General features: G+C 32.7%; 1 protein-coding gene and 1 long non-coding RNA gene across 7 annotated transcripts; both read right to left on the bottom strand.

Moving 5' to 3' along the window:
• Positions 1 to 14,186: 14,186 nt before the first annotated feature.
• LOC111642223 (LIM domain only protein 3-like) lies at positions 14,187 to 20,643 on the bottom strand. Of its 6 annotated transcripts, none has more exons than XM_023388523.1 (5): positions 20,462 to 20,643; positions 20,224 to 20,393; positions 15,220 to 15,475; positions 14,860 to 14,985; positions 14,187 to 14,415 (listed from the first exon to the last, which is right to left on the bottom strand). In XM_023388523.1, the coding sequence occupies exons 2-5, from the start codon at positions 20,228 to 20,230 to the stop codon at positions 14,205 to 14,207; spliced, it is 600 nt and encodes a 199-aa protein (XP_023244291.1). In that variant the 5' UTR covers positions 20,231 to 20,393; positions 20,462 to 20,643; the 3' UTR covers positions 14,187 to 14,204. The 6 variants fall into 6 exon arrangements, with proteins under 6 accessions (XP_023244291.1, XP_023244292.1, XP_023244296.1 ...); XM_023388524.1 differs by having other exon boundaries at positions 15,220 to 15,472; XM_023388528.1 differs by having other exon boundaries at positions 20,229 to 20,393.
• A 6,967-nt stretch (positions 20,644 to 27,610) lies between these two features.
• On the bottom strand, positions 27,611 to 32,107 carry LOC111642230. Its single transcript, XR_002759528.1, has 3 exons — positions 31,925 to 32,107; positions 31,608 to 31,856; positions 27,611 to 28,011 (listed from the first exon to the last, which is right to left on the bottom strand). It is a non-coding gene; the product is annotated as an uncharacterized LOC111642230 (long non-coding RNA).
• Between the last annotated feature and the right edge of the window lie 28,841 nt (positions 32,108 to 60,948).

Here is a 60,948-nt window from a genome sequence, read left to right as displayed (position 1 = left end):
GTTGAGGGAAAAAGAAGTGTGTGAAACGTCGTTTGTCAAACAGCCACGGATCTAAAGAGAGTTTAAAGGGATGTGAATATATAGAGAAAGGTAAGGGTTTCTTTTCTATATAAGCTATATATATATATAATTCCATCTCCTATTCCATTCCCCACATTTCTTTTGTATTCGTGCAGAGCATTCTAAAGAGCAACAAAACGTTTGGAAATTTTCTCTTTATCAAAATCAAATGCAATTTTTTCCATGGTTAAATATATTTCTTTTGAAAGTTTCCATCTTTATTTTCTTTTAATTTGATATTTAACAGGTTTTATAAAATGGTTTTAAAAATAATTTAAAATATAAAAACATATATGATTATTTTTTATTATATTTTTTCCTAGAATGTATTCAAACTAGAAAATGAAATCGAAAAAGGAAAAAAAAATGAGTACAATATAGATTTATGAAAAATAAATCATAGCCTACATATGTTTTTCTACGGTTTGTATGAAAACAATAAGAAATTCTGAAAGTTAATCAAGAAATAAATTATTAAATAGAATCGTCTGTGAAAAATATTTTCAATTATCCTATAGCAAAATAATATAGAAGCAGTAGAAAATCAGTAGGATATTAAGTAGAAAAAAACTAGTGTAAATGAAATCACAGAATAATCTTATCAAAGATAAACTTCTCAGCATCCAGTGGAAATCCTTTGTTGTTATTTTAGATGCTTACCACTTTGTTTTATCAAAATATAAACAAATATCATGATAGGAATCCAATATTGAATTATCCAGTTAGGATAAAAGTTAAGCTTTAGATCTAAGAAAAAATGAGTAATAGAATTTTCTTTCAAAAGGACAAATTGACCACCTTTCAAAAATATCGTAAGATTAAAGAAAGATCTATCATGACATCAAAACCTTTGAAGTAAAAGATATATTTTTTTTTTTAATAAAATGAAATGAATAAAAATGATATTAATTTATCATTTATTTAAATTTATTTTTACATTTAAATATGTTTCTTACCATATTTAATTCTATTTAAATATTGCAAATAAAATTTGTGAAATTTTTTAAAATATATTTTAGACGCTCTTCCCGAATAAAAGTAGACAATTTTCTTATTTTTTTAATATTAATTTCGATAATTAATATGATAAATTGTCTTGATTCTCATGAAATCAAAGTCGTGTAATAATTTATTCATAGAAAATACATTTCGTAGAAAGTAAACATTATAATTGTCTTTAATCTTTTCTTTTTTCATTTTCTCTTTAATAATTTAATTTCAAAATAAATAAATATTTACGTAAATAAGACTTAAGCCATTTAAGAATTTGTTTATTTTTAACAAAATTAATTCAATGTTTCGTATTATAAACTTTTTTCTTTATTTTTTCAAATTAAAATTTTCTGATATTTTCTAAAATGGTAGATGGTTAGTTGATATACAGTTTACTTTTAATTACGGTTGTTTTAATGAATTTTTTTCTGAAAATTCTAAAATATTTTCCATTCAATAAACTGACAAACTAATAAAAAAATCAAGAAATAACTGTATCTTAGTTTATTAAATTTAAGCATATTTCTTAATAAATTTTCAATACAAGAATATAATTTTTTATGTCCTTTCGCTATGCTTACTATATAGGAGCCGTCCATTATTTACACTTACAGTTCTTAAACCACTTTTGTCCCCCGTCACCTTGTTATGTACAGTACAAAGTACTTTTGGCAAACTCTCTCCCTTTAATTACGCCTGTACAACAGTTCATGGACCCTTCTGATATCGAAGAAAATGCTTCAATGTTAGGGAGAAAATACATGAAGAACTGAAAAGTTTTTCAAGTATTTTCTAATTGATAGTTTATTCACACGATTAGTATTCGTAAGTAGGTATATTAAAAAATTCGTATGCTACTAATACCACTAAAAAAACAAGTCACTAATACCCACCAAAAAAAAAACGTAGACAATGCCTCGACCCTCTCTCTGCCTTTCCATCGTGCTATAGTGATGTAGTTTTCACGATCTTCCTCCTCCTTCATTAAACTATAGGCGTAATTAATAGACTGCCCAAATCAATAAATTTTTCAACTAGTTTTATGTTAAATTATTCCTAATATTTCTCCTAAAGGTTTTTATTCAACATACTCAACAAAATGTCAATATTTTTAGCTTATTTAAGCATTTAATTTGATAACATATTTAAGTTTGTTTATATTGCAGATAAATGATTTTATAAAGTCTTACATTTCTATGAATTGTATTTATATTTTATAAAAACTTTCTTCCTGATTTAATGTTGCCCAGAAAGAACTTCTAATAAATGAAATTATTTATTTAATTTTAGTTATTATCAGCACAAAATAAATCACAAAAGCAGTAACATATGCAAAATATGGCTATAAAGATGTTTAATTGAGTGACATATATGCAAAAATTTCAGTAATAGTTTATTCAATAAATTCAATACCTGTAATGAATTTTAAATTATATTGTTATACATTTTAAAATTTAATCAGAGATATAATATAGAATTAAATAATCTAAACAAATTATTAAAATTATTAATGTTGGCATTTAAAATAAGAAATGGGTACCATAAAAGTTCCAAATAAGCAATAAAAGCTAATTTACTTTATCCAAAATTATAAACGAATTTTAAAAACGAATATATATTCCGTGTTTTAATTTTATTTACTAAAATCTTAGTAAAATACGAGATATAAATTTAGTAAAATTCTTTTATTAAGGTGGTCTTCAGCATCCTTTCACGCAAATTATTATTAAACAAATGATTTCAGAATTGTAACTAGTAACAGTACAGTACTCTATTAACCGATAATTATCTTAAAGAACCTTTTTGTTTTAATTCTTTAAAAATATATTTCCCATACTATAAAATACGAATTCTCGTGTTTTTTAAGGTAGTTCACATTTTATTCATTCTTTTATCTGAGAATTTATAATAAAATTTTTGAAAAATGAATATATTATATTAGGCTAGATCAGTGTTTCTCAACGGGGGTGATATCGTCCCCATGTGGGCGTTTTTCCATGTTCAAGGGGCGATTAGCAACAATTTATATTTTGGGGGCGAAAAACAATTTTCTAGACGATATAGTAAAACATTATATTAAGAATAATTAGATATTTTATTCGTTATATTGTACAATAATTAAACAAATAACGTTATACTAGTCACTAGTCTATTCAATGCAGTACGAATTTAGCATTAGCCTTGTCCCTCGGCATCGGAATTTTGTAGTTAAGGGGGCGATACTACGTAACGGTTTTATTGAAGGGGACGATATTACGTTGAAGGGGGCGACAATTCGTTAGAGGTTGAGAAACACTGGGCTAGATTAAACTATTTATTCAGCCTGTAGATTTGGACAGTAATGTTTTTAAGTGTACGCAATCTAGGCGAAAATACAGAAATACATGCTTATTGATACCTCATCTTAGTCCAGTTCTCAGAATCCAGTATCAGCTAGGATTATAGACCTTGTTTAATATCAAGTATCGTATGATATAGACTTTACATTATAAAAAAATTTATATAAACAAGTGCTTATGGCCTCATAACCTAAATTTAACACTGCAATTGGATATAACTACTTGCAACTAAATCTATTTTATGTCTTCACTACTCGCACTTTCATTATAATCATTTCCACATAATAATTTACTTTAATATCTAGTTATCAATAAATAATCATTAGATTTATTATTATTTACACTTTACAATAAATATATTATTAGATAAATATGATAATTAATATTTTAAAGTACAGTATAATTACACTATCCGGACACAAGAACATGTAACTCATTGCGTTATTCGGCCATTTTGTAGCCACAAATTAACACAACGAGTTATATAAATTTGTAGTTAAGTTTATTCATTTCTCGAATTTTAGAGTCTATTCACTAGTTTCAAAAAATATATAAATATATGTCACCATAAAATTCAACGAATCGTCAACTAAGATTTATAAAATGAATTCAGGAAAAGAAATCAAATAGCAAAACTTTCTTCATAAAATATATGTAGTAATATGCAAGGAATACAAAATTTTCAGCCTGAAGAACATACAAAAAGTGAATAAAAAAAATTTGGAAGAAATCCTCCTAGTCGACTGAAAAATTCCAACAAATAACAATACTTTATTGGTTTAGTTCATATTTTTTTTTTTTATATGTAAACATTATATAAAGAATCAGTCGAATTTAATTCAATGAAAAAGCTCATAGATTACTTCTAATATAAAAAGTAAAAGAAAAGAAAAATTCAAAGATGATCTCTATTTCGTCATCTTATGATCTGATCAACTTTCAAACTGTAGACTCGTGCTTAGAAATTATTTTATCTTTACGACGTGACAAGAAGATGTTATTGAGACAAAATTTTGTTTGACTGACGTCGTATGGGTTGTAGAACGAATTTCCAAATAGTTATTTATAGCCTCGAGTCGTGATTTCTCCTTAATCAATTCTTTACTTTTTACTTATTATTATTATTATTATTATTACTATTTTACTTTTTTGTGTTTAGTAAATCTAGAGTTAGTCAGTATGAATTCTAATTTTTAATAAATTAATTTTATACGCTTTTGTTCGAAAAATAAAAAAAAAAGCTAAAAGTTTAAAATTACATTAAAAATTTATTATTAAAATAAATTTTTTAAAATAAATATTATTTATACATTTTATCTGAAGATATTCTGTATAAATATAAGTGTTTTTAATATATAAATAGTGCCGGCCGGATGTTCGGGGCGGTGTCAGTTTACCACATTAGGATATGGGATCGAATCTAGAAGGATGAAAAGAGGGGAGGAAAATTATTTTTTGGGAGGGTGGTCAGGTCCTGTCCCCCCATTGGGATATCGCTAAACCCAAGACAGGCCTGGTAAAAAACGCTTTCTTAGTGGCCACAGGGCTGAAGGCATCCAATGCACATAGTAGAATAAATTATTTTTCAATTCAAAAAATATTTTTTAAATCAATTGATCGTGACTAACACATGGTGACAAAAATTTACACTCACACACACAAACATACATCCACATATTTATATAGATAGCCGAGTATTGAAATTCGTTCACGTGCGAACGACATGATTGATATTATTTCGTGCGCTTGAAAAATTGTACGTTTCAATATTCACGTGATATGAAATACATAAGTTTGTTTCGAACGCAATTATTTAGTTAGTTCACGATGAAAGAAGAAGAGAGGGGAGAAAATGGTTTCTTTTGTGAAATATACAGCGTATGGATTATTTAGATCTATATAAAAGCGTTTCAAGTTAATTTCGAGACCAACAAAAGTAAAAATTGCAAACAAAGTAGGAAGAAAAACAAAGGTGAGAGAGCAAAGAACGGTAAGATAAGATTCTTCCTTGACAAACTGTATTGCCATTAAGTTAGACAGGAACGATTGTTGTTTAAGGATTTGTGGTCTGTTAATTGGTGCACTTAACGTAGTTTTTATTGGACCATCGGGGCCAGAGAATGCCCGCTTGTCGAGATTTCGGGTTGAATAGCAACCGAGTTCCCAAAGGTATAATACTAATTACCTGGGGCTTAAAATAAAATATTCTTCACCCCGAAGTTCTTCGTTTCTCTCAGTCACAAGGGGAATCGTTGCACAAAACTTAATCTCTATCGATTCTGTGGTAGAATTATAATAGGCCTACTCTAATGGCATCGCATGGGACATCAGGTCACAGATTTTTGCGAATTAATTGAAGCTAGAGCAGTGAAAGAAGAATGGAAAAAATTTTGTTAAAATATGCTAATGGCATAGATCAATTAAACTCCCAAGTTTTTTTTGTTTTTTTACTATATTTCCTTTTTTATAACACGGCAAAATATTCATATTGAGTTTCTAGTGTAAGAGAAATGAAATTTTAATTTGTAAGCAGAACCAAGCACAACCAGACGGACACCATTAAATACCCATTACCATTCCGCAGATCATGGAAATGACGGCTGAAATGGGGGTAGTTAAACTCCCAAGCGGCAGGTGCTAGCCCCTTGCTAGAGGATAGGACTTCCCCACACGGAGAAGACAGGTAGCATTAAAGTCCCATCAGTTAGGGGTCCCATATCCAACTCCGAAGCCAGGACAGACGGATTTGACAGCTGACGTATCTCTGTTCTGCTAAACTTTTCACTGGTAAGAAAGAAAAAGGTAAAAGGAAAATAGAATAAAAAAAGAGAAAAGTTATTGTATTTATACTCGCTTCTCTAAGAAGAATGGAAGAAAAGATGATTCTCTGACGATGAATAAAGAAACTTTTATACATGACCAATTGCTCACTGCGTAGATTCTATTCCTTTTTATGGTTTCTTTCTAGCCTGATTCACTTAACTGGGCTTTTGTTCGAATTTAGTCTTCAATATTTTGTACGAATTTATTGTAGGTCTATTTAAAACTTCTCTTAACTCTATAGGAAACTAATAAAACAAAAATGACAAAAATTCACGTAAATTAAGATTAATTTAATTTTAATTTAGTGTAAATAAATGTTTACCTCACACGTTAAGTAATTTACGATTGGATAATAGATTAAAAACAGTAAAAATTTAAAATTGAAGTTGTAAATTGAAAAATCCGCGAAGATAAAAATCAGTTTGTATATTTTAAATCTCTCGAAGCATAAAAAAATTTAATTTGTAGCTGAAATATTTAAGTTACATGCATATACCCAATGGTTCTCTTAGGTCGATATTAGAAATGAAATTGTTTTATATAGTGAAAAATCATAAATTTTACAAAGAAGCTCTATCGAAAACTCTTCCAGAGACGGGAAAATAAGTGCAAACAGTAGCAACGAGGGGGGATAAAGTAAACATCAGCTGTCACATGGGATAAAAAACGACTTTGAACAAACATATGGGATTAATTTCACTGAATTTCTTAAAAGGGAGATTTCATTTCAGTCTAATAGCAAAGCAAATTAATCTATATAAGCCAACTGTGGACGACTCGTTTTAGCAATTTCCGTTCGGAATCGAATGTTGTTCTTGAAACCTCGACTTCTAAAAGCATTCCCAATATCAACACCTAAAGAGAAGAATGCACTTAGTAAATTAAGCTTTCTTTTGACCTCGCTCTATCTGCACTCATTGTTTCGCACCCAATAGGGACCTTTCACCATCTCTTTTATTTTGTGTGGCAAACAGATCGGACAGCGAGACAAGAACGCTACTGTTTACAATGAGATCGATCTGTTACTACTCCATTTCCTCAAATTAATAGCTTCTGTTTGTTAGTTGAAGAGAAATAGATTTTTGACAAAGTAAATTGAAACATTTTTGTCTAAACCTTTAATCGGAAATTACTGACAAAAACTTTCCAATATCCAGTTTTTCTCATTAATTTTTCCCCCTTTTTTCTTCCATTATATTATAACCCAACGCATTTATCTAATGAAATATCCTATTAAAAACAATTTTTTTTTTTTTTTTTAATTTAAAACGTCTACAATTCTCCTCTCGCCATCTGTTGAGTGTTTCCGTAAACAAAGAATAATAATAATTTAGGGTTTTCTTATATATAATACTGTATATATATATAAAAAATAATCATTTTAAGTCAGCGCATCGAACAATTTAAATTATTTCTTTCTAGTGTAAAATAAGTTAACACTTCTTCGCTACAGTGACGTCATGACTACGTCAAATGTGTATGACGTCGTATGCGTTGCTTTACGTGAAAAAATAATACAACTTCCGGTTCGACTTCCTCTAAAACGCGCTTTAATATGTTCTACTCAAATTAATTACTTTTTAAAATAAAAAAATGCAATAATTTTATTTTTGGTTGTATCAAAATTGAACTTTATCAATTCAATTATGCATAAATAATTATTTTAAAAATACCTTTTTCCGTTAAAAAAAGCTAGGTTTTTTTACATCTGTAGATACTTTGGGCGTGCTCTTTAATTATATTAAAAATCCAGAAACGTCAGATATCAATCAAAATATTTATTTTAAAACAATTTCCTTTAAATTTAAGCATGTTAATTTAAATAAATATTTTAAAAAATTACATGATTTATTAGAGTTGTTTCTACAATTATCCACTAGATGGCGACTTGTGTCATGTAGAAATATATAGATATATATTTAAACTGAAAGAATTTTTTCGCAAAAAATCGTATTCAGTTTTTAACATTACATTATTTATTTGCAAATAACTCTTGACAACTTCACGCTTCTGTCAGATAACCTTCATACATAGTTTATGACTCGATAGTTTTAAAAGAAATAAATTTAAATTTCGCGAAATCTGTAAACACGTACAAGCTATTTTGGATATTTTTCTCTTAGAATGTTACAAGAAAAATAAAAATAAAGTGAAAGAGAATTGCATAAATATATGTAGAAAGTGAAGTCAAAATTCATCTTACGTGATGTAAATTTTGCAATGGAAACGGATAAATTTTTATCTATTACTGACGGAGTTGAAGATGGAATGCTTTCGAATAACGAAATTTGCCTAATTTTTCAGGAAATTTTATATTTATTTAGAGTAAAATTTATGACTTGAACATAATTAAAAAGTCTTATAATTTCTTACACGTGAGTGGCATGTAAAATCAAAATTTAGTATAGAATTTTAAGTGAAACAAATGAATTAATGCGCACCTAAATTACACTTTTCGATCTAAATGCGATAAAAATAGATTATAAATTCATATATGAGACTTTTAAAATAAAAAAAGTATAAAATTAATTATTCGTGTAAAGATAATTAAGCAAAAAATGAGAATTTTCTAATGAAATATTTAGTAAAAACTCACAGCGTTATAGTATATCTTTAATTTTATTTACTAGAGATCTCTACTGATCAAAGTAATGCTGACATCTTTCATTATGGCAGCGATATATAGAAGCCCAAGTGGGGAATATACGACACGTTGGTTAACTCTCAGTAGGAACGGAGGAGAGACGGTAAAAGAAGACAATCCATAAATGGACCTTCTGTGTACATAGTCTTGATCCAACATTGTCACTTAACCAGCAGTGAGAATGGCGACAGAGCCGCCTGAACATGGCTATGCTCTTTGTATGGTAATTAGTCTAATGGAATTCAATGTTCCTCCCATTAAGGGACTGGCTGGCCAAATGGAATTCCAGCGTTGGGGCCGAACGAGATTTGCATGGACTGTGAGGTAGACGACGATTTACTGAGACAAGACTCCGGGTGACAGCCTACACGACAACTGCTTTCTAGAAGGGTGGGATGAGTTGTCGCATCTTTCGATATACACCTGAGCGTGACGGGAGCGTTAATGGAATGATTTAGCAAGAATGTGGTCGAGAAGAGCACATTTTATGATTCGCCAAATTCTTTAAGTGAATGGATTAAAAATAGAAGAAGAAAAATACCACGGAAGTGACGTCGTTATATCGATTATGAATGAAAGAATCTGATAATAAAATATATATATATATATATATATCACTTCCCAATCTGCTTTTATATATTTTAAATTAAGAAAACAAATGTGGGTGAAGATATATCGGAGCTTGATATTTAAGAAAATAGATTTAAATCCTGTAATTTTACATGATATTATTATTTGACAGGGATGCGTAACTGAGACATTTCTTATAGGCAAGAATATTTTTCAAATTATTTTGATGAAAATATCTTACTATCATTTTTTATAACTAAATCGATGGGCAAAAATGAGCTTTCTTTTCGTCTGTTATATCCCGCTTCGACCTAAAAAGACATTTTTAGATTTCACAATTTGTCAAGTTCGAAATGTCATTTCGCTGCTAAAAAATCTATCAAGAGAATTTTCATCTTTCGATCGTAAAACAAAATTTCGCACTTAACGGAACCAACCCATTTTCCAAAAATGCTTTTTCAAATTGTCTAAAGTAGAACTTTTTCTTATGCAAATTAGTTCAAATTCGAGTGCGTTTTTTTAAATACTTAAAATTAAAATAATATAATTTTATATACATATATTTTAAATTAATTAAATTTATCGCTTATAGAACTTCAGATATATTTTTCAGTAATACATTAAGTTTATTGATATAATTAAATTTTCTTTAATTTTTAGAAATAAATTCATCTAAAATTGATAAAAATTTTCTTTCAACTTATCCAAAAATTATAAAATGAGTTTTTAAATTAATATAAAAATTATTCATTAAATTAATAAAAATAATAATGAAGTAAAACAATTATTTTTTAAAAGTATATAGGCTATTTACAAATTCTAATAATGATTTTAAATAATAAAAATAACGGAATTTATTATTATTTTTTAAAATTAATTAATTATAAATTATTATAGTCAATTTATCGCAATTTCTTTTCGATTTTATCCCTTTTTTAAATAAGAAATTCATATTTTAATCTTCAAAAATTATTAAATTCTAAGGATAAAAATTAAAATCCAGATTTATGATGTGGAAATAAATTAAAGATCGATTCAGTCTGTCAAGTGATGGCCCGAATAAAGGAGATATAAAAACCAGTTCTGCGCTTTATCCAGAAAATCTAAAGTGGAAGGGATCCACCAGATTATATGGCGTAACAGGCAAATAGGAATACCACTTTTTGTCTCGTTTCTAACCAGAATAAAAAAAATGGACGATCCGTTTGTAACCTCCACTGTCATTCGTGCAGAAAATCATGTTTCCCCCCTCTTCTCAACTCTGTCTCTAGATTATTACTCTTTTTTTCCTGAATAAAAATTCTCATTCCCCCAGTGATTGTATAAAGAGAATTCTCCCAGAAACTCTAAACAAATATCCTATCGACTGGATGCGGTGGTTAAATTTAATTTGATTCCTGGAAATTGCGAAACAATTTACCATCTCTTCACACGGAAAAAAGAAAGAGAAAAAAATGAAACAGAAATTTTCTTTCTTTAATTCCGCCACATTATCTCTATTTTTAAAACATACAACTCGTCTTTTTTTCCAATTAATATTCTACTGACGAAAATCAACAAAATGTCGAACGACACCGCCTTCCGAGCTAATTAGCGCTGGCGCAAGCGCAACAAAACAACATCTAGTAATTAAAGCATGTTTGTCGCACGGCAGCGGGAGTCTTGGGGGAAAAGAGGCAAAAATATCTAATCTCATTGTATGTTATTAAGAAATGCTTGAATTTAATTTCTGCTTTATTCGTTGCTTAATATCCCTATCGCTAATTTGCCATTGCAGTTTGAGGTAGAGGAGGGAAAAAACAGCTGAGTGCACATTCGGAGAATGAGTGAGTGGATCTATCGCTACCTCACCGCCTTAATTGGGAAAAGTAAACCCTCTAGTTACTCGGGTGCATGATCCAAAACTTCACTGAATTAGGCTCTTCTTTATCCGAGCGTCCCCAGGCAGTTTTTCTCATTCTGACAACCCATCCCTTCCATCTGGTTTGCCTAGGGCGTCGACCAGTCGTGTGAGATATCATGCTTAACGGTTTCTTAATGGTTTTTTGATGAGACTCAGCAAGCTTCGGGCGCCTTTATTTTCATCTCATTTCCTGGCTAAACCTTCTGGATAATTTCCTATCCACTCGCGGACGACAGTAAACTCTTACCTGGACCTCCATCTATTTACATAAAGGTCTGGCAGGCAAAAATCCCGCTAGCAGGGGGTTTATAGGTATTCACACTATTGATTCGTAACTCAGATATTTTATGTTTAATTAAATTGGGCTAACAGCTCTTTCTCTCTTTTAAAAAAGTCAATTTTCTTTCGCAGCTATATTATTATAAAACATCTTTGCAGTTGTATTAAATCTTGCTAGATTGACAAAGTTGTTTAAAAAGAATGAAATCGCATATAACAAATTTCCATTCTGTATAACTGAGCGTGCACAATTGCATGGCGTTAAAATAAGAAAATGATATATAACAACTCCGAAAAGCTACTGTTTAATTTAAATACTCTTTAAACTAAGCAATTATTTTTTAACTTTATATCACTCCTTAAAAAAACTGACAGAGAGCAAATCTTTTTAAGTTGAGAGGCAAGATCATTATCAGTAACAAATTCCCGAAAAAACTTCATTTATTGTCGAGTATATCCCGTCCCGCATGCTGTATATCCCACATACTTTAGTATATCACAGGTAAAACACCTGGAAGCAAAAAAACAGATAACGGAACAGAGATAGGAAACAAATTGTGTCCTATCTCACCTCAGGTGTCCCTAGGAGGTAATCCAAGACTTGATGGAAGTAGGTCTGCACAGAGATCAGATCAACTCTACCCGCATCTCCCGGAGACACGGCACCGTTCTTAATTAAATCCATACCTACAAAACCCGCTATTAAAGCGTCATATTCAATTGGCAGACGAAGGGGGGTATCAAAAGTTCCATTCTGCGTTCATCTATACATATTCCCCTCCAACTACAATATTGGAAAGCGTTCATCAGATTAAACGTCATGTATACAAGCGAGGTGTCTAAGGAGCGACCAAGGCTTAAGGGTGTCAACAGTAGACTGGGCTGTATTAATTAACAGGCTAATTAGGGTGGACGTCTACGAGGTGTCTCACTCACTCCATTGCCAATAACCCGAGTGCCAGCCACGTTGTTTGCTATGAAGTTCATAATGATTAGATGGGTGGTAGGAGGGAGATGAAAGTGCATTGCGCTTAGGCCTATTAATCTAGGCTTAATTAGGCATCTTCTGCTGGTGCCAGCTGCCAAAGGTTTAAAACCAAACTGTATTAATTAATCTTTCATCTCCTTCTATTTGGGGTGAGGGGTGGAAAGTTGATTCGCCCCGCTATAGTTTATGAACAGATGGAATCGATGGGTTTAGTTACCGGCCTGGCCGCTTGGCGGATAATGGAGTGACGTCACTCACGTATCAAGATGGATGAATTAAATTATATTTAATTTTATGGCTGAACGATAGATAATAACTACGTTTAATTTCGATATATGAGCAAAATTCGCCAAGCAAATCGCTAGTGATGCTGATCATCCTGTCTCTTAAATAACAATAATGTCTAAAGTCCGAGATAAAATTTTAAGCGAATAGCTAAAATTACCGTTACCACCGCTATTCTTAATAGAATGCTTCAACTGTGTTAGTCAGGCAGCGCCCACCAAAACATTAAAAAATCGCATCTTTCAATTCCTTTTGATCTGGAGTGACTCCCTTCAAAATACGGCAGGAATGAATCACGATATTACTCCGCCTGGTGACCCGTTTCATCTCGCGCCACGTGCCATCCAATCGGAACTATTCAGACGACTCGAAGCAGACGAGGTAGACGACAAGTGACGAGCCTGGCATCCGTTATCAGCGTTACACCAGGCGCGAGACGTTTTCAATTAGGCACGCGTTGACGGGATTTTCGACCAAGCGAAGAAACTTCCCCCTATTCCGCTCCCCGCCACCTCCTGTAGGAGAAAAGAACGACTAAAATCACCAATGGGAGAAGGAAAAGTCTGATTTTAACTTCGGTGATATAATGTTCCGAGCGTTAAAAATCCTCCATAACAGACTTCAGAAAGGAAGAGGAGCCGGCAACTTTCACGACTCATTTCCTCAAGCTGACAGAGATAAGCGTACTGGCGCTTCATCCACTGGAGGGCTCTCTACCTGCCAAGACCACCCTGTCTACCTGGTTGGGGTTTCGACACGCTCCACATCCCAGTCGTCAATCATCTTCCTATCTGATGGTTACTATGGCCTGGGGGCATACGGCATTAGAGTTGATTCGACTTTTGCCTCTTCCTTATCAATTAAAATGGCGACTTTCCACAAACTTCACAAATTAAACAGGCTAAAAAATTGGAACGATGTTTTTTTTTTTTTTAATTTCGAAATATCTACACGTATCATGCGTTTATGATTGTTTTACTTGGGCGCGTCGCTGACGCGTCGTCAAGATCAAAGATAGAGGTCAGCGGCATTCGCGGCCGTTTTTCTCCAAAGCTGCATCGAGAAAAGAACTTTAAAAAAGTCCACCAACGTCAATGACCTTAACGTCGCGTTAATGACGCGTACAATAAAAACCACCTTTACACCAAACTTTCTGTACAACAGGTGCAATTCATACAATAGGGAAGGGAGATGTGAGTCACCCACAGTGAAGAATCACCTTGTGCGTACCTGTACACAGTTTTTAGTACGGCTAACATCCGCATGATGGCAGCATGCTTGGAGCTTTTTGTAGAGTTTATGTCCTTAAATTAGGAGCTCTTACTTGCCTTCGCTGAGCAATGAACTGGGACTGCCGTATCCGCTAGATGCATCATCGTGATGCATTGGAGTCAGATTGTCCATTTGTCTTTGCAGATGATCTAGGCTGTTGTATGTGTAGGGAGGATGGGAGAATAAAATTCTCTCTTCATAGTCGTATTCACATAGTATACTGTTGTCGTATAAGTAGAATCTATCGCCTACGCAGAACCTGAAAAAGAATGAAACTTGTAGAACTTTGCCTTCCTCTGTGCTTTGAATTTTTCAGTTTTATCAAAGTAGAACTAGATCACAGAACTATACTGAATTTGACTAAAACTATGTTAAATTCTATACATTTAAGATTAGCAGAATTTCCTTAATTCGTTCATGCTTTGTTTACATGACGTTGAAAAACTATTTGAAATTGAAATATTCTTATAATATAAAATGAAATTAATGATGATAGAGTAATTGACTCCAATAAATAAAATAAAGAGAACAGCTGAAATATCAATAACTAAATTCGTTTTGAATTTAGTTATTGATATTTCAGCTGTTCATATATAATTTGGTTCTTATTTATTTGCAATGAAAATTAATCAAATGCTTTTTTAAGTTAAAACAGATGATTAATAAATAGATATATACATATTTAAATCCTAATAATTCTTACCTGTGATTACATTGCTGACAGGCAAAGCACTCTAAATGATAGACATTTCCTCGAGCTCTCATCACCATCTCGAAAGCAGGAATGGTTTTGTTGCAAGCAGAACACAAACCGGTAGTCCCGAACAACCTAATGGATATATAGTAAAGAAAAAATACTGTTTGAGTCCTCATCAAAACAGAAACGGGTGCGTAGGCAGTTAAGGAAAGACAGATATAGTTGCAAGACCAGACAGTCACGAATACAGGAAACTGCACGTGCGGAATGGGAAATGGCTCCACATCCGCAACCGTTGGTTCATTTAGTGTAGGAAATCATGTCATTAAGCGGAGTTCTAGTTTTATCTGTCCAAACTGCACTCACCTTAGATAGTCTCTTTTGCAGAGAATGAGATTGGCTTTGGTGAAGAGTGTGCTACCCACTTCTCCCAATCTGCAGTCGCAACAGGCACATTTCAAGCAGTCTTCGTGCCAGAACTGATCCAAAGCCTTCAACAGGTAACGTTCTCGAATCGGTTTTCGACATCCTGAACAGTCGAAGTGGCCTATGGCGTCAGCCTTTCCCAGATTAGGCGCTTTTGCCACGTGGTGTGTGACGTCACTCTTCATTTCCATGCCTTCTGCAATAAAGAAAACTAAATAAATGAAAACAATAAAGAAGAAAACAAATCTTAATCTTATTATTTTAACGTATTCAAACTTGTTGTCTGTTAATTGACACAGCTTCATCTGACTGATCATTACGGAAAATGGTTCATTTTGACTCTACTTCCCAGAACGATTACAAACCGATACACGAGAGTAAACTCCAAACAAAACATTTTTTTTCTTTATTTTATCAATTATCAGATCTTAATGTAGCGAAGAAAGATAAATTTTAAAAAAATCCTACAGAAATGAAACAATGAATTATATCATACGTTCAATAACAACAAAAAAATATATGTAAACAGCTGCCAAATGGTTCAACAATATTGAAACGAATAAAATTCATATTTGCTGTTAGAGAGCTTTCAGACAAAATGATGCATCTTTACATTTTCAAATAATTTCTTTCAGCGATTGTAAAGAGAAACAGCAAGGTTTACGATGTAAATAATAAATACGTAACTACATTCTAAAAACAAAAAAAAAAAAAACGTGAAAAATTGCAGATCAAAATATATGAAAATAATAAAATTAAAGATCTAAAAAGGTAATAAGATGAACAATTAAACAAACGAGAAAAATGCAAGCGTTTGAAATACAGGAAATACAAAAATTTGGAAGAAAAATAAAAATAAAATTCTGAATAAAGTAAAAATATAGACAAATATATATATATATATATATATATATATACAATCNCACCGATGCATCATCTATGCATCTTAATTTTCCTTAATGCACGTTTTTGGCACATCGTTACACAAACTATCAGCCCGTGCCATATTATCCCGGTCGTTGCGGAATCCTATTATAAGAAACCAACGTGTGCGGAACCTTCCTGTTCATTAGTCTTTTATCTGAATTTCTGAATTGTCAATTAAATTTGTTCTTAATTGGATCCTAGATATTTTTTCCTCGGACTTTAGTCAAGTAATTATTGCTCCATTTCCGTTTTTTCCACGTGGACAATTCAATTTTGCTCACCAAAATCACTGCTTCAATTGTTCTTATAATAAGCATTCCCTTTCGGATTTATTTATTTTTTCTTTAAAAAAAAATAGCTAAAATTTTATTTAAACGTCAAAATGTTAAAAGGAAGAAAATAAAATACGTTTAATAATATTTAATTATATTTTTATTATTTAAAAATACAAGAAAGTATTTTTAATCTTTTATGAAACAAAAGTTTATGTATTAAATTTTGAAATCAAATTTCAAGGAAGTAATTCAATTTCCATTTCATGTTGCATTCCTTAGTAATTTGCGTGATCTTTGCTATTTAAAATAATTTTTTCCTTCATGTTTTCCCTCTTTTTTTTTACAGAAAAGAAAGATTTTATCGTAATTTATATTTTCCAAAAATAGTTTACATACATTTCCTTAAAGAGACAAGGCAATTTAGAGTATGTTTTACTACTACGTGACGAAACTTTTTTTTTGTTTCCTGCAATTAATATGGCGCAATTAATAATTATATGCCAAAAACTTTCGTCCAGAAATCTGAATACGCTTGGATTTACATATTATAAAATCTAATTCTGCAAAATTAGTATAATTCATTTGGAAAGCTTAACTGATGGATTTCATTTTCCTAGACTTAATATATTTCTCCCTCCCTAAATCAACGGATAGACAACTAAACGACATACATATGAATTAAGGCATTATACAATATTCTATACTTCACAGTAGTATATTCATTGTTAAAATTACCATTATATTGTACAGTACATTCGTATACTTTATAGTAGTTGGTATTAATTAAAAATAATAATGTATTTTATATATAAACCACACATTTTTCATTCTCGTTCTCTTTTAACAGTAACCTTTTCTTCTTTGGATCTTCTAAAATATTCTTTTTCTCTATTTTTTTTATAACCGATGTATTTCGAACGGGAAAAAGGAATCGAGCAAAGTAAGAGAAAATTACAGGAGATTAGTAATAAGTTGTTCCCCTGACAAAACTTGATATGGCGCACACTTACAACGATGGTGTAAAGCGCCCCGACCATTATGAAAGTGATGGTTCTCGGTGAGACTGTTTGTGGATATGACAGGTCTCGCGCTAACACCGTCACCTGTTCGTAGCAGCTGGTGTAAACATCGGGATTAGTCATGTGATGGGGATGGGATTACTGTATCCATCGATGAGGATTTAGCTTCTAGTGCACCATCTACGAGCGATGTCATGGAAGATAAGCGGTCATTACCAGGTGGACGAGAATGGAGGATTTTACAGGCAAATGAGAATCCTGTCAGATGAGAGGGCACGAGTGGATAAATGACACGAAACTTCCATATAGCAAAGTTCTGTAATGAAAAGGGTACAAACGAACATTTCATTCCGCGCGGATGATATATCGGGTGAATTCGATAGATTTGGAGCGAAGCCGAATAGAGAATTCGGCTAATATCGATTGTATGGTATCAAAAAATAATTTTTAAACTTAAAATTTAATGTTTGAAAGAGAATTAAGTGCCGGAATGTGTTTCGGTTTTTAGTAGTGTTAGCTATTGGAAAAAAAAGAAGGAACACTTAAATATCCTATATAACATTTAATGTAAATTAGTTGTGGAAGAATGTTTTTTGGAGAGAAATAGCGTGACGTCTAGCGCCGCTTCAAACGGGATGCGAAATCAATGTAGGTAAACGCGTTGCGCTCGTTCGGACTTTAGTGAGTTGTCGGGACGGAATATTGGCGGAGAAAGGAGACGTGGAAAAACGGGAGAGAGATCTTTCCAAGTGCAATCGATCGATGAAGGTAAAAGGCAGGCAGAGAGCGGGACAAGAAAATCCGAGCGATTTATGTCCAGTCCGAAGGAGGAGGATTATTTCGGGTTATATACAGTCTCACCGTAAATTGAGTTGCTGTCGCGTTTCCGACCAATGGAAAAATAATGCCTCGGCCACTTCGGACGTCCATTATACGTCTCGCCGCTTATCCCCCTCTCTCTCTCTTCTCTTGCATCGCAGCTCGGTCTAGCGAACCGTAAAGCTATCACGAACGGGAGAAACGGGAAGGGCTTATTGAGAACGGGACAAACAGGGCTGAGGGGGGTAATAAGGTTTTTGCCGGAGAATGCGCCGAACACGCTTACAAAGCGCCGAAACCTAGCAGTGAAGAGGGGATTGAAGCGAATGACTGTTTTCGAATCTCATCCCCTTCAATGAATCGTTGGTCTCGTGTGACTATCGTTATCTCGTCCGCCACTCTGACTGGATCTAGTCCTCCTCCCAGCAGAAAGTAAATAACAGGATGACCTGACGGACGGCTCCTGTCACGTCCAGAAGTGAGGAGAGTGACTCAAGTGTTACAACCCTCCCTTCGGCAGCGCATTTAATTAATCGCTATAGAAAACATAGCGAGATTTTAATCGAGTGCAGCACAAAATGTAACCATCCGCACTTCAATTATCTAGCGGCGCAGTCTATTCACCGATGCATCATCTATGCATCTTAATTTTCCTTAATGCACGTTTTTGGCACATCGTTACACAAACTATCAGCCCGTGCCATATTATCCCGGTCGTTGCGGAATCCTATTATAAGAAACCAACGTGTGCGGAACAGAATAACACCGGCAATCCCAGAGTAGGGAATACACTATTTTGCAATTCGCAAATACAAATGGTAAAAGGATTCGAACTCGCTAGGGAGTGTAATGTTACATGAGGGGAAAAGTCCGAGAAAATGTTATGGATAAAACATCCGACCCGGTATGGAGAAAAAGCGAAAAAAGATAACTGATGGAAGCGCGGTTTCCTCACGCGCGCGCGCCACCCGGGCCTTTACCGTTTTCCCTGGAGGTTGAAGGTGAAAGTGGGTCTAAAAGCACGGGTGGCGTTCGTTAATGCGTCCCTTTTCGGGTAATAAGATAAAGAGGCCATCACACCGTAATGTTCTGCCAGAGGCTCTTACCTAGTAGGATCGAACCGGGTCCGCGTTTAGCCTACCACTTACCGCCAAGGTGTCATTAAAGCTGGCACAACTGGCTTGCTAAAAGCCTTCGCCGTACAAATCTCTTCTTTTTTTTTTGCCTTCCCCACCTCACCGGCGTTCGTTTCCCATCAACGTCTTTCTCTCCATTACGAAAAGGACGACATCGAGGAGCGCAAATGCGACTTGTTTTATCGTCGTCAGCGGGGAAGGGCGTAAATGGAAAAGGGGATGGTGCTAGCGAAATGGATGTACCAGTCTTGTTTTATTGGCTTATAAAACAACGGGTGGCTCGCAGCTGAAAACACTGCGCCGCGGCTCTTCTCTCACCTGAAGAGCCAAAGCCCGAAACAACCCTTCCGGCTGGCGCTACTACTTTGCATCCTCTTTATTACGATAGCGAGAAGTGGAGGTAAAAAAAGAACTAAAGCAGTTTGAGGTTAGGTCGTTGCAAGAAAAGAGGACGTAAAGACGATGCGTGAGCAGAAAACTTGAATACGTTTAACATCGACCTGCCGAGACCAGACACAGAATGAAACAAACCCAATCCGTCCGATGCCAAATTACGAACAGCTGGCATAAAGATGGAAGGCAGAAAACGGCGCAACTAATAAACCGCCCGACCCGTAATTAATGATAATATCGGCATATTTCCACGCACGTGCCTAATTTCTCATCCACTCCAAATAAACTTTTCCTACTTTTTAATTGAGTCAAGTCCACCTCCTTTCTTCCGATAAAAACTCCGCAGCGTAATTTAAAGTAAACGAATTTCGTTACCGTACATTTACGTCTTCACATCCCTCCTACGGGACGATTTCGTGTTTTTCTACGGGAAATATTCGACGAATTTCCACACTTTTTGTAGTTAAAAAGGTAGCGATTTTTCGGTAGCGTTCACCGTATTTGCCCGCAGACGAACATTTCGACACTCTTGTTTCCGCCTAAGCCTAAACACATAACACCATCCACAAATTACACAATATCTAACTCAATAAGCAATAAAAGACGGTCTTACCTTAATACGGAACCTTCCGATCAGTACATCTTCGTCGGCTAATGTCGAGAAGTGCGGCAACTTACGTTACAAATGCAATTCGGTAGGTAAACAGAAACAAAACGTTCGAACCGATCGCCAGCTGAGCGCCGAGTGCGGCGTCCAACCGACCTTCCCACAACTCACCGCGCTAGACGTCACCGAGTCACGTGAGCGATGACGTGCGAGACGCGGCGATGTCAGATCACGTGATCGAGCGGTTTTTAAAATGGCGCACAATTTCTTTATTTAGAAATATTTTTCTTTCTTTCTTTCGTGCGGTTAATTTACTCTTTTTGTGCGGTTTGATGTGCTGGAGATGTTCAAAAATATATAAAATTTATTATTATTTTTGTAGCCGATCTATTTGAAAGGATCATTGAATATTTTTCCCCCATCTTCGGGAATAAATGGATTAGCCCCAAATATTATTAGGATTTCCTTTTTATATCCTGTTTAAAAGATTTACAGATTATTTGCACTAAAAACAAGAATGGAATACATATGTTTTTCTGTAAAAAGAACCCTACTTCTACTTTTTCTTAAATATTTTTCCATCTTTTTCGATGGTAACGCGATTATCTTCTATCGCCATAAAAATTGCGATCGATCTTGATTTGATTCCTCTTATCAAATTCTTTTTACGACATATGCCAAAATTTATAACCAACCTGCGATCTAACCTACTTTTAAATATGTCTTTCTTATTTGTTCATTGATAAATCCCAGAATGGTTAGTTAAGAGAGGAAAACAAGATCGATTTAAATTATTTAATCCCGCGTAAAATAAAAAAGAAACAATCCCAATATAATTATCCTATCTGCAGTATTAGTAAGAGGAGGGGAGCTGGAATCCCCGTGATACTTATTCCATCCTAGATCAGCCCTGGTCTAGATTATCAACGTTTTCAAGTTAAACTTTATCTCCCAAGTGTCAATTCGAACGTTTCTCTCTAATAATTAAATTTGGTACGGAGAAGAGATCGTATTTGTTCTCAACCTTTAATTACGAACTGTGAGGGGGAGAAAAGAAAAAGGAATAAAGAATCCTTTTCCCTCCCCCTTTGCTCCTATTCTACTCTGACGACGGTCATTTCATTAAAACCTTTACACCATTAGATAAATTGAAATTTATCTATTGACGAAGCCGTTATTAAGGAAATTGTTACAGTGGAGTAATTGAACAATGTGCCTAATGAAGCACAGACCTTAACGGGGTAGCGCCCCTGGTCTCTTCTCCTTTTCGTATCGCTCTAGCATCTAAATTAACGGCAAACCGTTAAGAATGTCTTGCAATAACCTCTTCTTTCTTTATGTTTAACACGTCTTTTCTTGAATTCGTTCAATATAAAGTTTATAAGTCTTTACACTTTTATGGGATTAGGTAATTGGAAATGCCTTCTTATTACCGTATTCTGTAATTTATTATCTGTATAAATTACCTATTTGTAATCTAGCATGGGTATGGGGGTTAGCAGATCCGGACGGTGATGTTTCCCTCAATTAGACACACCAAAGTTGATTGTTACTCATTAAACCCTTTAAAAAAGTCAAAGGACTCTTCTGTGATTACGCCGTGACGATTATGTTTTTCTATTGCAATATTGATTCCAATCGTTGATCTTTTTAAAACCTTTCGAAAAGTAATGGTTCATACGTAAATAAACTATTCCCACGACATTCTACATAAAATTATTATTTAGAAAATTAAAATTTTCAAACTATTTTAAGATACTGTTGCTATTTTAAATTGGATCCTAGCTCGTTTTGGAGAAAACCAAACTGATCTAAAATCCTGTTCAAAACAGTAACATTATTAACGATACCGTTAAAATTTCCATATTACAGACTTCTGTAAGAATCAAACGAAGACATAAAAAATTCATTGTATTATACATTATACAGGATAGCCCAAAAGTCAGTTGACCACTATAAAAGAGAAATTTAATCGTATTTTTTCACTTTTTCACCAATTTCATAAAAACAACACGGTCCAAACTCGGTTTATGATTCATATTCATAAGCGCACAAAAACTACCCATCCTGTAAATATGAATCCATTAAACTGATCTTAAAAATTTATATAGAGGCATTAGTAAGATTTAACAAATGGACTTTTATGAAAGATTTTTGACAATTTTGTTTAGAAGGATTAAATGCTTAAAAATTTAAACTGTGATAAACATGGTAAGGTGATATTGAAACAGATTTTTTTTTTTAAACTTATTTACGCAACTTTTTAACAGTTGGAAGGTCTGAGAAACCAAACAATGTCTATGGACGAGTTAAGCTCTTCGTTCCATGACTGCCAATAAATCCATACCCAGAGGAAGATTAACTTTTACTAACCGAAGAACGAAATATGAGACGGGATCTAGAGCATTTTCCCACACCCATTATTCCCAGCAGATTTTATAGTTATTACACGTATTAAATTTAAAATAGATTTTTTAGCAGATGTTTATTTTTAACAGATGTTTCTATTGTAAACATAAAAGCACCTGCTGACTCTCCTTCGAAAAATGGCAATTATGAAATTAATCCAGTCGACGACGTCGCCATCTATTGTAGAAATCATGCATTAATCTGACCTTTTATTCCTGCTTATATACCGCAACCATCACACGATTCTAATTATTGATTAAAATTATTAATTTTCGTGATTTAATTAAATGGAAATTGTTAAAATTAATTCATGAATGATGCTAAAAGTAATTTCTGCACAGAGCCATCTAGCGTCTAAAAATTTAATTACAAATAATAATTATGTATAATTATTATCATCTTAAACCAAATTTCAATAAAAAAAATGCTATCCTTAAATATTTTTATAATTTAAAAGTTATTTTGTAAGCTCATAAGTGCCTTTCACAACGCAGATCGAAGCTTTATAACTCATTTTATAACATATTCTTTTTTTATAGTATGAAACCAGTTTGAAGAGATGACCCAAATATAGTTATCACGTCAAACTTAATTTTTTTATATCCTTAAATTATTAACTGTTATTAAAACATATAATTAGTAATTTGATAACTATTTTACAAAATAAAATGACAAAAAACCAAGGAGAAAAAAACCTGTATATTTGGCATGTACTAAATAATTTGCTGCTATTTAGCGCAACTAAATAATTTATAGCAATTTAACCATTTTTAAAACCCTATTTCTAATTTATTTATTTATTCAATAATAATAAGATATTAAAATATTTAAAAATGTATTTAATTAAAATTTTTTAAATATTTTCTATTATTTTTGAACAATGTTTTATAATCAAGCGCATGTATAAAACATTTTATAAGTTGTTAAACTAAAAAAAGTAAGATCATCATCATCGTAATTGTTAAAATAATTTAGAAAAATTTATTTTTGCTAGAACGAAGCGATAAAATAAATCAACTGTAACCAATTCACCATTACCAAAACACTTTTTGTGTGTGGAGGATCATCCAAATGGCTTTTTAGCTGAACATATGTATAAGAATGAATTATAACGTATGAATCATTGCATTGGATTTATCCGCGAGGCTTTCGATTCCTGATGGGCTATATTGTCGACCTCAATTTTAGCTTATCACGCTACAGAATTTATTCGATAGAAGATATTATATTGGATTAATTATTCTATAGAATTTTTAAAAATAGCTTCACAATCATGCGGTGTAAGTAATTAATGTTTTATGTAAATGAGCTTTTATGTTTATAACGATACAATTCACTAATTCATCTCTTTCTGACGACGAAAGCAATAGAAAAAAACTCAAGATTGTTAATGGCTAAATACATAAAAAATGTCCAATGAAATAATGGATGCTATACGTTTATTAAGATGTAACTGTTAGTTCTTGTTCGTTAATTAGATACTAAAACAATAGTAACACGTTAAAATATAGTAATCATTTGGTGGGTGAAAACTAAACAATATACGATTTATTCTTCTTATGTATTAATTAGGATAAAATTTTTTATTATTATTATTATTATCAACCCAATCTTCAACTGTCCTCTTAGCTTTTATATCATTAACTTTCAGTCAGACCCAATTACTCTCCAACTGGACTCTTCGACCATTCAGATTTCTAGAACTAATTAGTCAATCTCTCGCTCTTTCCTATCCCCTTACTTCATCCCCGGTTCGACAAAAACTGCTAGGAGTAATTAGTGCAATGTTACAGTGAAACTCAACGTCCTGTGGGAACTTCACTAGATTGTTCCTCTAATTAAAAGCACGCCCCTCTTGCTAATTGGAAGTCTAATTGCTACAAAAGTTCGCCATAAACAGACGTGGGGCGTATATCGTCTAGCTATGATGAGCTAAAAAGTTCCCCGGCATTACTTAACTCCCCCTACTGATTTTAGACATTACACGATGATTATGCATTTTTTAACTTAATAATTATTAAGCTTCACAATGAATTTTTTTTATGTCTCGTGTTTACTAAAGAATTTATCACTTTTGCGTGTTAAAGTATCTTGACATTCTCTCGTAACCTCTGTCAATCTTTCTAAAAAATTGCCCTTAGGAATACTTTCATTTTTTCGCAAACTTTTTCTAGGCACGTGACTAGAAGCAACGAATTTGGAAAATACCCTCCTGATTTATTTTTTTGCTATCACTGATTTATTTTAAATTTTTGGCGAAGGAATTTGATATTGTGAAACAATCCCTTTACGTCCCATTGTAAAACACGAACGCATAGCATTTTCCAGTTAGTTTATGGTGCGTGAAAGAAACACAATCTTCACTTTTACACAACACTGAACATACATTGGTTCCGGATGACGACCACTTGGCAGGAAAAGAAAAAAAAATGCCAAAAAAAGAAGAAAAATGATAATAAATATGACATTTTGTATTCAGTTATCGTTTGTAAAACCCATGCTGAAGTTTAAGAGTAAGCAAATAAATTGGCGCCATCTGTTGATACATGTTAACGTGAACAATTGACTGAAATTTCGCAACAGAAATTCAGATTATTATTGTACATAAATTTTCAAACTCTGTTAAGCTTTATATTAATTTATAAACTTTATTGATTCAATTGCTAATACATAATATACTAAAATATTATTCATTTACATAGATTCTATTTAGTAAAATAAATAATTGTATTCTCTTATTACAAAATAAAACTTGCTCCCTTATACAAATAAAAATTTTTTCCTTAACACATAGTTTATAAATATTTAATGAATACTTTCTACAGTTAGTTAACATTTCTTAGTTTTATTTTCTTTAAATTCATGAGTTTTACTGAATTCATAAAAGAACTTTCATAAATCAAGTTTCACAAATATATAAATTTCTTACTATAAGTTTTAGCTGCCAATAATAATAAAAAATGTTAATTGGTCCCATAATTACCTGAGACATCTTAAAATAATACAAAAAAATGGCACTGTATGGAATTAGAATTATTCAAAATTAGCAAATAGGCAAAATTGAAAAATATTATATCTTATGACATTTGCAGTGTTCCTGCTCCTTGGCCATAGCCATATCCTTTTGGTCCAAACATCTTTCCATAACAGGCTAGAAAAAAATAAAATTCTGTTATATTAAAAACAGTAGTATGAAAAGCTTTATGACATATTGCTTCCGTTTTAAGACACTTATTTAGTTATTTTCAAACAGCATTATGGTACAGTACTTCTTAAATTGGGGATATTCAGGAGTAAAAAGTTTTATATTTCTTGTTTATTTTATATATTTTTAAACTATATTTTATTTGAAATACATACATTTTTATTCTTTAATAAATTCTTTTAAATTGCATTTACTTATAATTATCATTCAACGTTTTTCATAAAATCTGTTTAAATTCAAAGCAATATGGATACTGCACACAAAATCCTAAACAAATATATTAATTATTGGGCTGCAATTTTAAAAATTGTGTAAATTCCCACAGTCATCCATTTGTCTGTCCTTCCTTAATCTTGAGAACGGAGTTCGATAGATGAAAGCTGAGATCAGATGTAGAAAGCTTAAGTGCAGGAGGCCCTGATTAACTATATGCAAACCAGAAGTCATATTATTTCAATTAAAAAATTTCCCCTGAAAGGAATTAGGTAGATGACCGTCACAACTCGATTGCTAAAGGAAAAGTTTGATGTACAGGGGCAAGACACTACCAATTTGAAGGTGGAGAGCATATACTTTAAATTAAAAAATATAATTAAAAATTGCAGCCCAGCATTGTGATGATGTCACAATAATTTATTACATATAAATAATTTAATTATAAATATATTCAGTATTTGATTTTAAACATTCAAATTATAGCTATTAAAAAAAGAGAGAAAACTTGCCATAATTTATTTTTAAAAAAACAATATTTCAATAAGATTCAGTACTAAAGTGACTAAAATAAAAGACTGATATGCTGCTTTCTGTGCTAACTAGATGTTTCTTAATTACAAAATTATCAAACTATTTTCAGTTTTTACCCATTTTCTGAAAATGAAGAGAGTTTATTTTAAAATATTGTGAACTGATTAAATGATTTTTGAATTAAGGTTAATCATTCTTGAATTTCTTGTCAGTTGTTTTAATGATCATTATCATAAAATATTATAATTTTATAAATTACTGACATATATTTTTCAATAAAACAAAATTTTCTTAAAACCTGTAACTGTACAAATATCTTTGCTAGCATTTCCATTCAGTTCAGAGTGACCTTTAAAGAAGTGAGTTGTAAAAAGCCATTCCTCTAAAAACCATATATATTTTATGAACAGACCATTTGGTGGTTTTTATAAAATATACAGTATCAATATTCCACATTTCAACAGCACAAAAATAGACCAACTTCACAAACAGATCAGAAACATTAGCAATTATTTTAGTGTACTGTAGTTGTATGTTTAATAATTTCTTCAATTGAAAAATATCATCATCCATAATAGTGTGTTTTGTGTTAACAAGCATTTCATTAAATTGTGTTAACAANTAGCAAGAATGTGGTCGAGAAGAGCACATTTTATGATTCGCCAAATTCTTTAAGTGAATGGATTAAAAATAGAAGAAGAAAAATACCACGGAAGTGACGTCGTTATATCGATTATGAATGAAAGAATCTGATAATAAAATATATATATATATATATATATTTTAACTGGAAAAGGAAAGAAAAATGCCAATAAATACAATTGCATAAGAGTAGGCGTAGATGAAATCATAAACAACTTACTTCGATAATAAATAAATAAATAAATAAAGGTGTGTTACATGAATTCAAAACTGACAATTACATGAATAGCATTTTTTATTTTTATTAGGTAACTGGGAAAGTCATTCTTACAACTTCATGTTCTTCCTGTTCATTAGTCTTTTATCTGAATTTCTGAATTGTCAATTAAATTTGTTCTTAATTGGATCCTAGATATTTTTTCCTCGGACTTTAGTCAAGTAATTATTGCTCCATTTCCGTTTTTTCCACGTGGACAATTCAATTTTGCTCACCAAAATCACTGCTTCAATTGTTCTTATAATAAGCATTCCCTTTCGGATTTATTTATTTTTTCTTTAAAAAAAAATAGCTAAAATTTTATTTAAACGTCAAAATGTTAAAAGGAAGAAAATAAAATACGTTTAATAATATTTAATTATATTTTTATTATTTAAAAATACAAGAAAGTATTTTTAATCTTTTATGAAACAAAAGTTTATGTATTAAATTTTGAAATCAAATTTCAAGGAAGTAATTCAATTTCCATTTCATGTTGCATTCCTTAGTAATTTGCGTGATCTTTGCTATTTAAAATAATTTTTTCCTTCATGTTTTCCCTCTTTTTTTTTACAGAAAAGAAAGATTTTATCGTAATTTATATTTTCCAAAAATAGTTTACATACATTTCCTTAAAGAGACAAGGCAATTTAGAGTATGTTTTACTACTACGTGACGAAACTTTTTTTTTGTTTCCTGCAATTAATATGGCGCAATTAATAATTATATGCCAAAAACTTTCGTCCAGAAATCTGAATACGCTTGGATTTACATATTATAAAATCTAATTCTGCAAAATTAGTATAATTCATTTGGAAAGCTTAACTGATGGATTTCATTTTCCTAGACTTAATATATTTCTCCCTCCCTAAATCAACGGATAGACAACTAAACGACATACATATGAATTAAGGCATTATACAATATTCTATACTTCACAGTAGTATATTCATTGTTAAAATTACCATTATATTGTACAGTACATTCGTATACTTTATAGTAGTTGGTATTAATTAAAAATAATAATGTATTTTATATATAAACCACACATTTTTCATTCTCGTTCTCTTTTAACAGTAACCTTTTCTTCTTTGGATCTTCTAAAATATTCTTTTTCTCTATTTTTTTTATAACCGATGTATTTCGAACGGGAAAAAGGAATCGAGCAAAGTAAGAGAAAATTACAGGAGATTAGTAATAAGTTGTTCCCCTGACAAAACTTGATATGGCGCACACTTACAACGATGGTGTAAAGCGCCCCGACCATTATGAAAGTGATGGTTCTCGGTGAGACTGTTTGTGGATATGACAGGTCTCGCGCTAACACCGTCACCTGTTCGTAGCAGCTGGTGTAAACATCGGGATTAGTCATGTGATGGGGATGGGATTACTGTATCCATCGATGAGGATTTAGCTTCTAGTGCACCATCTACGAGCGATGTCATGGAAGATAAGCGGTCATTACCAGGTGGACGAGAATGGAGGATTTTACAGGCAAATGAGAATCCTGTCAGATGAGAGGGCACGAGTGGATAAATGACACGAAACTTCCATATAGCAAAGTTCTGTAATGAAAAGGGTACAAACGAACATTTCATTCCGCGCGGATGATATATCGGGTGAATTCGATAGATTTGGAGCGAAGCCGAATAGAGAATTCGGCTAATATCGATTGTATGGTATCAAAAAATAATTTTTAAACTTAAAATTTAATGTTTGAAAGAGAATTAAGTGCCGGAATGTGTTTCGGTTTTTAGTAGTGTTAGCTATTGGAAAAAAAAGAAGGAACACTTAAATATCCTATATAACATTTAATGTAAATTAGTTGTGGAAGAATGTTTTTTGGAGAGAAATAGCGTGACGTCTAGCGCCGCTTCAAACGGGATGCGAAATCAATGTAGGTAAACGCGTTGCGCTCGTTCGGACTTTAGTGAGTTGTCGGGACGGAATATTGGCGGAGAAAGGAGACGTGGAAAAACGGGAGAGAGATCTTTCCAAGTGCAATCGATCGATGAAGGTAAAAGGCAGGCAGAGAGCGGGACAAGAAAATCCGAGCGATTTATGTCCAGTCCGAAGGAGGAGGATTATTTCGGGTTATATACAGTCTCACCGTAAATTGAGTTGCTGTCGCGTTTCCGACCAATGGAAAAATAATGCCTCGGCCACTTCGGACGTCCATTATACGTCTCGCCGCTTATCCCCCTCTCTCTCTCTTCTCTTGCATCGCAGCTCGGTCTAGCGAACCGTAAAGCTATCACGAACGGGAGAAACGGGAAGGGCTTATTGAGAACGGGACAAACAGGGCTGAGGGGGGTAATAAGGTTTTTGCCGGAGAATGCGCCGAACACGCTTACAAAGCGCCGAAACCTAGCAGTGAAGAGGGGATTGAAGCGAATGACTGTTTTCGAATCTCATCCCCTTCAATGAATCGTTGGTCTCGTGTGACTATCGTTATCTCGTCCGCCACTCTGACTGGATCTAGTCCTCCTCCCAGCAGAAAGTAAATAACAGGATGACCTGACGGACGGCTCCTGTCACGTCCAGAAGTGAGGAGAGTGACTCAAGTGTTACAACCCTCCCTTCGGCAGCGCATTTAATTAATCGCTATAGAAAACATAGCGAGATTTTAATCGAGTGCAGCACAAAATGTAACCATCCGCACTTCAATTATCTAGCGGCGCAGTCTATTCACCGATGCATCATCTATGCATCTTAATTTTCCTTAATGCACGTTTTTGGCACATCGTTACACAAACTATCAGCCCGTGCCATATTATCCCGGTCGTTGCGGAATCCTATTATAAGAAACCAACGTGTGCGGAACAGAATAACACCGGCAATCCCAGAGTAGGGAATACACTATTTTGCAATTCGCAAATACAAATGGTAAAAGGATTCGAACTCGCTAGGGAGTGTAATGTTACATGAGGGGAAAAGTCCGAGAAAATGTTATGGATAAAACATCCGACCCGGTATGGAGAAAAAGCGAAAAAAGATAACTGATGGAAGCGCGGTTTCCTCACGCGCGCGCGCCACCCGGGCCTTTACCGTTTTCCCTGGAGGTTGAAGGTGAAAGTGGGTCTAAAAGCACGGGTGGCGTTCGTTAATGCGTCCCTTTTCGGGTAATAAGATAAAGAGGCCATCACACCGTAATGTTCTGCCAGAGGCTCTTACCTAGTAGGATCGAACCGGGTCCGCGTTTAGCCTACCACTTACCGCCAAGGTGTCATTAAAGCTGGCACAACTGGCTTGCTAAAAGCCTTCGCCGTACAAATCTCTTCTTTTTTTTTTGCCTTCCCCACCTCACCGGCGTTCGTTTCCCATCAACGTCTTTCTCTCCATTACGAAAAGGACGACATCGAGGAGCGCAAATGCGACTTGTTTTATCGTCGTCAGCGGGGAAGGGCGTAAATGGAAAAGGGGATGGTGCTAGCGAAATGGATGTACCAGTCTTGTTTTATTGGCTTATAAAACAACGGGTGGCTCGCAGCTGAAAACACTGCGCCGCGGCTCTTCTCTCACCTGAAGAGCCAAAGCCCGAAACAACCCTTCCGGCTGGCGCTACTACTTTGCATCCTCTTTATTACGATAGCGAGAAGTGGAGGTAAAAAAAGAACTAAAGCAGTTTGAGGTTAGGTCGTTGCAAGAAAAGAGGACGTAAAGACGATGCGTGAGCAGAAAACTTGAATACGTTTAACATCGACCTGCCGAGACCAGACACAGAATGAAACAAACCCAATCCGTCCGATGCCAAATTACGAACAGCTGGCATAAAGATGGAAGGCAGAAAACGGCGCAACTAATAAACCGCCCGACCCGTAATTAATGATAATATCGGCATATTTCCACGCACGTGCCTAATTTCTCATCCACTCCAAATAAACTTTTCCTACTTTTTAATTGAGTCAAGTCCACCTCCTTTCTTCCGATAAAAACTCCGCAGCGTAATTTAAAGTAAACGAATTTCGTTACCGTACATTTACGTCTTCACATCCCTCCTACGGGACGATTTCGTGTTTTTCTACGGGAAATATTCGACGAATTTCCACACTTTTTGTAGTTAAAAAGGTAGCGATTTTCCGGTAGCGTTCACCGTATTTGCCCGCAGACGAACATTTCGACACTCTTGTTTCCGCCTAAGCCTAAACACATAACACCATCCACAAATTACACAATATCTAACTCAATAAGCAATAAAAGACGGTCTTACCTTAATACGGAACCTTCCGATCAGTACATCTTCGTCGGCTAATGTCGAGAAGTGCGGCAACTTACGTTACAAATGCAATTCGGTAGGTAAACAGAAACAAAACGTTCGAACCGATCGCCAGCTGAGCGCCGAGTGCGGCGTCCAACCGACCTTCCCACAACTCACCGCGCTAGACGTCACCGAGTCACGTGAGCGATGACGTGCGAGACGCGGCGATGTCAGATCACGTGATCGAGCGGTTTTTAAAATGGCGCACAATTTCTTTATTTAGAAATATTTTTCTTTCTTTCTTTCGTGCGGTTAATTTACTCTTTTTGTGCGGTTTGATGTGCTGGAGATGTTCAAAAATATATAAAATTTATTATTATTTTTGTAGCCGATCTATTTGAAAGGATCATTGAATATTTTTCCCCCATCTTCGGGAATAAATGGATTAGCCCCAAATATTATTAGGATTTCCTTTTTATATCCTGTTTAAAAGATTTACAGATTATTTGCACTAAAAACAAGAATGGAATACATATGTTTTTCTGTAAAAAGAACCCTACTTCTACTTTTTCTTAAATATTTTTCCATCTTTTTCGATGGTAACGCGATTATCTTCTATCGCCATAAAAATTGCGATCGATCTTGATTTGATTCCTCTTATCAAATTCTTTTTACGACATATGCCAAAATTTATAACCAACCTGCGATCTAACCTACTTTTAAATATGTCTTTCTTATTTGTTCATTGATAAATCCCAGAATGGTTAGTTAAGAGAGGAAAACAAGATCGATTTAAATTATTTAATCCCGCGTAAAATAAAAAAGAAACAATCCCAATATAATTATCCTATCTGCAGTATTAGTAAGAGGAGGGGAGCTGGAATCCCCGTGATACTTATTCCATCCTAGATCAGCCCTGGTCTAGATTATCAACGTTTTCAAGTTAAACTTTATCTCCCAAGTGTCAATTCGAACGTTTCTCTCTAATAATTAAATTTGGTACGGAGAAGAGATCGTATTTGTTCTCAACCTTTAATTACGAACTGTGAGGGGGAGAAAAGAAAAAGGAATAAAGAATCCTTTTCCCTCCCCCTTTGCTCCTATTCTACTCTGACGACGGTCATTTCATTAAAACCTTTACACCATTAGATAAATTGAAATTTATCTATTGACGAAGCCGTTATTAAGGAAATTGTTACAGTGGAGTAATTGAACAATGTGCCTAATGAAGCACAGACCTTAACGGGGTAGCGCCCCTGGTCTCTTCTCCTTTTCGTATCGCTCTAGCATCTAAATTAACGGCAAACCGTTAAGAATGTCTTGCAATAACCTCTTCTTTCTTTATGTTTAACACGTCTTTTCTTGAATTCGTTCAATATAAAGTTTATAAGTCTTTACACTTTTATGGGATTAGGTAATTGGAAATGCCTTCTTATTACCGTATTCTGTAATTTATTATCTGTATAAATTACCTATTTGTAATCTAGCATGGGTATGGGGGTTAGCAGATCCGGACGGTGATGTTTCCCTCAATTAGACACACCAAAGTTGATTGTTACTCATTAAACCCTTTAAAAAAGTCAAAGGACTCTTCTGTGATTACGCCGTGACGATTATGTTTTTCTATTGCAATATTGATTCCAATCGTTGATCTTTTTAAAACCTTTCGAAAAGTAATGGTTCATACGTAAATAAACTATTCCCACGACATTCTACATAAAATTATTATTTAGAAAATTAAAATTTTCAAACTATTTTAAGATACTGTTGCTATTTTAAATTGGATCCTAGCTCGTTTTGGAGAAAACCAAACTGATCTAAAATCCTGTTCAAAACAGTAACATTATTAACGATACCGTTAAAATTTCCATATTACAGACTTCTGTAAGAATCAAACGAAGACATAAAAAATTCATTGTATTATACATTATACAGGATAGCCCAAAAGTCAGTTGACCACTATAAAAGAGAAATTTAATCGTATTTTTTCACTTTTTCACCAATTTCATAAAAACAACACGGTCCAAACTCGGTTTATGATTCATATTCATAAGCGCACAAAAACTACCCATCCTGTAAATATGAATCCATTAAACTGATCTTAAAAATTTATATAGAGGCATTAGTAAGATTTAACAAATGGACTTTTATGAAAGATTTTTGACAATTTTGTTTAGAAGGATTAAATGCTTAAAAATTTAAACTGTGATAAACATGGTAAGGTGATATTGAAACAGATTTTTTTTTTTAAACTTATTTACGCAACTTTTTAACAGTTGGAAGGTCTGAGAAACCAAACAATGTCTATGGACGAGTTAAGCTCTTCGTTCCATGACTGCCAATAAATCCATACCCAGAGGAAGATTAACTTTTACTAACCGAAGAACGAAATATGAGACGGGATCTAGAGCATTTTCCCACACCCATTATTCCCAGCAGATTTTATAGTTATTACACGTATTAAATTTAAAATAGATTTTTTAGCAGATGTTTATTTTTAACAGATGTTTCTATTGTAAACATAAAAGCACCTGCTGACTCTCCTTCGAAAAATGGCAATTATGAAATTAATCCAGTCGACGACGTCGCCATCTATTGTAGAAATCATGCATTAATCTGACCTTTTATTCCTGCTTATATACCGCAACCATCACACGATTCTAATTATTGATTAAAATTATTAATTTTCGTGATTTAATTAAATGGAAATTGTTAAAATTAATTCATGAATGATGCTAAAAGTAATTTCTGCACAGAGCCATCTAGCGTCTAAAAATTTAATTACAAATAATAATTATGTATAATTATTATCATCTTAAACCAAATTTCAATAAAAAAAATGCTATCCTTAAATATTTTTATAATTTAAAAGTTATTTTGTAAGCTCATAAGTGCCTTTCACAACGCAGATCGAAGCTTTATAACTCATTTTATAACATATTCTTTTTTTATAGTATGAAACCAGTTTGAAGAGATGACCCAAATATAGTTATCACGTCAAACTTAATTTTTTTATATCCTTAAATTATTAACTGTTATTAAAACATATAATTAGTAATTTGATAACTATTTTACAAAATAAAATGACAAAAAACCAAGGAGAAAAAAACCTGTATATTTGGCATGTACTAAATAATTTGCTGCTATTTAGCGCAACTAAATAATTTATAGCAATTTAACCATTTTTAAAACCCTATTTCTAATTTATTTATTTATTCAATAATAATAAGATATTAAAATATTTAAAAATGTATTTAATTAAAATTTTTTAAATATTTTCTATTATTTTTGAACAATGTTTTATAATCAAGCGCATGTATAAAACATTTTATAAGTTGTTAAACTAAAAAAAGTAAGATCATCATCATCGTAATTGTTAAAATAATTTAGAAAAATTTATTTTTGCTAGAACGAAGCGATAAAATAAATCAACTGTAACCAATTCACCATTACCAAAACACTTTTTGTGTGTGGAGGATCATCCAAATGGCTTTTTAGCTGAACATATGTATAAGAATGAATTATAACGTATGAATCATTGCATTGGATTTATCCGCGAGGCTTTCGATTCCTGATGGGCTATATTGTCGACCTCAATTTTAGCTTATCACGCTACAGAATTTATTCGATAGAAGATATTATATTGGATTAATTATTCTATAGAATTTTTAAAAATAGCTTCACAATCATGCGGTGTAAGTAATTAATGTTTTATGTAAATGAGCTTTTATGTTTATAACGATACAATTCACTAATTCATCTCTTTCTGACGACGAAAGCAATAGAAAAAAACTCAAGATTGTTAATGGCTAAATACATAAAAAATGTCCAATGAAATAATGGATGCTATACGTTTATTAAGATGTAACTGTTAGTTCTTGTTCGTTAATTAGATACTAAAACAATAGTAACACGTTAAAATATAGTAATCATTTGGTGGGTGAAAACTAAACAATATACGATTTATTCTTCTTATGTATTAATTAGGATAAAATTTTTTATTATTATTATTATTATCAACCCAATCTTCAACTGTCCTCTTAGCTTTTATATCATTAACTTTCAGTCAGACCCAATTACTCTCCAACTGGACTCTTCGACCATTCAGATTTCTAGAACTAATTAGTCAATCTCTCGCTCTTTCCTATCCCCTTACTTCATCCCCGGTTCGACAAAAACTGCTAGGAGTAATTAGTGCAATGTTACAGTGAAACTCAACGTCCTGTGGGAACTTCACTAGATTGTTCCTCTAATTAAAAGCACGCCCCTCTTGCTAATTGGAAGTCTAATTGCTACAAAAGTTCGCCATAAACAGACGTGGGGCGTATATCGTCTAGCTATGATGAGCTAAAAAGTTCCCCGGCATTACTTAACTCCCCCTACTGATTTTAGACATTACACGATGATTATGCATTTTTTAACTTAATAATTATTAAGCTTCACAATGAATTTTTTTTATGTCTCGTGTTTACTAAAGAATTTATCACTTTTGCGTGTTAAAGTATCTTGACATTCTCTCGTAACCTCTGTCAATCTTTCTAAAAAATTGCCCTTAGGAATACTTTCATTTTTTCGCAAACTTTTTCTAGGCACGTGACTAGAAGCAACGAATTTGGAAAATACCCTCCTGATTTATTTTTTTGCTATCACTGATTTATTTTAAATTTTTGGCGAAGGAATTTGATATTGTGAAACAATCCCTTTACGTCCCATTGTAAAACACGAACGCATAGCATTTTCCAGTTAGTTTATGGTGCGTGAAAGAAACACAATCTTCACTTTTACACAACACTGAACATACATTGGTTCCGGATGACGACCACTTGGCAGGAAAAGAAAAAAAAATGCCAAAAAAAGAAGAAAAATGATAATAAATATGACATTTTGTATTCAGTTATCGTTTGTAAAACCCATGCTGAAGTTTAAGAGTAAGCAAATAAATTGGCGCCATCTGTTGATACATGTTAACGTGAACAATTGACTGAAATTTCGCAACAGAAATTCAGATTATTATTGTACATAAATTTTCAAACTCTGTTAAGCTTTATATTAATTTATAAACTTTATTGATTCAATTGCTAATACATAATATACTAAAATATTATTCATTTACATAGATTCTATTTAGTAAAATAAATAATTGTATTCTCTTATTACAAAATAAAACTTGCTCCCTTATACAAATAAAAATTTTTTCCTTAACACATAGTTTATAAATATTTAATGAATACTTTCTACAGTTAGTTAACATTTCTTAGTTTTATTTTCTTTAAATTCATGAGTTTTACTGAATTCATAAAAGAACTTTCATAAATCAAGTTTCACAAATATATAAATTTCTTACTATAAGTTTTAGCTGCCAATAATAATAAAAAATGTTAATTGGTCCCATAATTACCTGAGACATCTTAAANAAAACTATTCATTTTAATTTCTAAACAGTAAAAAATAAAAATTATATAAGAAAATATCATATGACCTATTGCTGTAACAATATGTCATAAATCTCAATTTTTTAGAGAATAAAAAAAAAAAAATACAATTAAAATTGTTTTTGCATCCTCATTTTTATGCATCTTTGGTCCAACATTTTGTTTACAGCTTTCTTTTTTCCCCCCTCAAGAAAATTAGAACAAATTATGCATTTAGTAACTGCATAGTAAAACTTCATGCATAACAAAATTCCTTTCATTTGACATATGCAATCTTGTCATGAAACTATATTTGCCATTTCTATTGGTTGTTAACTTACAATGTTTTATAGTATGCTGAGATTGCTATTGATATTTGTGCTTTTAAGCGTGTAATCAGAAAATGTGAAATTTTTGACATAGGACCTATTGCCATAACAGCAACAATATGTTCTTATCAAATAATTTTTTAGATTTTTTCATATGGTATATTAGTCACAAACTTGTTCTTGATTTATATTTTAATTATTACTAGAATAAACAAAAATGATATTAGCTCTGTTGGAAAATAAGCACATGTTATTAATTTTAAATGAATTAAAAAAACTTTCAAATTAAATGAGTTAAACAGAACTGCCAAATTCGTCCATTGATAAAGATAACTGTAAACAATTAATCAAATACGAATTAACTTGATAATATCTTCTACTGGACTGATTTTAATAGTTATGATGATGATGATGACAACAATAATTAATTTTCAATACTATAAGTAAATTGTAATCATAAAATATCATTTTAATCTTAATTATTTAAATCAAAGAAATTTTTAATCATTAGATTTAGATTTAAATTAAATAAGATAAATGCAATAAACAATATGAGTTCATTTTTAAAATTAAAACAGACTACTTTAGAATAACATTCAGGAAAAAAACCTAATAAATTTATTCTATCCAAAAAGCAAACTATAAAAAACAAACTGATTCATAAAACATGACTCATTGGAAAATATTGGATAATTTTTACATATAGATTGATGATATCACCATACCTCACACAAGTAATGAAACTAAATCAGCAATTAAAATAATATGCAAGATATTTTAATAAATTTATTTCTAGTTATGCTACTCATTTATAATGACATCATCAAGCTTTGATTACAAACTGCAAAAGCAAACAATATTAAGCAATGCATTTTATTTAAAAAAAAAATTATTATTCTGCAAATAAATAAACTTCAAAAACATCATCATGTTCATCAAAATTTTTCATTTGTTCAATAACATTCTTGTTTGTTCATTTTTTCTAACATTAATTCAACAACATTTATCTTATATTTATAATATTTACAAGAAATAATTAACAAACAAAATGACATATCAAAATGAAAATAAAATTTAATGATTTCTCTGATACAGAAATGTTAATATGAATAAAATACTAAAAACCTAAAAATAATAAAAACCTAAAAACACTAGGAAGATTTTATAATTTAAAATATTCTTTGAAAATTAAAAACAGATATTGAAGTTATAATTCTTCTAATGTTCTAATTTGGCCTACTATTTAAGTTCAACAAGAATTAATTTATAATGTATACATTAATTGAAATAAGAGTTTCAGTTTTCCAACTTAGTAAATGGCTGAGGCTAAGAATATGATTCAGGTATCAAATTAATTTAAAGCTCTTTGCCTGTAGATGCTGCTAAAGAGAGATTTGAGAAAGGTGCAATGTTAAGACATAACAGAATGGCAAATGTACAATGTTAAGTTTACAGAACAATTATAACAATATGGTCATTATTAAACATTTTTGACTGTACTTTGACCATTATAAACAAGCTAATTTTCTGAATTCTTTTTATTTTTTTGAATAATTCTCCTCATATAACCGATAATTTTATCTGAAAGTAAGCTATTTATCTTAATTAACAATTAATTATATTACAATTAGCCTATTTTTAATTTAACCATTCATTTTCTTATTTAACATTGAGGAACATGAGCAAAAGAAGCAAAAGTCTCCAACCCTCAACATCTAGACAGGCAACTAAAATGGAACTTATTCTAGGTGATGAAACTTCACAGCCAAGAATGTGAAGAAGAAAATGATTACTGGTATTAGAGAATGCAACTGAGATCAAAACCTTGCAAAGAATATGTGTTATGACAATAATTGTTAAAGTTGTCATTGATTCTTCTCAAGGAACACAAATTCTTAATTTAGCAGAAGCTATACAACAGGTTGGAATTGGAACCACTCATACATTACATGAAGCTGCTGATTTTGACTTTGTATCAGATTTTGGAGATGAGATCCAGCCATTAGTCATTCCTTTAGCCCAGGGCTTCTTAAACTTTTTCTATTTACAACCCCATTTTATGATTATGATTTTTGTTGCAACCCAAAAAATATAAAATAAAGATATATACAAATTTGCAAAAACAATAATGGTGTACTACCACAGTTCATTCTTGTGTTACAATGGAACAGAGACAACTGAATACACTGAAAAGCGACAACACTACACTAGTTCACACCTTTGGATGTTGTTATGCATTTTCAAGGAGTTGATTTTTTTCCACACGGAATGTTATCAACAATCTTATGAGACTGGGTTGAATACAACTTCTCCATTATGGCAACAGTCACTAAAATTAAAGTTGTTTCTACTACTGACTTTTTTATATTCAAAATGTAAAACCAAACAATTTGGACACATGACAATAATCCATGACTGAAATAAGTTGGTTGAATATTTGGGTTAAGAGATATTTTGAGAAGATGGAGTCTTGTATTTGTGGCTAAAGCAGGGCTTCTTAAACTATGGGCCACTTAGCAAAATCTTGGGGTCACAAGATTTTAATGCAAAATATGAAAAATAATTTGTGAGAGTTTGAAAATGGCATGCTTTGTGTCATAAGTTTCGTGAGTTGCGCTTCGTGTCACTTCTGGTGCAGCGAGACAACGATTCAACACTGTAGTGCACCAGTGCATTGTTGTTTGCTTCCTTTGTTGCCAATGACACAATAGCTGCAGCTGGCCACTCACTCTTCAGGTTTGTCAGGATGTAAGCGTGCGACTATGCAGATGCGAGAGAGCGAATTTTCTGAGCAAGCGAGAATATGTGGTGAGAAGAGGTGAGAAGCGATAAATATCAAAACCTGTCAGATATGTGCAAGAACCAGAAATTCGCTCTCGCCAGCGTTATTTCTTGTTTCGCGTTTGTGCATGGTTTTCCTTTGCGAAAACAAAATCGCTCGCAACCTCTCGCTCACTCTAAATTTGCGTCTGCATAGTCGCACCCTAAGTGTATGCTCAGTTTTACATTATAGACATGCAGAAGCAACAGATAACAGAATATTTAGAAATGAGACTTGCAATCCAAAACTAATGGAAATGCTGCATGACATAATTGCTGAGGTGAACCCCTTAGCACAATGTTACAAAATGGTTGAGCAGCAAGAACAAGCCATGATTTAGTGTTCAATTATGTATACAGTAATACCCCGAACTTATGCGATAGGTGGGACCGAGTGGTAACCGTGTAAGTCGAATTCGTGTAAGTCGGGGTATAATTTCGCATATAAATATATACAAATAATTTTTAATTGGGGCCGGAGACTAAAGAAAACAATAATTTAGAAAAAAATGTTTAATGAAATCTTAGATAATACATATGTATAACAAATTAGGCCTATATTATTTTACAATTTTTCACATTTACTTGATTATTATGCCATAATTTTAACATTGTTTCCATCTCAGCGATAATACTGTGACGTTTAAGAATGAAGCTTGAATTTAAAGATTGAGCATTTTTCACAGCTTCGAGAATTTTTTCTTTGCCTTTTATAATTGTTCTGACTGACAATTCCGGTAGATCAAACTTCTTTGCCAATTCACAAATTTTCATTTTTGTATCAAAGTCTTTAATAATGGGTACATTCGTAGTCAAATGAGTTAAACGCGTTAGTAACGAATCGTTCGAAAAGTCTAACGAAATAGGAATAACGATAATGTCATTCTCGTTTAACTCGTTCGACTTTACGAACATACCCAATGTTAACTTTTCATTCCAAAGATAAAGTTTGTCTTTTCTTGTTTGATGCAGAAGACTTAGTTCTACTTCGTTTGGATGACATAGTAGAGTCTCTCAAGTCTCCGTAGATATAACAAACACAGAAATAAATAACACAAAATAAATTGTAGCTATGTGTGGATTCCGCGTGACACATCCGAACATGTAAGCTGAACAATAGTGTGGGGGGAGTGAGTAATCAAGGGTTGCGTGGCGCTCAAACAAAAGACAAATCGACAAGATTTGAAAATCGCGTAACTCCAGGTTCACGTAAATCGGGGTATTACTGTACACAAGAAATGCTGTATCAAGGCAATCTCATAGAAGAAATTTTTAGCTCAGACAACAATCTGCTAATACTTGATGAAATGTGGTGTCGAGCCATTTTGTGTCCAGGTATTCATACTGTGTAGACATAAATGATAATGAATTTGTATTTTAGTTGAATAAAACCATCAATTTTGATGGGTTCCTGATAGTTTAAATGATAATAAACAGTGTCAAACTTGAATTGACACAAGAAATCGTCATCAGTTTGAAATTCAAGGGATAAAATAATCATAACATTGAATTATCTGAGATTTACATATTTCTGTACAATATGCCAAATACCATGTATCTGATGTAATTTTTAATGAAATGAAATATGACTACATATACAGAATACTATTTTCATTAATTAATAATTAGTAACTAGAAATTCCTCTGTCAAGCATAATGGAATACTTTTATGAGAAAGTAGAGATTGAACACCTCTCGAGAAGAGATTTCAAGAAATTCAAGAAAAGTTGCTAATACTTCTACAAATTAAGTAGTTTATACTATCTGTTGTAAGATAAAAAGCAACAAAACAAAATTTTACCTGGAGCAGACAAAAATAATAGGAGTTATAGAGAATTCACTCACACACACAAACAGATGGATACACCTTTATATTAAAACATATTAAAATCTTTCTTTATACACTGCATTCTGAGTAAACACTTGTCTTTTAAAAGATTTCCTTGCTGTCTTCCATTCTAACAGAACCTTAAAATTGATGATTGATATTGCGATGCTGTTCTGCAGCCCTTGACAAACCCATTTCTTAATTCCACATTAATAAAACAAAGATAAATTGTATGTATGTTAGTTAGATGAGTGATAACACTTTCTAAATAACAGGCTCATTAGATTGTTAGTTCTAACTGGATAACAGAATGTCACATGATCACTATGGAAAGATTTTTTAAAAATTTGTCATAGAAATGACATGATGAGGCTATCTTTTTTTAAAGTTTAAACTTTAAATTTAATGAAGTATGTTTAAAATACACTATTTGCCAAAATATTTAAAAATGCAAATTAAGGGAAATTCTCTTATAAAGCATGAACTAAATAAGGTCACTGATGTCACTGCAACGTAAGTATGATCTCTGATCCAAAATCGATAAAATGTTTATACTATAGCTAATATTTTTGTAAAATAAGTAGCCTATACTTTCTGTCAGAACATAAAATGAATATAACCAAAATTTTGTCTGGATTGAGCAAAAATTGCAGGAGTTATAAGGAATTCACACATACATATACAGACAAAGGCTTTTATATCATTTATTATTATTATTATGTTGGGTTTAGTGGGTTATACTCGGTTCACACCGGGTGAACCGTGTACTATATACTATGGTGGTTGTGTACTATGCCAGACCAGAGTCAAGGCATAGCAACCAAAACAAAATTAAAATTAAATAAGTGTGTCAGTGTCTGTATTCAGGAATTTCCAAACAATATGGCATGCATTCAATATAGTGGCCTTCTGTAGTGTGATGTATGTATTTCTATTCAATTGTAATGTTCCCAGGCTTTTGTGTAATGTGTGTGGTGTCACACCTGTACAGGAGAGAACGACAGGTACAATAAGCACCCTATCAATCCTCCACAGATGCCTTATTTCCTGGGCGAGTTCTGTGTACTTGGTAATTTTTTCAGTGCATGCGTTTTGTATATTGTGAGTGTTTGCAATGGATATGTCTGTAATGTATGTGATTTTATTGTGTTTGTCAATGAGTGTGATGTCTGGTCTGCTGTGGTAAATTGTTTTATCTATGATTATGCCTGTTGTAGTACATTTTGTGCATGTTGTTTTCCAATACTGTTTGTGGTATATACTTGTAGTATGGTTAGTGAATGTCTAATAATTTGTGTTTTTTTGCAAGCTCTTGGTGTATTTGCTACTTGATTATGTCTATGTAAATTATCTGTCTGTGCCAAGAGCTTGCAATCAGATGTGATGTGATGTATAGTTTCTGACATTGTGACATTTTGTGCATGTGTCATTTGTGATTGTTGTATCTTTGAGTATGTGTTTTCTGTAGTTTTTAGTATTTATGTCCTGATCCTGTATGGCAATCATAAATTCTTATGTCTCCCCAAAGAGGCATCCCCGAGCTAACCAGCTGTTTGATGCAGTTTTGTCAACAAAATCCTGGGGTAGGTCATAGGGATGTCTGCCATGGAGTACCTTTCGCACCCATGATTGCTTAATAGTGTCTATGCTTTTTATATGTTGTGTCACATCTGTATGATGTGAGTGTAAGTTTAATGGTGTGTTATTTGAGTCTGTAGAGTTACTGCTTTATGTAATTGTGATGTTTCTTGTTTCCTGTAGAAAAACTCTCGCAGTGACTGTAGTTGTTTGTAGTGAAGGTTAACTATGTCAATCAAGCCACGTCTGCTACCTTTACATGGAAGGGTTAATCTTTCTGTGGTGAATTTAGGATGATGATGTTTATGCTTAGTAAGTGTTGTTCTTGTTTTCCTTTGGAGTGGCTCGAGATCTGCTGTGTGAGTCCAATGTATAACTCCAAAAAAGTAGGTGAGTACTGGGATGACATATGTGTTTATTGCTTTAACTGTGTGTTTTGCATTTAACTCTGTTTTGAGAATGGCATTTAACCTACTTTGGTATTCTTTAATTAATCTTTGCTTTATTTGTGTATGTTCTGTTAGTTTGGCCTGTTGGAATCCTAAATACTTGTAGAACTCGCCCTCATCCATGGATTCAATAACGTCTCCATTTCCAAGTGCAAAATCTTCTTTCTTCAGGATTCCTTTTTCTATGTAAAGTGTTTTGCATTTGTCTAAGCTAAACTCCATTTGTATGTCCTTAGTGTATGAGTGTGTGATTTGTAGGAGTTGATGAAGTTGTTTTTGTGTGGATGCATAAAGTTTTATGTCGTCCATGTACATGAGATGTGACAGTGTAAACTGTGTTGTTTTTTCATGTCTGATATTGTAGCCATATTGCGTGTTGTTTAACATGTTGGATAATGGATTCAGGGCTAGGCAGAACCAGAGAGGACTCAAGGAATCTCCTTGAAAAATTCCTCGCCTAATGAATATTTCGTTTGTTTGTATGGAAGTGTTACTAACCCTGAGATGTAGTGTTGTTCTCCAGTGCTGCATAGTGTTTTCGAAGAATGCAATGAGTGATGGATGTATTTTGTACATGTGTAGAATATGTAGCAGCCAACTGTGTGGAACACTGTCGAATGCTTTTCTGTAGTCTATATATGCCATGTGTATGTTTCTGTGTTGTTTGTGTGCTTGCCGTAGAATGACTGAATCTATGAGTAACTGTTCTTTGCATCCCCTGTGATTTCTACGGCAACCTTTTTGTTGTTCTGTAAGAATGTCGTGTTCTTCAACATGTTTGTATATTTTGTTTGTGATACAGGATGTCAATAATTTGTAGAGTGTTGGAAGACATGTAATTGGTCTGTATTGTGTGGGGTCTGTGGTTTTGTTGTTTTTAGGTTTCATGTAGGTGATGCCCTGAGTAAGAAATTTTGGCATGTCTTGTGGATTGATGATGATGTGTGTTAGATGTTTAGCTAGTTCCTGGTGCAGTGATGTAAACTTTTTGTACCAGAAATTGTGAATGTTGTCTACACCAGGTGTCTTCCAGTTGTGTGTTCTGTTAACAGCGTAGCGGATGTCGTGTACGTTTATTTCAGCACAGGGCATAGTTGGTATGTTGTGCAAGTTTCTGTTCTCCTCCTCGATCCAGCCTGCATCAGCATTGTGTGTAACAGCATTGGACCAAAGAGAAGACCAATAAGTTGTGAGTTCTTCTTCTGTTGGTGTGCCACTGTGCTGTGTATCAGTGTTTGTTTTGGTACTGATTTGTCTGTAGAAAAGTTTTTCATTGTTTGTGAATAATTTATTTTGTTGTTTTCGTAGTGTACATGTTTTGTATCGTTTGAGTCTACGTGCTTTGGCTGCGAGTTTTTGTTTTAGTGTATCGATGTATTCTGTAATGTGTGTGTTGTGATGTTCATGTTTTGTGTGTGTTTTGATTTTCTTGAAAATGTTTTTGAGTTGTTTCTTTAATTTGGGTGTTATGTTGTTTTTAGTGTATTGTGTCAGCCTGCCTAATTGCTGTCTAATGTCATTTATTTGTGTTTCTATTCTTCTCTGCCAGGCAGGCTTATGATAGAATTGTGTTTTGTGTGTGTCTGTCTGTGAGTGTATTTTCAGTCCATGGTGTGTTACTACTGTGACTGCCCCAGCATAAACTAATGTATGAATGTCTGTAAGTGTAGAAATTGAATGAATGTAGTTTGGTAGTAAGTGAGTGTTTACATAATCTAGTGTTTTTCCTACTGCCTTTGACGTGTTGATTTTTGGTATTCGTGGTCTTTGTGTGGGATCTGTACCAGTATATTTAATGAGTGTTTCCTGAAATATAAGTGAGAGCGTATTAACTAATTCTATGTCTACGTTATCAGTGATGGATGGGGAAGTGCCTGCAGTATCATTAGTGGTACTTGTTGTGTGTGTGCTGTAATCAGTGCTTGTTGCTGGATTATCCTGACAGGTTACGTGATCTTCATTAATGTTAAATGTTTCTGTCTGTTGATGTATTTGATCAGCAACCTGTTGTTTGATAAGTTCAAGTGTTGTTTGTGGGATAAGGTTGTTGTGTATAATTGTTCGTTTTTGATCAACAACCCTTTGTTCGGTGACAGTGAGGTGAGGATATTGTTGTGTGAATATGTGGTGTAGTTGTTGTCTGTATGCTGTCATGTTTGTTTCGAGTCTTGTGATGGTGTAGTAAGTGCGGATGATAAACTCGTTCATTTCTGTTGTCCATTTCATCCGTTGGCGTGGTTTTCCAGCCTTTGTGGTCTGTGGATGCATTGCCACAGAAACACCAAGGCTAGGTTGATTCCTCACATCTGTTGAGGGCATTGCAGTAGCCATGCTTGGGCCGGCGCTGCTTTCGCCACCGGTAACCAAGGGAGACTGGAGCCTATTTTTCGAACGTGAGCCTCTGCCTAACCCACGAACGCGGACCTTGTTAACCCGGGCGACGTCCGAGCCGGTATCATACTTAGATCTGGTTACTACCATAATGATTATCTCCACAGAATGTGGGTGTGTGGTCACTCTTAGCTTCATTTCTCCCCATAGACCTTACTGGCATGGGTGTCCCTACCAGGAGCTTGTGCTCCAGCCTGCATTGCCCTATGGATCTGTAAAATTACTGGGCTCTCCCACCACGACCAGGTGGTGACCACGGGAGAGTTATTATTATTATTATTATTATTATTAGTAATTACATAAATAAACTGCAGGTAAACAGCATGTCTGGTGAGAACCTCACAGGCTACCAGATAGGTTTTATAAAAAGTGAAGCAGAATTCCTCAAAATGTAACTCAAATTATTTTTGAAATGGCCCAAATAGTAGAAAGTCACCCAAATGTAGTAGCCTAGAGCTCTACAAATATTCAACACAATACCTTCCTCACTTATTTCTAGCCGTCTAGAAATAAGTGAGGAAGGTTTTGTGTTGATCATGTTAAATATAGTTCAAGCTACAAGTGCATAGAAATCTACAAATATTTCAATCTGTTACTAGTAGCCCAATCTTGCAATCTCGAAACCTAGCCATATATTATGACATAAGAGAAAAAAGGGTAGTCCATGGGTAAAGTAACACTCAAAAATGTATTACTGCAAGCCATGTTCATCAGATTAGAGTTATTCTTGGTTTATTGTTCTCTTATAGCATCCTTTCTCAAAGTGGGCGATAACATCCCCTTGTGGGCACTGGAGGCTTTCAGGGGATCAGTAGAAGGCTCAGTGATTAAATATGAGTTTTATTTCTTCTCATTGAAATATTCTTTGATCTCAGAAATAGGATATGGGTCACACCCTATCTATCCTATCCACATAATAATGCATGTTTAAACATTATACAGTGGTGCCTCGTATAACGTACTTAATCCGTTCCAGGTGCATGTCTGTTAAGTGAAAAGTCCGTTATACGAAACGCATTTTCCCATAGAAATACATGTTAAAATATATAATTCGTTCCGCAGCATAAAATAACCGTACTATACCATAAAAAAAAAATGAAAATGGAGCAGTCACCAATTAGTCAGATGTTGGAGGAGGAGGTGGAGGAACACTTTCTTCGCACATTCACACAGATACAGACTTTTTACACATTGCAGCAGGTCTCTTTTTATTGTTTTTAATCGGAGTCAGATTTAGAAGAGGCTACCGGAGCTTGCAGGGTCAACTCCTCTTGTTCCATCTTTTGTTTTTTGGTTGCTGGCTTCTTGAAAAACATGTCCAAGGTGGTCTGTTTCTCTCTCTTCTTCGACACTTGTTGGAAATGACGGGCAAGGGTGTCATTGTAGAGATCATTGATCCTGTTGGCCTCAGCTCTGTTTGGATAATGAGTGTTGGTAAACTCCTAAACCTCTCCCCATTTGACAAGGAAGTTTTTGTCAACTTTCACTCCTTCTGATGATTTCTTGCTTTGTTTCAATTGAAATCACCTTTCTGTTTTTTTAGAAGTCATGATTTGCACAACACTTGAATAAATGTAAATACCCCCCTGCACTGAGGTGATGTACTGTACGTAATAAACAAGAGAGCAAGCCGAATCCCAACGGGAGCTCTGTACTTCAGATATACTAATAATACTAATATATTATAAAAATAGCAGATTGTCATCGGCAACCGCAAACGAGTGGAAACATCATTCTCACTTGTTTGCAGAAAGTCTGTTGTTCACAGCCAGTCCCTGTTGCTCGAGTCACATAACGGCCAAACAGAAAGTCCGTTGTTCGCAGCGTCCGTTATACGAGGCACCATTGTATTTGCAATAACTGTTTTTAGGATATGCAACAGATGGTAATGTAAAAAGGTAAGTTAAAAAATATGGGGGCAGTAGATTTTTTTTAAACCTCAAAGTGGGCGGTGGTCGAAATAAGTTTGAGAACCTGTGTCTAATCTATGTAAGTTTGATCTAAACAAACAAGTTAACATACATATATCACAGTTTTGACAGAATTTTCACTTAGAATTTTGGAATAGACATATTTTGAACTATCTGAATTCCTTAAGATGTAAATCTCTTTATCACCTGTTGGGACAAAAGTACAGTTACAAAGTAACAGGATTTCAAACTATCCAAGTTTGAATTAATGAAGATTTCCTGTAATACATTATATTGATAAAAATCTATAAATAACATTCTTACTAATTAAAAATTAGTTTAACCAGTTAAACTAGTTTTAAATGGCAGTTTTCTTCTTACCAATTTATACATTGTTGTAAAAAAATTGATACATCTTAAAGCAACAGTAATCAAATTCTGCACATGGAATAGTAGTAAAAAAATAAATTCATTATAGTATCACAGCACAAGGATACATCACTGAAGAACAATAGCATCACAAATGTTGCATATTATAATGTGTAAAGCTATCTCTGACACTGATTGGTTTGCATTAATTGTCAGTCTTCATTTGTCATTTTCTGATTTGTAAGATTTTTGATGAAAACTGTTCAACTATTCTTTTGCTGTAATATTGTAATGTAATTCTATTTTTTCACTACCATTTTAGGTGCAAAATCTCATTACTATAGAATGTTGGCTTTTGAAGTGTGCTGAATTGTTGGAACAGTTTATATTATATTTCCTAAGTCATAAGTTATGATAACATTTGAATTAATTTGTGATTCATAACATATTAAGTTAGAAGGAAACTTTAATTTATAAAAGTTTAAATTATTATTTTCAATATTATTATTATTTGCATCATTACTGTTTATTGATGCCATCTATTTGAATTTTGAAATAGTCAATATACATATACAGTGGTGCCTCGTATAACGTACACCTCGAATAATGGCCTTTCTGTTTGGCTGTTACATGACTCGAGCAACGAACTGGCTGCAAACAATGGACTTTCCGTTCAGCAGTTATGTGAGGTGAACAACAGTCTTTCTGCGAACAAGTGCAAATGATGTTTCCAATCTTTTGTCGTTCCAATGTCAATCTGCTATCTTTATAATATATTATTACTATATCTGAAGTACAGAGCTCCCATTGGGATTCGGCTTGCACCCTTGTTTATTATGTACAACACTTCAGTGCAGGGTATTTACATTTATTCAAGTGTTGTGCAAATCATGACTTCTAAAAAAACAGAAAGGTGATTTCAATTGAAACAAAGCAAGACATCATCAGGAATGAAAGTTGACAAAAACTTCCCTGTCAAATGGGGAGAGATTCAGGAGTATACCAACACTCATTATACAAACAAAGCTCAGGCCAACAGGATCAATGATCTCTACAATGACACCCTTTCTGACAGGTGTTAAAGAAGAGAGAGAAACAGACCACCTTGGACATGTTTTTCAAGAAGCAAGCTGCCAAAAAACAAAGGATGGAACAAGAGGAGATGACCCTGCAAGCTCCGGTAGCCTCTCCTGAATCTGACTCCGATTAAAAAACAATAAAAAGAGACCTGCTGCAATGTATAAAAAGTCTGTATCTGTATGAATGTGTGAAGAAAGTATTCCTCCACCTCCTACTCACAACATCTGACTAATTGGTGACTGCTCCATTTTCATTTTTTTTTATGGTATAGTACGGTTATTTTATGCTGCAGAATGAATTATATATTTTAACATGTATTTCTATGGAAAAATGTGCTTCGTATAACAGACTTTTCACTTAACAGACGTGCACCCGGAACGGATTAAGTACGTTATACGAGGCACCACTGTACTTATAAAAGACAGAAAAACAATATGATGAAGGAAAATAATTGAAAGAAAACATTATGGCTGTTTAAAATTGAAAATTAGTAGATAATAAAATATATGTTTAAAAAAGCACCTCATATCATTTTCCAAATAAAATAATGACAAAATTAACATAGTGATATCTCATGCTTTGAACAACCATAACTTTGAATGTTAAATTTTACAAAAATTTGCCTCAGAGTTCAAACTGCACTTGCAGTGAAAAAACAAGCTCAAACATAAAACATAAATGCACTCTGTTGTTTGTCCAGGTCATCTCACGTTACACTCTTATGATTTTAGTGCTTTTTCACTTTATATATAAACAAACACATTAAAAATATTGTGTGTTATTTGTCAATTTTTAACAATTTCTTTCTACAATTTTGCTTTGTCCATAGCATTTAAGCACTTCATATGTTTTGCATCCTTCAGTTCAAAATTTCTTGAACACGACTTCTTGACCACATTTGACATGCTTGAAGTTTAGAAGTATCTTCCCTATACACATTAAGAATTTTCTTTTACTGTTGTACAGTGTTATATCCTTTCCGAAACCCATAAAGCATAATATGCTGGATATGCTTTTTATAGGAAAATATTTCAACTTGATTTTATACAAACAAAATGTAAAGTGAAAGATTTCAAATAAGCTTCTGAACAAAGAATAACCTACAATCTCACATTAGCAATAATGTGAAATTTAACACAACAGTTATGTTAAATAAGGACAGATATTAAAAATATACAAAAACTTTGTTCAATCCACTATAATCTTTATTTAATAATTATGACATCCCATAAGTATATAAAAGTAACAAAGCCTAAGAGGAAATCTGTAATATCAATGATTGAAATGAGAAAGGAACTTATTGCAAAGCAAGAAAGCCATATATGTATGGCAAATTTGGCAGCCATATTTTAAGATGCCAAAGATGATAGCGTGCAACCAGTAAATGCATTTTCATTTTAGTATGCAGTATTTACATAATATTAAACTTATTGTTTTTATGTTTTAATTCACTTTTGGGCATTTAATTGTGTTACTTTTACCTTTAATTATGTGTATTTGTTGTTTTAAGTTTATCAGAATGGATACCATTTAGGATCTGGAAATGAATTAATTTACTTTTTCTTATTTCTAATGGGAAAAATCGATTTGGAATTTGAACAACCTCCTGAAATGAATTAAATTCGAAATACAAGGTATTGCTGTATTTAATAATGCAATATTTCATCCTACAGAACTTAGCTAAAGAAAATAACACATTTTATATTTCAAATTTAGTTAAAATATATCTTTATGTGTGACATTATTATATGGATAATTGAGTACAGGTAGCCCTCGGTTTACGCCGATTCACAATAACGCCGCTGTGCAATTCGCCGTTTTGCAGTGTAATTCTTCCCTATGTTAGAGTGATATTCATTTCAGTGTTAATGTATTTACCGAGTCGTGACATTGTACATTCATTAAACAAAGATTTTTATTGAATATATTTATTTTTTCTGTTTAATATTATTGGGTATATATACATTTGCATTAAATTAATATTAAATTACTAAACGTTTAGGTACTCATGAGTCAAATTATTAAACTTAATAGACCAATAAATGGCATCTGAATCTATAGCATCAATGAATGTATCCTGTATCAGTTCATTCAGGAAAACACCTTACGATGCAGTAACACTTCCGGTGATCACAATTTATCTATTGTTAGTGAGACAAATCTACTTCTTGTTGGCCAGACGATACTTTTTTATTAGCCAGACGATATCTACTTCTTGTCAGTCAGATGATATCTATCTCTCCTTAGCCACCTTCAATTTTTCCGCTCAAACTGACCTTATATATGTGCTACAGCAACTGGTGGTCGACCAATCAGTGTCTCTGCTTATCTATAGCTCTACGTCAAGTTAACATATCCTTTCAACTATGGAAAGTTTGACGGATAAACTTTGTGAGTTAGACAATGATTGGAAGCGAAGTGCAAATGTAAAAAGGAGCATGTTCGCATCCATTCGACCATATTCCGAAATTCTTAATGAAAGAAAACAAAAATGTAAATAATTAAAGATGGATACTTTTCTGAAAAATGTAAGAGATCCAAAATACATATAAATTTAATTTTTAAAATGTATTATAAAATACATTTTAAAAATTAAATTTATATGTATTTTGTATTATATTGTATCAATAAACAAAATTATTTGCTTATTTTTCACTTATGTAGAACCTAACCCTATACTAGTGTTTCTCAATGGGGGCAATATCGCCCCATGTGGGCATTTTCCATGTTCAGGGGCGATTAGTAACAATTTATATTTTGGGGGCAAAAAACAATTTTCTGGGTGATATAGTAAAACATTATATTAAGAATAATTAGATATTTTATTCGTTATATCGTACAATAATTAAACAAATAACATTATACTAGTCACTAGTCTATTCAATGCAGTACAAATTTGGTGTTAGCCTTGGCCCTCAGCATCGGAATTTTGAAGTGAAGGGGGCAATACTACGTAACGGTTTCATTAAAAGGGGAAATACTAAGTAATGGTTTTATTGAAGGGGGTGATACTAAGTAACGGTTTTATTGAAGCCCCCTTCATTAACGAATTGTCTATTCTAATTGACAATTCATTAGAGGTTGAGAAACACTGCCCTATATCTTACTGTTAATATGGGTTCCTCTCTCCAAAATCAAGCACTGGAGCTATCAAATCACCCTCCATCAGCGGCAAGAAGAATGGAACAACAGTGATACTGGAAGCTTAACATTCGACTTTATCCCTGACATAGCTCGCCGACTGGAGTGGGAAACACTTCACACCTACATTCGTCATGACCCAACTCCTTACAGGTCATGGCAACTTTCGCACTTACTTAAAGCGCTTCAACCTCCGCAACGAAGACACCTGTGACTGTGACAATAACTCAATTCAAAACAGTAAACATTATCTGTTTGACTATAGTCTCTTTGACGACAAAAGGGAAAACCTTCTAGACAGCGTTCTCAACGAAGGTTTTAACTGGCCTTGCCCACTTAATGTTTTCATCGAAAACAAGATCATCTACAGTAGACTCAATGAGTTCTTATCAGCCACTGAAGCTCTCAACCCACCGAGAAATCTACTTAACACCGAAGACGAGCATGCCACTACACGAACAAACTTTTTTTCCAGTGTGTTTGCCTCGAACTGTAGGTTTTCTTACCCTAAATGGGTATCCTTTGACCCTGGACAGCTTTCAGCATTAGCAACTGGCTCCGTTCTGTCATCTGTCCTTCTGTAAATATTTTGTGTAACTCTTGAATAATAATCTGTTTTGTACTTTTTACTATGTATATGCGGTCAGCATTCATCAGCTGTTATGTTCATTGTCAATTATATAATATTGTCAGGTTCTTTAAATGTAAGTTGTACTTCTTTTATTGTCTGTTATAAGATGTTGCACCAACTACTTGTACATATGTTTTCTAGTATATCCCTATTAATTAATGTATTCATCCTGGTGTTCAATCAGGCAGGTTGCCAACATTCTTACTGTGGCCCCAATGTATTTCGTGCTATTCCCCATTACAGGATTTTCTAATTGAACCGCATAAATTCCTGATTTCACGTACTGCTAAACTAATATTGTTTAAACAGTGAGTAAAACAATATTAGTTTGGCAGTACGTGCAGCAGGTTTCTCATGTGCTAAGTACACACATGCACTCAACAAGGTCAAGAAGACGCTGTTCCCAATCTCTAAGTTAACTAGTAGGAGGGAACTTATACCCGTACAACCGGCCTTACCATACCTCGGTCCACTTTCTCTACGCATATGCCGCATATTTAAACAACATGGTCTACTCCTGCCCCTTGCTCCGTTACCTAACTTGCACAGACTGCTCTGCAATGACCAAGACAAGTTTTCCACCCTTGAGAAATCAGAAATTTATGCGGTTCCATTAGAAAATCCTGTAACAGGGAATAGCACGAAATACATTGGGGCCACAGCAAGAATGTTGGCAACCTGCCTGATTGAACACCAGGATGATATAACAGAAAGAAGATGCAGCACTTAATGTATTCATTTGTTACATCATTGTATTTTGCTTATTGATTTAATAAATGCAGGTACCATGAGTTCTCAACTTTACCTGTCCCAACCTCATCCCCTATCCTTCGTAACTCTCCCTCTTCCTTCCGAACTTTCCAACCTCCAGGTCGTACCTTTGAGTGATACCTGGAGGACCTCCCCTCTTTCAATTAAAAGAATGTAAATATGGGTTCATTTTATGCTGATTTGATTTCTGCCGGCTTTTGAAGAAACGGAACTGCGGCATAAACCGAGGGCTACCTGTATTATAAAATAAATATCTAAATACTGTATATCATATTTATTTTAATAAACACTGTCTATAACTTTTTCATCTTCAACTGCACTGTATATTAATGTGTGCTTATCATTAGAGGGTGACTATTAAATTAACCAACATGTGAAGTTGATAAACAAATACTCTGACAATTTGCAAATTTAAAAAACAAAAAAATCAAAGTCACCTTTTTTTTAAAATGTCACACTAAGATTCCATTTATAAGAAAAATACCACTAGGTATATAAATATTTTAATCTAAAATTTCTCTATAAAAAGTTGTACTAAAATTTATAAGTAGAATCAAAAATTGATATAACAAATTTATCTTGGGAAAAACTTTCTACTACATCTTAAAAGTAGAATTATTTTGACTGATTATTACTTAATTATCAAAATCTGATTTAAATTTACTCATTTTAAAGAAAAAATTAAATGCAATAAAACACAAAACATAATGATAGAATGAATAATATAATAAATTGATCTGTAAAATAGTTTTTCCTGTTCCAACTGCTATGGGAATAGTTAATTTCCTATGGACTAGGGTTTCTCATTTCCCAATCTTTTCCTTGTCCTGGGATTCCGGGATGAAAGTGAACTGTTTCCCAGGATAGAATTAATTATTTTTCATTTTTTAAAGTAATTTAATACTTTCTGCAACCTCCAAAATCATATTAATAATGCTGTGTAAGATATATATTAAAAATTACCTTTGAATTATGTAAAAATTTTCACAAATAGAAAAAATTCATTAAAATTTGCTGAAAACTGCATACAACAACAACAACAAAGCTTTGAATTGAGTTGAAAATTTTAAAAAGGGAACTTAGATCAAACTTCTAACTTAAAAGGTAATTTTCATTTTTTAAATAAAACAAAAATATTATTTTAAATTTTTATAATAAGATTTTAAAAAGCAAACATAGTCAATACTGCAATCAGTCTATCTGGTTCTTATTTAACTAATGAAAAATCTTGCTACCAAGAATGCCCTTTCTGATTCAATTCAGGTGAGTGGTATCGTCTTTAATGCATTTATGAGAGAGAGATGTTATGTGTTTTTTCACCTGTAGCCTGGAAGATTTCTAGTTCGTTTTCGAGATTGTAGTACTTCTTTTGCTCTCTAGTATTCTTGATTTGTCTCCCTTGGCTGCTTTAATAGAAACATCAAGCTTATAGCCTGATAATTCGGCAGTTCGTTTGTCTTTAATAATCAGGTTTACGAAGAAAAACTTCATACTAGTTTGTATTCTTGCCCAATTTGCACAACCTGGTGTTACACAGTTATTGGAGCTACAGGGCATGGCTAAATATTAAAACAGCATAAGCACAATTATTCCAGAAATTATAGGTTCTGACAAGTAAAGAATTTTCAGAGTCCTGCCACAAATAAGATACATATTGATTATCGACCATTTGTGACATGCCATAACAAGCAAAAATTAGAAAAACTAATAAGTAGGTTTAAAATTAATAAATATAAAAATTTATTCTGACAGTTTATGAGTTAATTATACTTTCTATTTGCAAAATTTCCTCAACCTTAACACAAAATAAGAAAAAAGCGAATTTTTAAGAAATTTGCAGGATTTCTCGGGTTAAAAAAACAACCAGGATCTCAGGATCCCGTTTGAGAAACCATACCACAGACAATTGATGTGAATATATTTATTTAATTTAATAAAAGTTATCTTGGACTTCGAGCTCACATTTGAGTTATAAATAAACACTTGGCTTTATTTCCATCATTTTTAAAAACATTACATAAAATATCTTGCAAAACAGAATTAAAATAATGTATATTTCTTACCATATCCATTTATAATCTGTTATACATACAAGGTCTTAATTGGCACGTACAACTTACTTTACAATAAGTGGAGTAATTTCATTAAAATTTTTTATAAATGATCTTTTATATATTTGACAGTATCCAGGAGTCTTAGATATAATCACATACACATCTCAAAATAGAAATAGACAATTTTTTACATTATTGTTTTTTAACCATACCTACGTTACATACTGCATTGCAGTATTGTACTGATTTGCGTATTACAAAGGAAGTTATTATTAATATTAACAACAGCATAACTTTTATAGATAATTACAATCAACATTAATATATATTGCATATATTATAATATTTTCATCCAATTCTCATTTATTTTTACACTTAAATTTTTGTTGATACAATTTTTGGCTGTTAAGATTGAGACACTTTCTTTAAATTTTCTATTATACATGTTTTTCTCTTTGTACAGGATTTTAACATTATTTTTATCTATATTAGAGTCATTTATTAAACAATGGTCATGAAAAACAGAGTTTAGTCGATTATATTTGAGATATGCAATATGTTCTTTTACTCGTATATTCAGTTTGCATTTACTCGTTTATGAGTTTGAAGTCCAATATATTCACAAAACACAGTTTCAAAAACAACATAGAAAAATTTCAATTATAGAAATGGCGACATCCAATCAAGGAATAATGTGTCCAGCCCATCGGATTAATACCATCGAGAAAATACAAGGTGAGATCTAAAAAATCCTAATAGATTTAAATTTTCTCAAAATACACCTTAGAGAAAATAGACCATTAAGAACACTTTTCCTTCCCAAATCTATAACTGAAGCAATACCAACAAGAGATAGGAAATATTTTAATCTAAAAATATTAAGATCTGCTATCAAGTACAAATATATTAAGTTAAGAAGACTAAAACGTAACCTTAAAAGATTTAAAGATAAGAATACTAAACACCAGCAAAAAGTTGAGAATTGCCAAATACAAGAGCTGAGATCTTATGAACTTAATAAACATAAAAAACTCGAAAAAAGGTTTGATTATCCAACTAATCTTGAAATAAATGAATGGAAGAGATCTCTAGTAATAAACAAAACTCAAGTAACAATTCCTGATGATATATTAGAAGTTATAAATAAGGGTCTGGACTATAATGGCCCTAATAGATGGGAAGTGTTAACAATAATCCCAAATTTAGATCGAGTCTGTAATCACTTACCAGAAATGGAAGCAAAGGTAGCAAAAGCAACTTTGAGTAACACAATTAAAAGATATATAACAAAAGAAAAAACTGTTATAAAAGATAAAGAATATTATAAATATAGAGATAAAATTAATAGAACAAAAAACTTTTTAATTGATAACAACTTACAAATAATTAGAGCCAATAAATCAAAGCAGATAATTATTGTAGATAATAATTGGGTAAAAACCAAGAAACAAGAACTGGTAAAAAATGGTGTCTTTCAATAACTTCCATTAGACCCAAAAGAAATTATAACTAAAGAACTAAAAAGTAGAATCACTCTCTTACAAAAGTTAAAAAAATTGACTAAAACCGAGACAGAATTTATTTTGAATAATGATAATGATCGTACGCCTAAAATTAACATCCAGCTCAAAACTCACGAACCAAATGAAAAAGTAAAACCTATCATAAACTTTAAATTCACTCCGTTATACAACCTTGAAAAATTCTTAAAACAAAAATTGAAAGCAAACCAAAATTCGAGATTTGTGATATATAGTACAGAAGAACTTTTAACTGATATTAAAAACGTAACAATAAAAGATACCTATAGAAGAGCAAGTTTGGATATTACTAATATGTACCCTTCAATGGTATGGGACATTGTAGATAAAAAACTTAACGTAGAACAAGAAATAATAGACTTAATTAACTTTTCGTATAGCAGTAACTATTTTGAAATGGAAGGTGAACACTATACTCAAAATGACGGGATTAGTATGGGTTCTGTAGTAGGACCAAAATTGGCGGAGATAGTGATGATAGACATAGATGAGAAGATAAACAAAATGCAAGGGATAAAATTTTATAGGCGCTACATTGATGATGTTTTAATAATATACGATGAAAGTGAAACTACAATCAACAATATAGAAGTAACTATAAACAGCATAAACAAAGAAATACAGTTTACTGTAGAAGAAGGGAATAAAGCCAATAAAAGTATAAACTATTTAGATGTTACAATAAAAAGGAACAACAATAACTTAGAATTTAAACCCTATAAAAAAGCCATGTTCTATAGATGTAACAATTCGATATGACTAATATTCCTTCATATATAAAATATAACATTTTTAAAATGGAATACATAAAAATGAAGACAAGAACTAGCAATCTTACAGATATAAATGTTTACATAAAAGAACTAAAAAAGAAATTTGTTCTCAATGGATATCCTAATAGTTTAATAGATCACTGGGAAAACAAGATAAATAGTAAAATGAATAATAAAAAATCAAAAAAGCTAAATATAGATACAAAATATATCAGTTTTCCATATATAAAAGGACTATATGAGAATATCAACAAAGACTTACAGAAAATAAACGCAAAACTAGCCCCAAAATACGAAAAATTAGAAAATAGATTAAGACTGGTAAAACCTAATAAAGTAGATAATAGAGAGGTTGAGGCGCACGTTTTAAACGTGTAAACGTGTACATGTGACGTTCGGCGCTGCTTTCCCATAAGCCTAAAAGTTTGACGATGGTGTTTGGAATGTCGAGCGTAATTCCACCAACTATCCAAACACCATTGTCAAACTTTTAGGCATACGGGAGAGGCGCCGAACATCACACGTACACGTTTACACGTTTAAAACGTGCGCCTCAACCTCTCTAATAAAGAACAAGAAACAAAGAACATAGTGTATAAGATACCATGTACCTGTAATACAACTAACTACTATATAGGAGAAACTGAACGCAAACTGAGTATACGAGTAAAAGAACATATTGCATATCTCAAATATAATCGACTAAACTCTGTTTTTCATGACCATTGTTTAATAAATGACTCTAATATAGATAAAAATAATGTTAAAATCCTGTACAAAGAGAAAAACATGTATAATAGAAAATTTAAAGAAAGTGTCTCAATCTTAACAGCCAAAAATTGTATCAACAAAAATTTAAGTGTAAAAATAAATGAGAATTGGATGAAAATATTATAATATATGCAATATATATTAATGTTGATTGTAATTATCTATAAAAGTTATGCTGTTGTTAATATTAATAATAACTTCCTTTGTAATACGCAAATCAGTACAATACTGCAATGCAGTATGTAACGTAGGTATGGTTAAAAAACAATAATGTAAAAAATTGTCTATTTCTATTTTGAGATGTGTATGTGATTATATCTAAGACTCCTGGATACTGTCAAATATATAAAAGATCATTTATAAAAAATTTTAATGAAATTACTCCACTTATTGTAAAGTAAGTTGTACGTGCCAATTAAGACCTTGTATGTATAACAGATTATAAATGGATATGGTAAGAAATATACATTATTTTAATTCTGTTTTGCAAGATATTTTATGTAATGTTTTTAAAAATTGTATTTTTTTAGTTGACTGATGAGGGGCTTTATGTCCGAAACGTGCTGTTGTCAAGTATCAACTAAAAATGATGGAAATAAAGCCAAGTGTTTATTTATAACTCAAATGTGAGCTCGAAGTCCAATATATTCGCAAAACACTGTTTCAAAAACAACATAAAAGTTATCTTCTGAAAGTATAGTATAGAGTCCATCATGTACGATATGGATAAAATTTTGGCACGAAATATCCATTAATCTATGATATAATTTATCTATATATAAGAAATTCATCTAAAAAGATAAATTTAAATAGGAAGTTTAGTATGTCATCTCTACTTTTTAATAAAGCTCTGCACCCTTTAATCATATTGTAAGTGTACGTAGGTTACTGTATAGAGAGGTTTCGTGTCGACATCATGAGTGACGTCTTGAGCATGCGCAAATGTCCGGTGCCATCTTTGTGACTTGTTTACATTTTGTGTGTGTTCACGTGCACTTTAGCTGGAGTTTCGTCGCGAATATTATTATGGTGATTTGTTGTGTAATTGGGTGTAACAGTAGTTCACTCAAGAACAAAAGAACATCATTTTTTAAAATTCCTGGCATTATTTGTCATCAAGGATCCCAAACTGAGGAGCTTTCACGATGAAGGCAATCTGCATGGCTCTTGAGAATTAACCAGAAAAATT

The sequence above is a fragment of the Centruroides sculpturatus genome, unplaced genomic scaffold (genome assembly GCF_000671375.1).
Source record: "Centruroides sculpturatus isolate CEXI.00-Female unplaced genomic scaffold, Cexi_2.0 scaffold457, whole genome shotgun sequence".
Lineage (NCBI taxonomy): Eukaryota > Metazoa > Arthropoda > Arachnida > Scorpiones > Buthidae > Centruroides > Centruroides sculpturatus.
The sequence above is the reverse complement of the archived record's forward strand: the minus strand, read 5'-3'. Positions and strand labels throughout refer to the sequence as shown.

Bases quoted from the DNA above. Each gene is read 5' to 3' on its own strand.
- LOC111642223 (XM_023388523.1), bottom strand. The intron at 14,986-15,219 runs GTGAGTGCAGTT...TATATCCATTAG, and splicing joins TGCAAAAGAGACTATCTAAG to GTTGTTCGGGACTACCGGTT. The intron at 14,416-14,859 runs GTAAGAATTATT...ATTCTTTTTCAG, and splicing joins TGTCAGCAATGTAATCACAG to GTTCTGCGTAGGCGATAGAT.